General features: G+C 38.3%; 1 protein-coding gene and 1 non-coding gene across 2 annotated transcripts; both read left to right on the top strand.

Annotated features, from left to right (window-relative positions):
- LOC102169846 (estrogen sulfotransferase) lies at positions 23,733–46,756 on the top strand. Its single transcript, XM_005681720.3, has 8 exons — positions 23,733–23,832; positions 27,212–27,373; positions 31,335–31,460; positions 32,261–32,358; positions 36,100–36,226; positions 38,775–38,869; positions 41,765–41,945; positions 45,859–46,756. Exons 2-8 carry the CDS (start codon positions 27,223–27,225, stop codon positions 45,969–45,971), a joined length of 891 nt encoding a protein of 296 aa, XP_005681777.2. The 5' UTR covers positions 23,733–23,832; positions 27,212–27,222; the 3' UTR covers positions 45,972–46,756.
- TRNAH-GUG lies at positions 52,429–52,500 on the top strand. The gene has a single exon. It is a non-coding gene; the product is annotated as a tRNA-His (tRNA).

The following is a 72,089-nucleotide window of genomic DNA, read 5'->3' as shown; positions in this document are numbered from 1 at the left end:
TCTATAAACATGTTGACTTCCTCTGGTCCAGAAAGAGAAAGGGAAACTTAATTTCCCTAATTTAAACAAATTATAATTGGCAAATGAAAAGGTTTCAAGGTTCTTATTCTTTGGAATGTAAATAAATATCTCCAGAGATGGAAATATGTCAAGTGCCTCTAATTTTGAAAGTCCAGGTGACGTTTCCTGGATTCCAAATGATATAAAGACATATCTGTCAGAGAGTAGATCTCAGGATCTTTTAACTACCAAGTCTTGTTTGTTAACTTGGACCCCGCATTTCATAAAGTCTTGCCGGTATAAAAATGTAAAAGTATTTTCTCTATAGTCCTGCCATCCAGTCATATTTTAATTTTTTTTCCTACTGAGCATTTTTATTCTTTCCTTTCAACAAGCTGTTTCTAATTTCCCAACTAACATACTAATATACATACACACACACAATCCTACATCATCACGTTTTATAAATCCAGCCAATTGTTGTTGTTCAGTCTCTACATTGTGTCTGATTCTTTGTGACCCCATGGACTACCTTGGGAACAAGCTCCTTTGACCTTCACTATCCCCTGGAGTTTAACCAAATTCATGATCATGAGTCAGAGATGATATCTAACCCATTTCATTGTCTGCTGCACCTTCTCCTTTTGCCTTCAGTCCTTCCCAGCATCAGGGTCTTTTTCCAGTGAGTTGGCTCTTTGCAGCAGGAGACCTAAGTATTGGAGGTTCAGCTTCAGCAACAGTCCCTCCAAAGAATATTCAAGGTTGGTTTCCCTTAGGATTTACTGATTTGATCTCCTTGAGGGCCAAGGGACTCCAGAGAGCTTCTCCAGCACCACAATTCAAAAGCATCAGTTTTTCAGTGCTCAGCCTTCTTTATGGTCCAACTCTTACACCCATACATGACTATTGGAAAAACCATAGCTTTGACTAGATGACCTTTATTGGGAAAGTGATGTCTCTGCTTCTTAATGCACTGTCTAGTTATGTCATAGGTTTCCTTTCAAGGAGCAAGCATCTTTTGATTTCACAGCTGCAGTCACCATCTGCAGTGATTTTGGAGCCCCCTCAAAATAAACTTTCTCACTGTTTCCATTGTTTCCTCATCTATTTGCCATGAAATGTTGGGACCAGATGCCATGATCTTAGTTTTTGGAAGGTTGAGTTCTAAGCCAACTTTTTCACTCTTTTCTTTCACTTTCATCAAGATGATTTCTGCCATAAGGGTGATGTCATCTGCATACCTGAGTTTATTGATATTTCTCCTGGCAATCTTGATTTCAGCTTGTGCTTCTTCCAGCTCAGTGTTTCTCATGATATACTCTGCATATAAGTTAAATAAGCAGAGTGACAATATACAGCCTTGACACACTCCTTTCCTAATTTGGCACCAGTCTGTTGTTCCATGTCCAGTTCTAACTGTTGCTTCCTGACCTGCATACATGTTTCTCAAGAGGCAGGTCAGGTGGTCTGGTATTCCCATCTCTTTCAGAATTTTTCACAGTTTGTTGTGATCCATTCAATCAAAGGCTGTGGCATAATCAATAAAATGGAAGTAGATATATTTCTGGAACTCTTTTGCTTTTTCAAGGATTGAATGGATGTTGGCAATTTGATCTCTGGTTCCTCTGCCTTTTGTTTTTGTTTTTTTTTTTTTTTTTAAATTTTTTATTTATTTATTTATTTTTTTTAAATTTTAACATCTTAAATTCTTACATGCGTTCCCAAACATGAACCCCCCTCCCACCTCCCTCCCCACAATAAATCCAGTTTGAACAGCTGGAATTTCATGGTTCTTGTACTGCTGAAGCCTGGCTTGGAGAATTTTGAATATTACTTTTCAAGCGTGTGAGATGAGTGCGATTGTGTGGTAGTTTGAACATTCTTTGACATTGCCTTTCTTTGGGATTGGAATGAAAACCGATCTTTTCCAGATCGGTTTGGAGTTTTCCAGATTTGCTGGCATATTGAGTATAGCATTTTCACAGCATCAACTTTTAGGATTTGAAATAGCTCAACTGGAATTCCATCACTCCCACTAGCTTTGTTCATAGTGATGCTTCCCAAGGCCCACTTGACTTTGCATTCCAGAATGTCTGGCTCTAGGTTGGTGATCACACCACTGTGGTTATCTGGGTCGTGAAGATCTTTTTGTATAGTTCTTCTGGGTATTTTTGCCACTTCTTAATGTCTTCTGCTTCTGTTAGGTCCATACAATTTCTGTCCTTTATTGTGCTCATCTTTGCATCAAGTATTCCCTTGGTATCTCTAATTTTCTTGAAGAGATCTCTAGACTTTACCATTCTATTGCTTTCTATTTCTTTACATTGATCACTGAGGAAGGCTTTCTTATCTCTCCTTGCTATTCTTTGGAACTCTGCATTTAAATGGGTTTATCTTTCCTTTTCTCCTTTGCCTTTGCTTCTCTTCTATTCACAGTTATTTGTAAGGCTTCCTGAGACAACTGTTTTGCCTTTTTGCATTTCTTGGAGATGGTCTTGATACCTGCCTCTTGTACAATGTCATGAACCTCTGTCCATAGTTCTTCTGGCACTCTGTCTATCAGATCTAATTCCTTGAATCTATTTGTCACTTCCTCTGTATAATCATAAGGGATTTGATTTAGGTCATATCTGAATGGTTTATAGATTTTCCCTACTTTCTTCAATTTAAGTCTGAATTTGTCAATAAGGAGTGGTGGCTGTGTGGCAGGAGTGACTGTGAGGAGATACCCCATGTCCAAGAACAAAGGAGAAGCCCCAGCAAGATGATCAGTCAGCCAGTCAGTTCAGTAGCTCAGTCGTGTCTGACTCTTTGCGACCCCATGGACTGCAAGCAAGCCAGGCTTCCCTGTCCATCACCAACCTCTGGAGCAAGATGGTAAGAGGGGCAAAATCACATTTAGAATCAAACCCCATACCTGCCAGAACCATTCAGAGGGCTCAAACAAACCTGCGCACACCAGGATCCAGAGATCCCACAAGACTGAGACAGAACTGTGTTTGTGTCTCCTGAGGATGTACGCGTCCGCAGTGGACTGCCACGGGGCAGAGGCTCCGCATCTGGCTGCAGTAAATGTGGGTATGGCATAACCCCTTTTGGAGGAAGTTGTCATTAATTCCACAATAGAGCTGCCAGAACTTGCACAGGACTGGGAAAGAAACTCTTGGCAGGCACAATCAGAACCTTGCGTGCACCAGGACCCAGGAGAAAGGAGCAGTGACCCCACGAGAGATTGACCCAGCCTTGCCCAGGAGTGTCCAAGAGTCTCTGGTGGAGGCGTGGGTCGGCAGTGGCCTGCTGCAGGGCTGGGGGCACTGGGTGTAGCAGTACATGCATGGGACCTTATGAAGGAGGTCACCATTATCTTCATTACCTCCACCATAGTTTGGCTCCAGGTAAATAACAGGGAAGGAACACAGCCCCAACTATCAACAGAAAATTGGATTAAAGATTTGCTGAACATGACCCGCTCATCAGAACAGGACCCAATTTCCCCCTTAGTAATCCTTCCCATCAGGAAGCTTCCATAAACCTCTTGCCCTTCTCTGCCAGAGAGCAGACAGACTGAAAACCACAATCACAGAAACTAACCAATCTGATCACATGGACCACAGCCTTGTCTAACTCAATGAAACTATGACCCAAGATGGATGGGTCATGGTGGAGAGTTCTGACAAAATGTGGTCCACTGGAGAAGGGAATGCAAACCACTTCAGTGTTCTTGCCTTGAGAACTCCATGAACAGTATGAAAAGGCAAAAAGATAGGACACTGAAAGATGAACTCTCCAGGTCAGTGGGTGCCCAATATGCTACTGGAGATCAGTGGAGAAATAACTCCAGAAAGAATGAAGAGACAGAGCCAAAGCAAAAACAACACCCAGTTGTGGATGTGACTAGTGATGGAAGTAAACTCCAGTGCTGTAAAGAGCAATATTGCATAAGAACCTGGAATGTTAGGTCCATGAATCAAGGCAAATTAGAAATGGTCAAACAGGAGATGGCAAGAGTGAACACTGACATTTTGGGAATCAGTGAACTAAAATGGACTGGACTGGGTGAATTTAACTCAGATGACCATTATATCTACTACCGTGGGCAAGAATCTCTTAGAAGAAATGGAGTAGCCATCATAGTCAACAAGAGTCTGAAATGCAGTACTTGGATGTAATCTTAAAATGGGCTGAAAGACTGGGTGGATAAGAGGATGAAATGGGACCTGATCCAAGGTTAATCCCCCTGAGGGGTGTTCATAAATTGAAGCACAAGGTCCAATGGAGTGGGATGAATTGGAGTGTAATTTTGAGCAGTGAACAAGCAGTATTCATGTCTGTGGGGGAAAGGGGTTTTAGTGGTAATATTTATAAATCAGTGGGCATTAGGGGAAAGCTTTTGTGCTTGGATCCTAGATCTTTTCCTTTTTTGAAATAGGATTTTCTCTACTAACTAGAGTGAACAAGGAAAGAATCTGATTCTAAAGAAGATAGAACTGAAGCACATGTCATATCTCTTTCCATTTGTCTGAAGTTCAGTATAGAATTCATATCCAACTATGGGACTATAGAGGGCTTCTCTTGTGACTCAGCTGGTAAAGAATCTGCCTGCAATGCAGGAGACCTGGGTTTGATTTCTGGCTTGGGAAGATTCCCTGGAGAAGGGAAAGGCTGCCCACTCCAGTATTCTGGCCTGGAGAATTCCAACGACTGCATAGTCCATGACGTGACTGAGTGACTTTCACTTTCACTTTCATGGAACTATGGAAGATGTCTCGTGTAGATGAGAACACTTTCAAAGGTAATGGAGAAGGTTGCAACAACATCGTAAATAAAGAAATAACTTTTTTGAGGAATGATCTTAAAATAAGAAAAAATAATTTTAAACCTTCTTTCATACCAGGCTCTGTCAGGTTTGGTTCAAGAACTTGAGAGAATGACACTGTAGGGGAAAAAAAATGCTTTTTATGAAATTAACTAGGGATGGGGAAAGTAAAAGCACATACTCTTCCTCTTGGTACTTCCTTTGTCATTATTATCATAAATAATACTTCTGGGTAGTTATTATAGCATGAGTTTCCTTGAAGGTAAATTTTACCGGTGATTGAATTATGTGTGTTCAGTGACTAACATAATGTCTGGCACTTAGTTGATGCTAAGAAATTGTTTCTTGAATTGATTTTTAAATAATTAACTGTTTGAATTGCTTTTCAAAAGAATATGAAACAAAAAAATTAGCTACTCTTGCAGAACTTCAGAAAACAGTAGCAAATTAGTAGAATTTATTATCTTCAAACTTGCTGATTATCTTTGATTTTCATTGTGCTCTAAGTTGTATGTATGAGTGTGTACTCAGTCATATCTGACTCTTTGAGAACCCACAGACTGTAGCCTACCAGGCTCCTCTGTCCATGGGATTTCCCAGGCAAGAATACTGGAGTGAGTTGCCATTTCCTCCTCCAGGAGAACTTCCTGACCCAGGGATCAAACCCACATCCCTTACATCTCCTGCATTGGCAGACAGATTCTTCACTAATGCACCATGTGCTCCAAGCTAGAAATCCAAAAATGAAATATCTGCAGATACTGATGTGTGCCAGTAGAGAGCAGTATGGCTCTGTACTGCTGGTAGATCAAGAATTCTTTCTTTGACCAAACCTTAGTCAGGCTCTTTTGAGCCCACTACTTGAATAGGCCTGATCTTGGGCTTATCTTAATACGTGTAAAGCATAGTTTGGGCAAGAATTTTGCTAAGTCAGTTTAACTAGAATGCCCCATGATTGATATCTTGAACTCAGTTCAGTTCAGTCGCTCAGTCGTGTCTGACTCTTTGCGACCCCATGGACTACAGCATGCCAGGCTTCCCTGTCCATCATCAACTCCGGGAGCCTACTCAAACTCATGTCCATCGTGTCGGTGATGCCATCCAACCATCTCATCCTCTGTTGTCCCCTTCTCCTCCTGCCTTCAATCTTGCCCAGCATCAGAGTCTTTTCCAATAAGTAGGCTCTTCACATCAGGTGGCCAAAGTATTAGAGTTTCAGCTTCAGCATCTGTCCTTCCAAAGAATATTCAGGACTGATTTCCTTTAGGATTCCTTTAGGATTTCCTTTAGAATTCCTCTGCATCTCCTTGAAGAGTTTTCTCCAACACTATAGTTCAAAAGCATCAATTCTTCAGTGCTCAGTTTTCTTTATAGACCAACTGTCACATCAAAACATGACTACTGGAAAAACCATAGCTTTGATTAGATGAACCTTTGTTATTAAAGTAGTATCTTTGTTTTTTAGCATGCTGTTGGTCATAGCTTTTCTTTCAAGGAGTAATTGTCTTTTAATTTCATGGCTACAGTCACCATCTGCAGTGATTTTGGAGCCCTCTCCCCACCAAAATAAACTCTTTCACTATTTCCATTGTTTCTGCATCTATTTGCTATGAAATGATGGGCCCGGATGTCATGATCATACTTTTTGGAATTTTTTCACTCTCCTCTTTCGCTTTCATCAAGATGCTTTCTGCCATAAGGATGGTGTCATCTGCATATCTGAGGTTATTGATATTTCTCCCAGAAATCTTGATTCCAACTTGTGTTTCTTCCAGTCCAGAATTTCTCATGATGTACTCTGCATATAAGTGAGATAAGCAGGGTGACAATATACAGCCTTGACGTACTCCTTTTCCTATTTGGAACCAGTCTGTTGTTCCATGTCCAGTTCTAACTGTTGCTTCCTGACCTGCATACAGATTTATCAAGAGGCAGGTCAGGTGGTCTGGTACTCCTATCTCTTGAAGAATTTTCCACAGTTTATTGTGATCCACACAGTCCACACAGTCAAAGACTTTGGCATAGTCAATAAAGCAGAAATAGATGTTTTTTCTGGAACTCTCTTGCTTTTCCATGATCCAGAGGATGTTGGCAATTTGATCTCTGGTTCCTCTGTCTTTTCTAAAACCAGCTTGAACATCAGGAAGTTCATGGTTCCTATATTGCTGAAGCCTGGCTTGGAGACTTTTGAGCATTACTTTACTAGCATGTGAGATGATTGCAATTGTGCCGTAGTTTGAGCATTCTTTGCCATTGCCTTTCTTTGGGATTGGAATGAAAACTGACCTTTTCTAGTCCTGTGGCCACTGCTGAGTTTTCCAAATTTGCTGGCATATTGAGTGCGGCACTTTCACAGCATCCTCTTTCAGGATTTGGAATAGCTCAACTGGAATTCCATCACCTCCACTAGCTTTGTTCGTAGTGATGCTTTCTAAGGCCCACTTGACTTCACATTCCAGGATGTCTGGCTCTAGGTGAGTGATCACATCATCGTTATTATCCGGGTCGTGAAGATCTTTTTTGTTCAGTTCTTCTGTGTATTCTTGCCACCTCTTCTTGATATTGTCTGCTTCTGTTAGGTCCATACCATTTCTGTCCTTTATCGAGCCCATCTTTGCATGAAATATTCCTTTGGTATCCCTAATTTTCTTGAAGAGATCTCTAGTCTTTCCCATTCTGTTGTTTTCCTTTATTTCTTTGCATTGATCACTGAAGAAGGCTTTCTTATCTCTTCTTGCTATTCTTTGGAACTCTGCATTCAGATGCTTATATCTTTTCTTTTCTCCTTTGCTTTTTGCTTCTCTTCTTTTCACAGATATTTGTAAGGCCTCCCCAGACAGCCTTTTTGCTTTTTTGCATTTCTTTTCCATGCGGATGGTCTTGATCCCTGTCTCCTGTACAATGTCACGAACCTCATTCCATAGTTCATCAGGCACTCTGTCTATCAGATCCAGGCCCTTAAATCTATTTCTCACTTCCACTGTATAATCATAAGGGATTTGATTTAGGTCATACCTGAAAGGTCTAGCAGTTTTCCCTACTTTCTTCAATTGAAGTCTGAATTTGGTAATAAGGAGTTCATGATCTGAGCCACAGTCAGCTCCTGGTCTTGTTTTTGTTGACTGTATAGAGCTTGGTCATGTCCAACACTTTGAGACTCCAAGGACTGCAGCCTGCCAGGCTCCTCTGTCCATAAGGATTCTCTAGGCAAGAATATTGGAGTGGGTTGCCATGCCCTTAACCAGGGCATCTTCCCAACCAAGGATGGAACCCTACCAAAGGATGTAACCTTCATTGCAGGTGGGTTCTTTACCAGCTGAGCCACCAGGGAAGTCCCCAGTTCTCACTGGAATCTAGTAATATCCTTTCCCTCACTCCTTCAGGCTAAGAATGGTGATCACTTTCTACTGAAGTCAGTCTCTGGGTGCCTCATCATGCCTTATCAATTCAGGTTCCTTAATCTTGGCTGCATCTTTGGAAATAATCTCATGAAAATCACTTTGGGGAAATCCTCTTGAGTGAATTATATTTTTGCTTGGCTACCATTTGATAAAACAAAATTAGGTGACAAAACAAAATTTACCACCCCAAAATATGTCTCTTCAGCTTGACAGTTAGTTTTGGCTGATTGTTTTTAAGAACAAAAAGGCTCAGGAAGTCTTTCTTATTACCTCCCTATTAGCTGCCTAAAAGATTTTAGCTAAAGGGCCTGGTCCAGGACAAACCCTCTCACTGGAGAGATCTACAGAGAACATGGGCTACTGTGGTAGGAAGCTTATCAGGGCCTGGAGACCAAAGTCTATTCTGTGTCCCAATATCTCTATGGTATAAACAAACATTCCTTTATCAAATATTTGTTTTTCCATCTCCATATGAATTGCCTTTCTCCCCTTTAATGCCCCACATCCCTACCCTCTTCTCTCAGAAGAAGATTCTCAAGTTAATTTAAACTTGTCCTTGGGCCTCAGTCCTATGGAATCTCCAAATATATGTCATTAAATTTAGCTTTTCTTCTGCTAATGTCAATTTAAGTCTTAGCCGAGTCAGAAGAACCTAGAAGTACAGAGGGAATTTTTTCCTTCCCCAATATCTATATATTGAGTTTTGCAATTAGAGATTTTATCAAATGAGAGTTGAATTGTGTTGATGAGTTTATGTTGGATGAGAACATCAAACTATTGAGAGAACAGTTAAATTTAGTAATAATTGAGTATGTCTTGATTTCCATTTAAGTTAAATACTAAAGCAGTATATAGGTTGTAACATGCTGTTTCATCAATTAAATATCCTTCTTATATGACTGCATGGATCATACATATAATCTCTCTCTTTTTTAAAAATCTTTATTGTTTAGTTGCAAAGTTGAGTCTGCCTTTTATGTGACCCCATGGACTGTAGCCTGCCAGGTTCTTCTGTCCGTGGGATTTCCCAGGCAAGAATACTGGAGTGGGTTGCCGTTTCATTCTCCATCATTGAATCTTATTTTGTTCTAATTTTTAATTTTCCCTTCTAAAAGTAAGAGGAGACTAAATAATTAAAGAAATTTATGTTCCAGAAATATCCAGCTTCTAAAACTAGACATACGGTTTTTCCATGAGGGTAATCTTAATTCTAAGAACAGGGATGTAGTCTTTAGAAAGACATTTGAGACCAAAGAGAAAAGATGCCAAGGATTTATTTTTTCTCACATCTGCTCTTTTCTTCACTCACTGTGTGGCCTCATCTACTCTTCAATTAGCAGTGCAAATAAAATTTTACTGTCTTGGTGCCATCACTGAATTGTTTGAGATTAACTCCAAGTAATGCAGAGACTCTAGGTTTAGATACCCAGTCATAATCTGACTAGCCCACTGCTGCTGCTGCTGTTGCTAAGTCACTTCAGTCATGTCTGACTCTGGGCGACCCCAGAGACGGCAGCCCACCAGGCTCTGGCGTCCCTGGGATTCTCCAGGCAAGAACACTGGAGTGGGTTGCCATTTCCTTCTCCAATGCACGAAAGTGAAAAGTGAAAGTGAAGTCGCTCAGTCATGCCCGACTCTTCGTGACGCCATGGACTGCAGCTTACCAGGCTCCTCCGTCCATGGGATTTTCCAGGCAAGAGTACTGGAGTGGGGTGCCATCACCTTCTCCAGACTAGCCCACTAGGAATTTCTAATTCTTTTTTGATCATCTGTAACCAAATGGATCACCTTTAACACAATTGACTTTCAAGGTTCTAAGCTTGTAGAGTTCAAAACATCCTTTTTAGCTACAAACATAACCTAAAAAAGTTTATGATTTCCAGAAATTGTGATAATCTTTTCAAATATATAATTTCGTGTGATGGCCCAGAAATTCTATAAGGAAGTTACTATACGAACATCATGTATAGATAAACCACAAGAAACTTCAATCAATTGCTCAAGGTCACAATGATTAAGTGACAGAACTGGTACTTAAATTCAGTTCTGCCCCAGGTTTAGAGTTGGAGCTGTCAGCCACTTCATCAAACTCCTTATGGAGTCTTGGCTCAATGAGCTTATTCTATGAGAAGACAAAATAAGTTAGTGTAAGTGCTGGCTCTTTGATGGCCTGTTTTAATTGCTTCCTTGATAGCTCAGTTGGTAAAGAATTTGCCTGCAATTCAGGAGACCCTGGTGTGACTCCTGGGTCAGGAAGATCCTCTGGAGAAGGGAAAGGCGGTCTAGTAGTCTGGCCTGTATAGTCAGTCCATGGAGTCACAAAGGCTGAGCAACTTTCCCTTTCAGTTCACTGTAATAGAAAAGTAGCATTTTAAAATACCCAGAGAAATTGATAGAATTCACATCCTCAGACAACTCTCTATAAATATTGCTTTCATAACCTGGCTTTTGATAAGTACCAGGCAGCACAGAATCCAAAGTTTCTATCTCTGGAAAGCTAAACCTAATTTATTATTTCCTTCTTAAGCAAGATGTGAAGGCAAGCATGGGGCAGAGGAAGCGGTATATTCTAACAAAGTAGCAGAGGGAACATGAGGCTCTTCCTGTATCCTGACACCTCTGTACTTGCTCACTTGTTCAGCCAGTGTTCACTTCATAGATAGTAAACTCATGTCTGATGTTTTGCAGTTTACAAAGGGTGTTTCCAAAGATGTTCATATTTGCCCCATTTCTTATAGTAAGCAGAGATGTGTTATTCTCTTTTATATAAAGAAATAGTAGTTAAAATAATTGCTCTGCATTGTACAATTTATCACAAGCAGACCGGGTAGCCTCACTATCAAATCTATTTTCATTCACTACTTTGTGTTGTTTCAAGTCTGGACTTCAAGGGAAACAACTACATTTGATTTCTCATCTCAATGTATTTACAGTTATATGCTGACAATGTTGAACTTTCTCTGTTGTTCTCCGAAGAAACATTCTTTCCCATATGACTTTGCTAAGAATCACGGATGCCTGTTTATTGGTGACACCAACACCCTCCACATATCCATGTTTTGCCTTGCTAATGATTAACTGAACAAAATTCTTGTTGACTAAACTTTTGATTCTTTCCTTCCCCCAGGGTCCTGAACTTTGTCTTGCTGTCTGCCTGAATTGATAAACAATTCAATTTTAAATTCATTTTTTCATTGAGATAACATTGGTTCATAACATTATATAAGTTTCATGCATACAAGATTGTATTTCTACTTCTGTAGAGACTATACTGTGCTCACTACCAAAAAATTAGTTTCCATCCATCTCCATACAGTGACTCTTTTTACCAATTTTCCATTCCCCTTTAGTGACCATTACTCTGTTTTCTATCTGTGTTCACTTTCATTTGATTTGTTATTTACTTTGTCCTTTTGTTTGTTTGCTGTTTAGTTTCCACATATGAATGAAATCATGCAGTACTTGTTTTTCTCTGTCTGACTGAGGTCTGTCTATTAATATATTGCTGCAAGTGACAGTACTTCATCTTTTTTTTTTAACGACTGAGTAGTAACAATCATTTTTTAATAGTCCATCCTGAAAACAGGCTGGCCTCAGGGTGAGACAGTTTCTGACCTTCCTTTCCATCACACAGCTCTTCATCCCATTTCTCCACTCAGGGTGCTTTCTAGTCTGCTGACTTCTCTGTATGAAAGAAAACCCCTTTTGCCTAGCTTTCCCATCCCCAGCTTTCCTTGTGTGTGTGTCATTTCAGTTATGTCCAACTCTGCAGTTCTATGATCTATAGCCCACCAGGCTCCTCTCTTCAGAGGATTCTCCAGGCAAGAATACTAGAGTGGGTTCCCATACCCTCCTTTAGGGGGTCTTTCCAACCCAGGGATCAAACCTGTGTCACCTGCGTCTCCTGCATTGTAGGTGGATTCTTTACCACTGGGAAAGCCCATCGTGGCATAAAACTGATAAATAAAAATTGTATAAATTGTACAGTGTGATGATTTTATATAAGTATATATTGTGAAGTGATTACCTTGATCAACTAAATAACATGTCAATCATCTTTTATAGTTAGCTTTGTCTCTGTGAGGAGGACACAAAAAATCTACTCTCAGAAAATTTTGAGTATACAATACAGTATCACTAACTATAGTTACCATGCTGTACATTAGATTCCCAGAACTTATTTATTTTATAGCTGGAAGTTTGTACCTTTTAACCAACATCTCCCCATGCTCCCACCCAGTCACTTCCTGGTAACCATGCTTCAACCATGCTTCTATGAGTCTGAATTTTGGGAGTTCATGTGTAAGTAAGATCATATAATATATATCTTGCCTAACTCTTAAGATGCTTGCCGATCTATCAGAACGTACTGCGTATCACAATGGGTCTTCTTCTACCTCGTCTCAGCCCCCCTGCCATTTTGCAATAAGCCTTTTAAACAAAATTTCTTTCTGCTAAGTCAATCTTTTTTGTTCTTTGATAATATAATATCACAGTCTAGAAGGGACATTCTCCATATCACTGTCAGGGTAAATGTTCTTTTGAAACAGTAATCTAACCTTATTCAAGGCCAGTTATTCCCACTACCTTGGCTCTAGATTTTATCCAATCCCCTTCATAATACCAACTCTAATTTTAAAGTCTTTTATAATTCTTCACTTCTAATTACATATGCTTTATGTCCTAGTTGAGGGCTTCCCTGATAGCTCAGTTGGTAAAGAATCTACCTGCAATGCAGGAGACCCCGGTTTGATCCCTGGGTTGGAAAGATCTGCTGGAGAAGGGATTGGCTACCCACTCCAGTATTCTTGGGCTTCCCTTGTGGCTCAACTGGTAAAGAATCCACTAGCAATGGAGGAGATCTGGGTTCAGTCCCTGGATTGGGAAGATCCCCTGGAGAAGGGAAAGGCTACCCACTCCAGTATTCTGGCCTGGAGAATTCCATGGACTGTATAGTCCATGAAGTCTCAAAGAGTCAGACACCACTGAGCGACTTTCACTTTCACTTTATCCTAGTTAAAACAAGACACTTTTGTTGTATTATAAAACTGTATCTTTTTTCCTAAATCTGTGCAGAGGCCTACAACTCCTAGATTACTTTAGAATCCTCTGTAATATTTTTCTAAAGTACAGTATGTGTGCTAAGTTTCTTCAGCCATGTCCGACTCTGTGCGACCCTATGGACTGCAGCCTGCCAGGCTCCTCTGTCTGTGGGATTGTTCAAGCAAGAATATTGGTTGCCATGCCCTCTTCCAGAGGATCTTCCTGACCCAGGGATGCAGTCTGCATCTCTTATGTCTCCTGCGTTGGCAGATGAGTTCTTTACCACTAGAGCCACCTGGGTGTACCTCCCTTATATTAACTGTATCATATATATCACAGCATGGCTCATTTGGAAAGATACAGTTTTATTTTCCAGGATTTCTTCATTAGTTAGCATTTAGAACAGACAACTGCAAAACATCAGTGACCTAAAATGAGAAAAATTAATTTCTTGGTCATTCCACTTGAAGGCTACAACTCAGCTATGATGTAACTGGGCTCTGTGACTCTCATTTGTCTCCTTGTTCTAACACTGAAGATGAAGGAGGAGGTACTATTTGGTGCATTATGTTCTCTTGGTGGAGGATAACAACATGAGTGACAGCCAAAACACACAAAGGCCTTCCAAACTTTTGCTCAGATATGGCCTCTGTCATGTCTTCTCATATTCTATTGCAAAAAGCAAATTGCATAGTTAATTGTAAGATTATTGCAGTAGAGAACTACCCTTCACTTTCAGGTAGCAAGGGTAGTGCACTGTTTCCCAGGGCTGCCACAATACCACAAACTAGGAGGCTTAAAGCATCAGAAATTTATTCTCTCAGAGTTCTGGAGGCTTGAAGTCCAAAATCAAGACATCAGCAAAGCCATGTTTCCCTTGAGATTGTGGATAGAATCATTCTTTGCTTTTTTTTTTTTTTTTTAGCTTTGATGGCTTCTGTCAGTTCTTGGTGTTCCTTGGATTATAGACACATAATTCCAGTCTCTACCTCCATCTTGATATGGAGTTTTTTCCTTATATCTTTATATTGTCAACTTATAAGGACATCTTTAAACTTCCTTGGTAGCTCAGATGGTAAAGAATCAGCCTGCATTGCAGAGACCTGGGTTCAATCCCTGGGTCTGTGGTATTCTTGCCTGGAGAATTCCATAGACAGAGGAACCTGGCAGGCTACGGTCCATGGGGTCACAAAAAGTCAGACATGACTTAGTGATGTCTATATGATTAACAAATACACAAGGACATCATTATATTGAATTAAGGGTCCTCTCTACTACAGTAAGATCTTAACTAGTTATATCCATAGTGGTCTATTTCCAAAGCAGGTCATGTTCTGAGGTATTAGGGTCAAGACTTTAACATATATTTTGAGGGGATGCATAACAGATAAGGAACACATTCTTATAAGCAAATTACAAACCTGCCACCATTTTCTTCCTTCCTCCCTGTCTGTAACCTTTCAAGAATATAGACTATAAGAGTTACCTCAGAAATTGAGAGAGTAGAGGAATGGATCAAGATTCAAGGAAGAATTCTTTCTTAGGAGATGGCCAAAAAAATAGAAAGTGAACTGATTCTAGAGATCAGAGAAGAAACCCACAGTTGCAGTGGACCATCATAGATGAAAACTATTTCCATGGCTTCAGATATTCAGGTATTGCTCCAGTTCACCAGTCCCCTGGTGTAGTTGATTATGAGATTCCTAAGAGCAATGGGAACATGCAAATTACACTTGAGTCTCTGTGCCCAGGGCATCCCCAGCGTTTCAGTGATCAGGAATCAGACTGCATTGCAGGAGACACAGGAGATGCCAGAGACACGAGTTTGATCCCTGTATTGGGAAGATCACCTGGAGAAGGAAATGGCAATGCACTCCAGTATTCTTGCTTGGGAAATCCCATGGACAGAGGAGTTTGCTGGGCTACAGTCCAAGGGTCGCAGAGTCAGACATGACTGAGTGACTGAGCAAACACACACTCTATGTACAGAGGCAGAAGGCCTTAGGTAGGTTAGAATGATTGTGATGATGTCCTGCCCCTTTCAGATTTGGTGTAACTAGGTGATCTCATCAAAGAACAGAACTATTGGGAGCTAGCAAAAATTCAGTAAACTGATTAGAGATTAGAGAATTACTGGACTTGATTAAGCAATTGGGCAATATCTACAAGAGTCTCTTCTCACTTTCCAAAAATATTCCTGGTTTCCACAGCTGTGGCATCTCCTCATGCCCTGAGGCCAATCCTGGTAGGAAAGAGGAGGAATTGAGAAGAAGCTGGAAATGGTGCAGGGAAGTGAATAGACTTAGCTGCTATCGGGCTAAGTCTTTGAATGGGCTCTTGGATCAGTTGGCTAGGGTTCACATCCCAAGTCAGCCACTTAATGGCTATAAATTTTTGCCACTTACCTAACCTAACTGAGGGCTTCCCTGCTGTCTCAGTGGTAAAAGAATCCTCCTGCAATGTAGGAGATGAATGTTTGATTCCTGGGTCAGGAAGATCCCTTGGAGAAGGAAATGGCAACCCATTCCAGTATTCTTGGTGGGAAATCCCATGGATGAGGAGCCTGGTGGGCCACAGTCCATGCAGTCACAGAGAGTTGGATATGACTGAGTGACTAACAACAGCACCTTAACTAAGCTTCAATTCTTTTGTCTTAAAATAATTATGAAATACTAACTCAAAGGGTTGAAGTGAGGATGAAAAGAGATAATCTATGAAAAGTACTGAGTGTAGTTCCTGAGACATGATAAACCCTCATGAAACATTAGATAATTTTAGTAGTTTTACAAATTAGATCAGGGACTGTCCTATGACAAAACCTGCATTATATCCCAGGTTTCTCACTTTTCTTCCCCCCACCTGAATCCTTATCTGGATATGTTAAATTCCTCTCTTATACAAATCAGACTTTTTTTCTGTCTGTCTGAGAATTAGTCCTGCTTCTTAGCTCTAGGTTTGTAGCAATATCTATCATCTGCTTGGTCTTTCTGCTCTTGTGTGACTGCCAGATATCTGACTCATAAATTACCATGTGCTCCAGTTTCTGACTCCTAACACCCACCTTTCTATTACCTTCTACCCATGTTCCCTGAATTTCATTGTCTTAGCACCTTCTGCCTATCTGTTCTGTGATTATGTATATTTTTTCTTTCTTATCATGAAATATAATTCAAATTTGCATCATTTTAAAGATGAAGACTGACTTCACTCTCTCTTTACCATGAAGCTTCTTGACATAGTTGGTTTCCAAATCACAGTTGTACTTACACCTGCATATTTCAGGACAGGGTTGTAGGATGCACTTGTATAGGATATATGTGAAGATCACATAACTGGACACAAACTGGGTGGCATATAGAAGGTATACTCCATATTTTACTAAGTTATTTTTTTTTAATTGCATTGTTGCTGCTGTAGGCCCATGAGTAAAGAAAAAGCCAATTACTAGCTACAGACTAACATTGGACCAGTAACAAGACTCACTTACTATAAAAGTATAGCATTAATACTTCAACAAAATAATTTTTCATTTGCCACAAATTGGGAATAGAGTGTTCAGAAAGTGGTAAACTGGAGAAACTTAAACTTGTGAATTGGTATCATCTCTGAGAATGAGACCATCAAGGAGGAAAGGAATCAAAACAACAAGAGGGACATAGATTTCATAATCTTTCTAGAAGCTGATGCTTCCTTGAACTCAAGGGTAACCACCTCCCAAAATAAAGAAAGCCATGAAAAAACAGACCATAATGTGAAAGACTTTTAAAGTATTCACAAAATTATCAGTGCCATTTTTAAAGTATAACAATATCACACTATGTCATGACCCATGTGGCAAAAATGTCATGAATTATAGTCTATTTTATATTGTTGTATTACTTTCAAATGTGCAACATTGTTTATTGGATAAGGCTAAGTTGTAATTAACAGTACAGTTTATAGCCAACAACCACTGTACTTTAACGCTAACTCTATCAATTGGATAGTAAGTATGTATCGGATAGAAATGAAAAGTAAAGTACTAAATTTGACATTGAAAAACCCTGAATTCCAAAAATTCTTAATGAAAATTCTTATCTTTCATTAAGATAAACAAAGATGTTGAGTTTTATAAGTCGCTGGCATTCAAATTATCGAAAATTTCAAAGAACCTATGTGCTCAAATGAGCGCTACTAAATAGTTAATGATTGTGTCTCTCTTTCCTGATAAGACTCTCTGGGACTTCTCAGGAGTGGGAGAAGACTGTAGTCACTTTACTTTTTCAGGCTCATGCAATATCGAAAAGTGAAGCCGCATTGTTAAAGAGCTGTCAGACCCCTGGGTTCAGGTGTAATATATAAAGAGCATGTAAATAGTCAAACAGGCTTCCCCCCCTGCCCCCAACCGTGATTCAGCTGTAAAGAATTCACCTGCCACGCAGGAGCGGCAGATGAAGTTCAGTCCATGGGTTGAGAAGATCCCCTGGAGGAGGTCATGGCAACTCACTCCAGTATTCTTGCCTGGAGAATCCTATGGACAGAGGAGCCTGGCGGGCTATAGTCCATAAGGTCTCAATGAGTCGGACATGACTGAAGTGACTTAGCATGCGCACAAACAACGAATCACATCCTCACAAGGAAAAAAAAACTAAACTGGAAATCAATAAGACTTCTTAGATCTATCAAAGAAATGAGGTCATAGGGAAAACTGCAGTTCCCAAACCTAGAAAGACGGAATCCATAGAATAAGATCCGATGAAAGATTTGGAGCCAGTAACTGGTAGGAACTGATGAAATGCTGGAGGAGGCTGGGCATATAAGAGCTGACTTATTGGAAAAGACCCTGATGCTGGGACTGATTGAGGGCAAGAGGAAAGGAGGGTGGCAGAGGCTGATAAAAGCCTGGTGTGCTGCAGTTCGTTGAGTCATAAGAGTTGGACATAACTTAGCGACTGAACAGCAACAACAATTTGCTGTAATTTAAGAGTTAAAATCGCTGGAGGGCTCAGTTAGAGAAACTCTCCAGGCTTCTGAGAGGGTAACAGGCAAGAAGGTCAGGGGTCTCCAAGTGGAAGAAATAGCCTGCAAGTGTCAGACATTTTTATCTCCCTTAAGCGGCAAGAAAAAACAAACGATATTTTTTTCCTTCTCTATACAAATTTAAAAGGAAGTTTCTCTTAAAATTCTGTGTTGCCATGACACCTGGTTTCACCTGAAGTTAACCAATGCCTTTTTCTTATGGAAATGTTTATCTTAAGCTATGCTAATGTACTATGTATTTACCCCAAACTCTGTCTTCAAGTCGGTTCCGCCGCCTTTTGGGCTCAGAACCTACTTGATAAACCAGTATGTTATACTCTGATATTGTTCCTTTAATCTATGTAAATGACACTATTTATATGGTACTCTGACCTTCTTCAAGATTCAAGTTAATCCTTTTATGGCCCAAGATAAACCATTTGGAGCCAAGATTATCCAAAATTACATCTTATGGGTGAGGGGCCTGGTGCCATTCTAAATTTTGAGACATTCCTTTCTTTCATTAACAGACTGCTGGTGACTATATAACATCCAGCTAAAGACTAGCAGGGGGGTACTCTTTCTGCCCCCTTCTGATGCCTATGTCAGAAGCTTTCTCTATTTCCTTTATACTTTAATAAAACTTTGTTACACAAAAGCTCTGAGCGATCAAGCCTCTTCTCTGGCCCTGGATTGAATTCTTCTCCTCCGGGGGCCAAGAATCCTGGTGTTGTGATTCAACAACAACCTTTCACTTCTGTGAATTTTACTTCCAAGTCTCAATCAGATTATCATGGTGAAGAACCAATGGAGGAAGACCGCCTGGGTTCAGGCAGAGGGAGGGGAAAAATAACCATTTAAAAATAAACCTAGAGTGTTCTCCATAATAAGGGCCTTCTGGCTAAGGAGAAACATCTTACCAGCAATTTATCTGATATAGGAGAAGGGAAATACTTAACTACAGCCCTTTTGGCATTTCTGTCTCATAAAGGGGAGGTAAAAGATAATGGAGATCAAAGCAAGAACACTAGAGGAAACTAAAGTCTATAACACAACAGCAAATATTAAACACAGCCTATCTTTTAATCAGATAATATCCAACATTCTTACAATTCTAAATACTGGTGAAGACGTAGAGCAAAAGGAACTCTTAATTCATTGCTGGTGGGAGTGCAAAATGGTACAGCAACAGTGACAGTTTCTTGCAAAGCTAAATATAGTCGTAACCATTTGGTTTAGCACTCACACTCCTACATATTTGCACAAATGAGGAGCAAACTTATTTCCACACAAAAACCTGCACATGAATGTTAATAGAAGCATTACTGATAACTTTGAAAGCTAAAGCAGCCAAGACGTCCCTTAATAGGTGAGTAAATAAATAAATCCTGGTACCTTCAGATAACAGGATATCATTTAGCAATTAAGATAAATGAGGTATTAAATGATCAGAAGACATGGAGGAACTTTGAATGTACATCTCTTTAAGTCAAGAAGCCAGTCTACTATATGGCATTCTGAAGTCAGAACTACAGATAGGATAAATTATCAGCGATTGTCAGAAGCTCACAGGAGGGGAGGCAGGAGGAAGAGGTGGAGCATAAGATATTGTGAGGGGCTAGGGCAAAACTATTTTGTATGATACCATAATGGCAGGTGCTTGGCATTAATTTGTCAACATTCACAGAAATGTGCAACACAAAAAAAAGGAACCTTAATTAAACTGTGTGTGTGTGTGTCTGTTGTCCTTCAGTCATGTCTGACTCTTTGTGATCCCATGGGCTGTAGCCCACCAAGCTCCTCTGTCCATGGAATTCTCCAGGCAAGAATACTGGAGTGGGTAGCCATTCTTCTGCTCCAGGGGATCTTCCTGACTCAGGGATCAAATCCGTATCTCTTGCATTATTATTTTAAACTATGTGATTCATACTTTATAAGATTATACAGAAAGTTCTTTAGGGCAAAACTTTTCTTTTGCACCCTTCAGGTTATAGTAGCTATCTAACACACATTAGGTGAACTCAGTGCCCCATATGGAGCTAGTGGTAAGGAATCCGCCTGCCAAGGCAGGAGACTTAATAGATACGGGGGTTTGATTCTTAGGTTAGGAAGATACCTTGGGGAAGGAAATGGCAACCCACTCCAGTGTTCTTGCCTGGAGAATTCCATGGACAGAGGAGCCTAGCAGGCTACAGTCTGTGAGGTTGCAAAGAGGTGGACACAACTTGGCAAATAAACAACAACATACTTTCACACTTATTTTTTTTAATTAGTAAATGAATCCTCATCATTTGAAAGATATTTTTTAAGGATAAATGTGTTTTAGACTTCAGTGGCTGCCAGCGTCACATGGTTTAGACACATTTGTAATATCTTTACAGCCAGTTGCTTACAACTGAAAGATAAGAGAGATGGCTTGAAAGCTAAATCTGTTCCAATTAGCCTATGCTTATATCCTGACTTTTTGGATCAAAGAATATCTTGGTAAACAATGATAGAAATCTTACAGATCCTTATCATTAAATGATGATAATTTTAAAATTAAGCTATGCAATAGTATTAAATATTACAATCTATATTAAACTTGTATATTTAACAATTACATCTTTTAACACAACACAAATAAAAAAAGTAAAATGACAAAGTAGATAAAGTCAAAAGACATGCGAGTTAAAAATAAGCCTCTGGTTAACCCTGCTCTATTTTGATTTTCTATCATAAAAAATTGCCATTTCTCAAAAACCATTCATTTATTTTATGTTGGGTAGGGCTGGATATTAATGTCTTTTGTAATTAACAATGGCAGTTCTCTCAACTTTAGTTGTTGTTTTTTTTTTTTTAACACGTCAGCCATTTTCACTCTGTTAATATGTATCCAATGTCCAGCCTGTGAGCTAATTACCAAATATCACCCTGTTTTAAATGTATACACAGACTAATAAGGAAATTGGACAAGTACATTTTAATTCTGGCACAATAAAATCAGAGCAGAGTTTCAAAGGCCATTTGAAGGGATATTCAGTCTTGCGAAAGTTAGGAAAGGTCTTTCAAAGTAAGTGCAATCAAATTAAAGACAAGAAATAAATGAGAACTAGTCAAGTTTTGAACTAACTGAGTTGGAGGTATTGATGAGGGTATAAGGTAGAGCAAAGGAGAATATCCTCCACTGAAAAGAGTAAGTGCAGAGATATGAAAACAAAAAACAAAAAAACAAAGAAACCTTGGCCTTTTCTTGATTTGAAGTATAGTTGATGTACAATATTCTATGTTACAAGTGTACAATATAGTGAGTCACAATCTTTAAGGATTATGCTCCATTTGCAATTATTATAGTTCAGTCAGTACAGTCTCTCAGTTATGCTGTACTCTTTGTGACCCCATGGACTGCAGCACACCAGGCCTCCCTGTCCATCAGCAACTCCTGGAGCTTGATCAAACTTATGTCCATTGAGTTGGAGATGCCATCCAAACATCTCATCCTCTGTTGTTCCTTTCTCCTCTCACCTTCAATCTTTCCCAGTATCAAGGTCTTTTCCAGTGAGTCAGTTCTTCTTATCAGGTGACCAAAGTACTGGAGTTTTAGCTTCAGCATCAGTCCTTCCAATGAATATTTAGGACTGATTTCCTTTAGGATGGACTGGTTTGATCTTACAGTCCAAGGGATTCTTAAGAGTCTTCTCCAACACTGCAATTCAAAAACATCAATTCTTACTGCAGTTCAAAAGCATCAATTCTTTGGCGCTCAGATTTCTTTATAGACCAACTCTCACATCCAAACATGACTACTGGAAAAACCATAGCTTTGACTAAATGAACCTATGTTGGCAAAGTAATGTCTCTGCTTTTTAATATTCTGTCCTAGCTTTTCTTCCAAGGAGAAAGCATCTTTTAATTTCATGGCTGCAGTCACCATCTGCAGTGATTTTGGAGCCCAGAAAAATAGTCTCTCACTCTTTCCATTGTTTCCCCATTCATTTGATGTGAAGTGATGGGTCCAGATGCCATGATCTTAGTTTTCTGAATGTTGAATTTTAAGCCAACATTTTCACTCTCATCTTTCATCTTCATCAAGAGGGTCTTCAGTTCTTCTTCACCTTCTGCCCAAAGAGTGGTGCTATCTGCATATCTGAGGTTATTGATATTTCTCCCTACAATCTTGATTTGAGCTTCATCCAGCCCAGCGTTTCACATAATGTACTCTGTATATAAATTAAACAGGCAGGGTGATAATATATAGCCTTGACTTACTCCTTTCCCAATTCGGCACTAGTCCATTGTTCCATGTCCAGTTCTAACTGTTGCTTCTTGACCTGCATGCAGATTCTCAGGAAGCAGGTAAGGTGGTCTGGTATTACCATCTCTTGAAGAACTTGCCACAGTTTGTTGTGATCCACAAAGGCTTTGGAGTAGTCAAAATATTATGTATATATATATATATATATATATACTCTATATATTATAAAATATTAGCAATATTCCTGGTGTTGTGCAGCATATCATTGAAGCTTATTTTATAGCTGATAGTTTGTACCACTTAATCCTCTATGCCTATCTTTCCTCTCCCCCTTTCCCTCTCCCCACTGGTAACAGCTAGTTTGTTCTCTACATCTGCATGACTGCTTTTTTTGTTGTTGTTATATTCACTGGTTTGTTGTATTTTATAGATTCCACATACAAGTGATGTCATACAGGATTTACCTTTCTGTCTGACTTATTTTATTTAGCATAGTGTCCTCCAAGTCCATTTTTCTCATTCTCTTATCTAAATTTCAATGCTGTCAATGACTAACTTTACCTGGAAATTCCACACTATATCATTGAGCATGTGATTGGGAGCAGAGATAAGTGAGATTTTAAAAACAGTAATCCAAAGGTGAGTTCTATTACATTATTCCTTTAGCTGTCATCTGTTTTTGATTTTCAGGGTTGCTCAAGAGTTAAAGGCAAAGATTTTTAAACAAAATGTGTTTTCCAAGTGACCTGTTAAGACACAAGCAAGTACTATAAATCCCTTTTTGAAAAGTCTCCCTAAGCTAATCTAGGTCTCCTGATGCAGGGTCATTTTCTTCTCTCTTCTTTCTCCTCTAGAGAGTTTAATCTTTCAAAAGTCAACCTCACCCTTTGATTGAGTAAAGTGACATTCTCTTACAAATTCTCTTATATTTTGCTCCATCCTGCTTACATTTTTCTTCCTCATCTTTACCTTTACTTCCTTTTCCTCCTTCTCCTTAACCCAGTGATGGCTACTGGCAAATTTAGAAATTTGCCTAAGAGCCAGTAATGATAAATAACTGGAGAACCTCTAATATCTGTGTGAATAAACATGACTGTGTGGCTCACTGGACCTGCAGGTATGATTCCATATTTGTTTTACCCCATTGCCTCACGAAATCCAGAAAGCCTAGACTCACAAGTTAATCTCCGCCTCCTTCTCTGGTATTCAGAATAAAAACTCACCAGAAACGTTCCAAATGCACAGTAGTTCTCATCTTTTTTTGCAGCTTGAAACTTGAGTGGGGATTGAAGAAAACTGAATTGGATCACCCAGTTTCTGTCACAGGATCATCTGGACAGGTTTTATCTCTATTATTATTGCTGATATTAATATTTAGATTTCAGATATAGAAAATACAGAATTACTTATTATAAAACTATATTAAAAAGGAAATATAGAAAATAAAGTTTTTTATCAATATTTTACTTTGTGTAAAGCAAATAATCACTTTGTGATAAAAGATCACTTATCATTAAAAATAATATATTTATATAATGTTTTGCTGTTTAAATTAAAGAGTTTTAACATAAAACTTAGTATCGTAGTTGCCTTGTAAATCCTGCATGTTAAACAGGTTCTCTATTTAACTGAAGTGAGAACAAAGCAAGCAGAGTAGAAAAGTTAAAGTGGAGACTGAATTCTAGTCAGATGTTTACTTCTGTGAAATATGTCAGAAGCAATCTATTACTAACAGGGAACTTGCAAATATTACTGTTATTTTTAAGTGAGAGATATTTGACCTTCAAGAGCAGAAATCCAAGTCCTTAGTAAGTAGTTGAAAAGGTACAACATTGGCAGGACAATTTCATTTAGGAATTGCTAGTGGATACTAGAAAACCTGAAGAGATTTGATCTAACAATGAAACAACTGAGTTTAATAAAGATTTTTTAGCATCTATTTTGTGACACAGTACTATGGTTCAGGATAGAAAAATGTCCAAAAGGATATTCTCTCCTTTCAGCCACGTTGCTCAAATCCAAATTAGGTTGTAGAAGGTGAGGCTGAAGCAAGGCCTTTGCATCTGTACTCATCCTGATATTCAGACTTATCACTGTGCCTGGTAACAGCAGAGGAACTCACAGAGCATGTACTCGCTGAATGAAAGACAGACTGGGGAGTAGAGAAGGGGAAGGTGGAGAAAGAGAGAAAGAAAGAGGAAGGAAGAGGAAATACAAAGAAAAGAAGAAACATATTTCTTTCCTCTACTGAATTCATGAATCACAATTCTAATAATTTTTAGTCAGTGTTTCTAGACAATAGCACCCTACATACTCAGGGAATGAAGTTGACAATTTCAAACTGAACTATGTCTTTTGAGAAAGAAAAAAGCAGCTGAAGGTGAATCTGTACATTACAAGATGAGACCGCTTACCAAAAGAAGCTAAACAAAGCAAGAGATTTTATTATATGCCACCTAGTTTAACCCTGAGATTAAAATTGACCATGAAGGGTCAGTCAGAAGTCAGCCAACTGTTTTTGATAATAAATCAGCTACTCCCACTTGACTATAAGCCAATTCTTACAAACCTGGCAGAACAACAAGCAAGTTGTTCATATGAATAAACAAATCAATAGGCAGGACAAGGTATGCCTTTTGTACACATTTTTTTTCCCCTAGTGATTATATGAGCAATAAATTTCTATATAAACCATTAAAAAAAACAACTGGCAGTATAAAATGGGAACAGTTCAGATATCTTCAATTTATAAATCAATCATAAATTACCTGCTATATATCATTTAGGAAAAAAAAAACCACTTCTGATGGACAAAATTGACCAAAATGATTAAAATAACCAATAAACATATGAAACATCAAAACATGAAAAGTTATAAAATATCTTTGGTGTACAGATTTTTAGGGGATTCCCTGGTGGCTCAGATGGTAAAGAATCTGCCTGCAATGCAGGAGACCCGGGTTCAATCCCTGGAAGAGTCCCCTGGAGAAGGGAATGGTTACCACTTTACTATTCTTGCCTGGGAAATCCCATAGAGAGAGGAGTTTGGCAGGCTACAGGCATCCCTGATGGCTCAGCAGGTAAAGAATCATCCTGCAATGCAGGAGACATAGGAGACCTGGGTTCGATCATGTGTATGAGAATATAACAACTTATCCTACAGGGTTTTTTTTTCTTTTTTTTGACAGTGGATAAAAGGGAGGTCCTACCATGTGTAAAACAGTTCGCTAGTGGGAAGCTGCTGTATAGCAGAGGGAGCTTAGCTCAGTGCTCTGTGATAACTTAGAGGGGTGAGATGGAGGGCAGGAGGGAGGTTCACAAAGAAAGGAATGTATGTGTACATATAGCTGGTTCACTTTGTTGTACTGCAGAAACTATGGGCTTTCCTGGTGGCTCAGTGGGAAGGGATCTGCCTGCCATTGCAAGAGATGTGGGTTTGATCCCTGGGTCAGGAAGATTGGGAAGATCCCAAAGATCCCCTAGAGAAGGAAATGGCAACCTACTCCAGTATTCTTTGCTGGGAAATCTCATGGATAGAGGGGCCTGGAGGGCTACAGCCCATGGAGTTGCAAAGAGTTGGACATGGTTTAGCTATTAAACAATAACAACAATCCTGAGGCAGTCTTGTAACTGAATATTGCCCAGTTCTCTGGCATGATGAGCCTCACTTTACTCAGGAATACCTCAAGTCTTAAAAGAAAAATAAAGGAGATGCTGTGAGGGTAATATCAAAGAAGGATAACATTTGTTGAGATGCTATATCACAAACTCAGAATGGAGTAAGTTTGCAGAGGAAAAAGGTAATGAGAGAAGTTGAAAGGCAATAAAGGAAAGTTTGTCTAATTAAAAAGTCTAAGGCTAACTCTGAACATGAAATGAGGTATCATGGGATCAGGCACTGTCAACGATAACCATGTTGTTTAACCTTATAATTTTCACACAAGTCACTCAATGAGAGTGTCAACTTTACTGATGAAGTGAGAGAGAAAAGTATAGGTAATGCTAGGGGGTCATACAAAAATCTTCTGTACCTTCAAGAATCCATGTCTTAGACATATCCATTACAGTGTCATTATTTTCATCTTTTTAATATACTCACCAAGCATTTTATTTTATTTTTTTCATTGAATGGAACATATTCAGGATCAAAGAAAGCTTTGACTTTGACATCTGGCAATAGCTATCAAATGTGGCCATTAAAATTTATTGTTATTTAATGTATACAGAATTAATTAAAGGGATTTTTTGCCAAAATATTGCTGCATTTTCTCAGTCTGTTAGTCTTTTTATATGTTTTATCAGTTTTGACAGAGAAATCAAGGCTCTACTCGATGTATCACACATTTTGTGCATAGTTTTAAAACATGTAACATTTTTGTGCTTTGTACTACTTATTCTTTTATATGTTAGAATTAAGTCGCTTCAGTCATGTCCGACTCTGTGCGACCCCATAGACGGCAGCCCACCAGGCTCCTCCGCCCATGCGATTTTCCAGGCAAGAGTACTGGAGTGGGGTGCCATTGCCTTCTCTAGTCATAGGGTTAGAAACTCTTAAAGCAACAAGGCTATGTTATACATTTCTTTAATATTATTACCCTATTTGTTCAACATAAAAGAAATGCTAGACACCCAAGAGAAATTTGATGTACAGGACTACTATTAACATTAAAACAACTTAAAGTGCATGTGAAGTGGAAAACATACCTTTTTTTCTTTCAGCGTACCACTCCATGATGAGTTCTTCCAAACCTGCCTATAAAGGTTACTTTGGCAGAATCGGTGGAATACCATTGTATAAAAAATTTATCAAGTATTGGCATAAAGTGGAGAAATTTGAGGCAAGACCAGATGACATTGTCATTGTCACCTATCCCAAATCTGGTAAGTCTCTTTGTTATGTCAAAGTTGTTCCCTTTTCACCTAGAAAAGAAAAATCCACCTTTTCTGTTAAATATTAAGCCATTTCTCCCACATTCATTCTCTGTATTAAATGACAGATTATAAAAGTTCTGGTATATACACAGACAATAGTGGCATATTATAGCTCTATTCTCTCCATAGAAGTTAAATAAGCAGGGTGACACTATACAGCCTTGACGTATTCCTTTTCTAATTTGGAACCAGTCTGTTGTTTCATGCCCAGTTCTAACTGTTCCTTCCTGACCTGCATACAGGTTTCTCAAGAGGCAGGTCAGGTGGTCTGGTATTCCCATCTCTTGAAGAATTTTCCACAGTTTATTTTGATCCACACAGTCAAAGGCTGTGGCATAGTCAATAAAGTAGAAATAGATGTTTTTCTGGAACTCTCTTGCTTTTTTGATGATCCAATGGATGTTGGCAATTTGATCTCTGGTTCCTCTGCCTTTTCTATAACCAGCTTGAACATTTGGAAGTTCACGGTTCACGTATTGCTGAAGCCTGGCTTGGAGAATTTTGAGCATTACTTTACTAGTGTGTGAGATGAGTGCAATTGTATGGTAGTTTGAGCATTCTTTGGCATTGCCTTTCTTTGGGATTAGAATGAAAACTGACCTTTTCCAGTCCTGTGGCCACTGCTGACTTTTCCAAATTTGCTGGCATATTGAGTGCAGCACTTTCACAGCATCATCTTTCAGGATTTGAAATAGCTCAACTGAAATTCCATCACTTCCACTAGCTTTGTTCGTAGTGATGCTTTCTAAAGCCCACTTGACTTCACATTCCAGGATGTCTGGCTCTAGGTGAGTGATCACACCATTGTGATTATCTGGGTAATAAATCTCTTTTTTGTACAGTTCTTCTGTGTATTCTTGCCACCTCTTCTTGATATCGCCTGCTTCTGTTAGGTCCATACCATTTTTGTCCTTTATGGAGCCCATCTTTGTGTGAAATGTTCCCTTGGTATCTCTCATTTTCTTGAAGAGATCTCTAGTCTTTCCCATTCTGTTGTTTTCCTCTATTTCTTTGCATTAACCGTTGAGGAAGGCTTTCTTATCTCTCTTTGCTATTCTTTGGAACTCTACATTCAGATGCTTATATCTTTCCTTTTCTCCTTTGCTTTTCATTTCTCTTCTTTTCACAGCTATTTGTAAGTCCTCCTCAGAGAGCCATTTTGCTTTTTTGCATTTCTTTTCCATGAGGATGGACTTGATCCCTGTCTCCTGTACAATGTCACGAACCTCATGAGAAACGCTGGGCTGGAAGAAGCACATGCTGGAATCAAGAGTGCTGGGAGAAATATCAATAACTTCCGATATACACATGACACCACCGTTATGGCAGAAAGTGAAGAGGAACTAAAAAGCCTCTTGTTGAAAGTGAAAGAAGAGAGTGAAAAAATTGGCTTAAAGCTCAACATTCAGAAAACTAAGATCATGGCATCTGGTCCCATCATTTCATGGGAAATAGATGAGGAAACAGTGGAGACAGTGTCAGACTTTATTTTTTGGGGCACCAAAATCACTGTAGATGGTGATTGCAGCCATGAAATTAAAAGACGCTTACTCTTGGAAGGAAAGTTATGGCCAATCTAGATAGCATATTAAAAAGCAGAGATATTACTTGGCCAACAAAGATCTGTCTAGTCAAGGCTATGGTTTTTCCAGTAGTCAAGTATGGATGTGAGAGTTGGACAGTGAAGAAAGCTGAGTGCCAAAGAATTAATGTTTTTGAATTGTGGTGTTGGAGAAGACTCTTGAGAGTCCCTTAGACTGCAGGGAGGTCCAACCAGTCCATCCTAAAGGAGATCAGACCTGGGTGTTCTTTCGAAAGACTGATGCTAAAGCTGGAACTCCAATAGTTTGGCCACCTCATGCTAAGAGTTGACTCATTGGAAAAGACCCTGATGTTGAGACACATTGGGGGCAGGAGAAGGGGACGACAGAGAATGCAATGGCTGGATGGCATCACTGACTCGATGGACGTGAATCTGAGTGAACTCCGGGAGTTGGTGATGGACAGGGAGGCCTGGTGTGCTGCAATACATGGGGTTGCAAAGAGTCTGACATGACTGAGTGACTGAACTGAGCTGAACTGATAGCCCTGTTCTAAAACCACAATCTGTACATATAATTTGAGCAGCACAGTGATAAATGGGTATTGTTGGCCGTATAAGAAAGTCACATAATATAGATGGGTGACTATAGAACCATCAGTAAAATTTAAAATTACCCTTCTGTCTTTATGTCATTGTTGTCATTGCTGTATAGAGAAAGTATAAGTATTTTTCATGGATTTTTTAAAAAATTAGCACTTTTTAGCTAATAAGTTCCTCTTTCTAATGTCCATCTCTGAAGCTCTATTCTATATTTTCCTGAAATTAACTGGTTAGTCATAGTCTTACAATCTTAGAACTTTAGAAATTAGAAAGTCCAATCCAGACTTCTTCTCTATGTGGTTGTTCCAATTAGTACTTAAATATGTCAAACATTTAATATACCTTAGGTTATTCTGACTCTAAAGTGTTCTTCCATTCTCTTTCCTGTCTGGACCAATGTCAGCACAAAACCGAGGACATATGAGTGCTATTTCAGAATCAGTTTCTCTTAACTTCTTCATCTTCCATATTCAATCAATCAATCTGTTTTGCCCTTTTAGTCTCATAGATAAGCCTCAGAGTCAGTTTCTAGTTTTCTTGTCACCTTCTTATGACCCTTCATTCCATTATTGTATTTACTCTGCCACTAGAGGAATTCTTCCAAAACATGATCCTTATAACCTTGCTTTCTTGCTTGATGTATGGCAATGACCTTTAAAATCTTTTAGAAATGACTTGAACTCTAGTATGAATTACAAGGCTTTGTAGGCTTGGTGTCTGCTTGACACTGCATCCTCATCTCCATTCATCCCTTCAAGTAGCCTCTGATTTAGGTTTTATAATCTACATCCATGGAGATGGAAATGGCAACACACTCCAGTATTCTTGCCTGGAGAATCCCTTGGACAGAGGAGCCTAGCAGGCTACAGTTCATGGGGTTGCAGAAGAGCCACAACAGAAGCAATCTACATCCAATTCATTTCCTCACCACTTTACTATTTGTAAATGTCTGGCGATGATTTTAAAAAAAAGGAGAGAGAGTTCTTCTGTCTGATAGAGCTCTCTCCTATCTTACACAACTAGTGGATTTCTGCCAATAATTTGTTAAGGGCAAACTCAATTACCATGTTCTCTTAAAGTCGTTTCTTTCTTGTGGAAACATCGTGGCGACAGCAGAAGCACATAAAGTCCTCCTTTGCTGCTGCTGCTGCTGCAGCTAAGTCGCTTCAATTGTGTCCGACCCTGCGTGACCCCAGAGACGACAGCCCACCAGGCTTCCCTGTCCCTGGGATTCTCCAGGCAAGAACAGTTCTTTAAATCCCTGTGCCCATCTGTATTACAGCACCTTAAGAAAAATGAAGTGTAATTATTGAGCACTGTTTCTGACTCTTCTGAGGGCCCTTGAATATCACAGGACAAGGACCAGACGTATTCTTTTCTATATTCTCTGCACTAGGACTCAACCTGAGGCATAAAAGCTATTGAGAAACCCTGTGGTTGAAAGCTTGCTTACTTTTTAGATGTGAAAATTTAGATCCAAATAAGTTATCAGCTTGTACAATATCACAATTCATTTTTGACAAAGTCAAATTTCTATCATAGGTGTATTTTATTGCAACTATGTTCATCCTTATTTTTGATGCTATGTTTGGATCCTATAAGAGTAAATATTAATGCAAATAGTTTTTGTGTCCTTCCATAATTCTGACAACTTTCAAATACTATTTCATTGGTAGCTTCTTACTTTATCCAACTACAAATACATTGATCCCTGCATTATCAATATGCATTGTCAATGAGAGACTCAGGTGTGTTTAATTTTTTCAGGTACAACGTGGGTTAGTGAAATTATATGCATGATTTGTACTAACGGTGATGTGGAAAAGTGCAAACAAGAAGTCATTTTTAATAGAGTTCCTTACCTGGAATGTAGCACTGATCACTCTATGGATGGTAATACATAAGTTAATTTTAAAAGCTTTACACATATATTTTAATGTGTGGGTGTAAATGGTACAAGAAAGACTGTATGCAAAATAGTATTTTTTGGCAATAGTATTAACTGGCAATTAGTATTATGTCATCTACATAGGGAGGTATGTAAATTTAAATCTTGACAGAGTTTATAGTATAGCATATTCCTGGAATAGAGTGAGTGAGGATAGCTCTGACATGCTTTCATTAGAGCCTAGTAATATATGAGAATTATATCTCTCCTTGGGATAGATGCAGTGATACTTTAAACACTAGGGACATATCCATAAATTTTCAAGGATATGCAAAAAGATGTTCATCACAGATTCTTTTATTATTATAAAAAATTAGAGACAATATAAATGTTAATCAATGGAAGGTAAAAATGACATGAAGTCATTAAACATATTATGATATCATATGTCTGTTTTCACTGAAGTGTTGGTATAAAATATTAAGAAAAATGCAGTTATACAATATTAAAAAATGTCATCTGTGTGTCTGGTATTTATATGGCTATGAGTCTGGGCATATAGATATAGTTGTATGGAAGGATGCTTACCAAAATGTTAATAATGATTTTTTTCAAAGTGGGGAAAATTTATTTAATCTATTTTTTTCTGTATGATTTTATCTATATAAACTTCTGTCATAGTAAATACATATCATTATTAAGAACATAATATAGAATGCATAGATGTTTCTATTTTAAAAATCTGTAAAAATCCATACAAATATTTATAATTTTTGAAGTTGTCCAACTTTTTTTTTTTAATTAGGAGTAAAACAATTAAAAGAGATAGCATCTCCTAGAATAGTGAAGACTCACCTGCCTGCTGAGCTTCTTCCAGTCTCATTCTGGGAAAAGAACTGTAAGGTAACAGAGTCAAGTGTTCTTAGAACTTCACCCAACTCAAAGAATGTTACAATGATAAAGTTAGGTAATATCCTGCATCTTATATACACTTGTTTATTTATTTCTTCACTGAATCTATAAACATTTTAAAAATGTGGATCATAGTATAGTTAGAAAGTCTAGAATTGAATTCTAACTCCAGAGCTGATTCTCAGAAAAACAGATAAACTCTCTAAGCTTTCAGGAAGCTGAAGTTTCCTCATCTGTAAAAGAGAGATAATAATTGCATTTCACATAGAGTTGTTATAAGGATTAGCTAGAATAATGCTTGTGAAGTGCTTAACATAGTACCTAGCATGTTATAAATAATTTACAATGGCTACTTTTATTTGTTATTATTAGTAATTGTAGTCAATGTACTCTTTTTGCAAACTATTGTGCTTGGCCTTGTGAGGGATGCAAATGAGCTAGGCAAGGATAAACCAGACAAAAGTGATAGAATAATTATTTATTGAGTGCCTATCATGAGCCAGCAATATAACAAATATACATGTAATCTTTGTCTTCATGGACACATGGTTCACTGGGGAAAGGGATAAATAACAGACACTACAGAAGGTGATAGAAGTCAAGCAAAGGAAGAATTCTGGCCTAGATATTGAGGGCAGAGAAGGAACCTTAAAGCAAGTAACATCTCATCTGATATGTGAAGGATGCATAAGAATTAGTCTATATAATCTCTGAGGCAACCCAAAGTGGCATGTGAAACCAGTTCAATTTAGCTAGAAGGCTGAGTGCCTGTACTGGTTGGATGAGTGATGGGAGATGAGCTGGGTTTGTTTGTAACAGATATGGAAGCCAACTTATGAAGTTTGGGCTCTACTTTGAGGATAATGAGGAGTTACAGCATATTAAGCTGCTGATTGAGATGATCAGTTTTGCTTTTTAGAAAGAATAATAACATGGAATCCTAAAGTACAGGCCAAACATTGTCTTAGACCACTGATGTTGTTCCTCAAGACCTTACTAGTTTTATTAGGACACACTATGATCCATACTAAACATATGAGATATTAAAGTACTATATATAGTCATTATTGACAGAAAAGGGATCTATCAGGGTCAGGAAGTATTTCTATTTTGTACTGTGATATAGCATGGTATATATGACATTTTCTGGAGCTACATAGTGCAAACTTTTGAAGATTCCAATGTTTTTTGTTTGTTTGCTTTTATCATAAGCAATCCTAGAAAGATCACATTACATCCTTTTGAAGTCATACATAAGAGTTCTTTCTTTAATAAATACTGTTTATATGTATCTTCTGGGAAATGTGTGATTATTTTTTCAAGATATTTGGCCAAGTTACTTTCTTTTCTTTGAAAAATGGAATGAAGTCTTGGTGTTATCCCTTTACTTGTACATGAAAAGATACTGTACCTTTACAATAGCTACAGTCTTCAAAAGCCTGCTTATTATCTCTGGGATCATCAAAGAGTAGGAGACCATTGGATGAATCACAACTTGAGTACTTCTGGGGTGATTCACTGGTGGACAAGAAGACAGGTGGATTGAAACTATTGGCAAAAGTGTGTTTGGAGTTTTGAACTAAAAACTTTCAGTGGTTAAAAAAAAGAGAGAGTGAAAAAAAGGAACAAGCTAAAAGCTAAAAGAAGCAATTGAAGTCAGTAAACTTGAGGCTTTGGAGTTGTTGCAGGAGAGATATATCCTTGATAAGAAAGAAAGGATAAAGAATCAAAACTGTCTTGGAAGAAATCATGGTGCTCAAGGGCAAGTCTTCAGAACCTTTAAGGTACCGAAGCAGTTTCAAGATTTGGCTACAAATGTTGCTAACTGTAGTAAAACAGAGGTAATGACCAAAGACCCCAAGAACCTAGAGAATCTGATGGATCATGTATACAAATACTAAAATTACACAGCATGATGAAAAGCTTTGGAATGGAGAGTAATATTATAAGCCTGATGTTCAAATCTTAAGTTAAAGCAAGGGAGTGACCATAAGTTTAAAAATGGCTTCAGTTAGGAGAAGAATGAATTATTACAGGGTTTTTTCAAGTGTAGGATTTTTAAGACATATTATATCCCAAGTGAATTGTGGGCAAACTAGAAACTTTGACTTGAGAGAGATGAGGGGAAAGACCTAGATTTTCCTCAAAGGCAGGAAGAGCATGCACAGTAAAAATTTAGTGTATAGAATCAAATTTTCCAAAATGGAGAGAAGATAAACTAATGGAAGTTTAAGGAAAGAGGGGTTGCTTTTACATTCCCTCTTCCCCCACCTTGAAGAATAGGGAACTAAGAGGTACAAACTACTATGTATAAAATAAATACGCTACAATGATATATGGTACAACACAGGGAATATAGCCAATATTTTATAAAAGCTACAAATGGAGGTAATCTTTAAAAATTAATCACAGTGTTATACACCTAAAACATATAATATTGTACATCAACTGTAACTCAATAAAAAAACAGTACATTAGGAAAAAAAAGCTTCATGTACGACCTGGAGCAAAACTTTAATACAGATTGTATTTTGAGATGCAGAGAATATTCAAGACAGAGGGAACAGTACGAACAAAAAAAGAAATAAAAATGATAAAGCAAATTTGTGGATATATATATATATATATATATATATATATATATATAGTGGCAAAGAGTTCCATTCAGCTTATAAGCAAAAAGGGCTAGGGAAAATTTTAAATAAATGTGGAAAAGTTTCATATGGCCAATGATAGCTTTGTTGAGAAAGAAAGTTGACTTTTTCTGTAGTATTTGGAGCTACTTCTTAGAATATTCAAACAAATTTCTTTAAAATTGTTTGAAAATGTAGAAACTTGAGTAGGACAGATTAGTGAGCCTTATCAGATCCACTAAAGAGTGGAAAATCAAGAGCTGCCATAGACCACGGCATGGCTCAGGTGCCTGAAGGAGGAAGTGGAAGACCATAGAGAGACAGAGTTTACTTGTGCAGGTCTTTTCCTGCAATGCAGAGTTGTTGTTTAGTCTCTAGGTCATGTCTGACCCTTCTGCGACCCCATGGGCTGTAGCCTGCCAGGCTCCTCTGTCCATGAGGTTTCTTAGGCAAGCATCCTGGAGTGGGTTGTCATTTCCTTACTCCAAGGGATTTTCCTGACCCAAGGATCCAACCCCTGACTCCTGCATTGGCAGGCAGATTCTTTACCACCGAGCCACAAGGGAAGCATGGAGTATCAGGGGTCTAAGCATCCCATAAAAATTAGCTTTTCTTCAAGACTGTGAGTAAGAAAATAGCAGGACCTTTTTAAAATTGTTATGCAGGATCATTGTGTAGTATAAAAGCCAGAGGACTTTATTTTTGACTGAATGATTTATCAAATCACTTACTCTCATTGATTAATTCTCAACCATGTATTCTGACTCATATTTAGTTTAGTTTCTTCATTCATAATTTGGCGATAATAATCTGCCTCACCCAATTTATAGCAACGGAATTTGAGGCTCTCAAATGAAACCTGTGAAAATGGCATAAAAATGAAAAGTGAAAACTAGCATTGAACACCAATACAAAAGATGTTGTCATTTCAGTTTATTGAAGGAATTTCCTTTTTTATAATTTTAATATTTTGTAAATTTTCTAAAGCAAATATATGTTATGTTTACAGTTAAAAACATAAACTTTTTCTTTTTAAACCTTGATGTGACCAAATTTGAAAAATAGTAGGTGATTTAATAACTAATTTCATCTTCCTTAGATCATCTATCTTTCCCGGAATGCCAAGGATTTGGTTGTTTCTTATTATTTTTTCTTTTTAATGGTGACTGCTAATCCAGATCCTGGTTCTTTTCAAGATTTTGTGGAGAAATTCATGAATGGGGAAGGTATGAAGAGTTTCTTTTTCTGAATTCTTTCAAGGTAAATGATACAAGGCAAATGACATATTTGGGGATAATTTTTGCTTTCTGTTCTGGTCTATTATCCTTCCTGGTCCTTAATTAAAACACAGAAGTTCTAGAAGCCCTTGAACTTAGAACAAGCATAGTTTTTCCAGATGAGAATGGCAAAGTTCAGAATCTGGACACTCGAGTACAGTGCCTACAAGTAGGTATATATATGTATATGTGTTTGTCCGATTCTCTTTCATGTCTTGTTATTACAGAAGTACTTCACAGTGTGTTATTATAACTTCACTGAACAAGAAGGAAAAAGACAGAGGAGAGAACTTGTTCATTTGTATTTAAGAAAAATTTCAGATACTAAATGAGGCCAGCATTCACAAAGAAGTCTGAATATCTACAAAATTCTTACTCATTCTACCCACTGTACAGTCTGAATAATTCAACTAGATTTCTTGGAATAGTACAAGAGTTACTTGAGCAGAAATTCTGGGAAATTTTGCCTTTTTATTTAACTCCAGACTAAAGCAACAGAGTATTCAGGTTTGAGAAAGAAAGTGTTCAGAAGAATCTAATATTAACTAAAGAAGGCCATTCTGACTCCTTAATAATAAGTGTAAGGAAAGGGATAATAATGTCATTTATATCCCCCCAAATTAATCAGTTCAGTTCAGTTCAGTTGCTCAGTCGTGTCCGACTCTTTGCGACCCCATGAATCGCAGCACGCCAGGCCTCCCTGTCCATCACCATCTCCCGGAGTTCACTCAGACTCACGTCCATCGAGTCCATGATGCCATCCAGCCATCTCATCCTCTGTCGTCCCCTTCTCCTCCTGCCCCTAATCCCTCCCAGCATCAGAGTCTTATCCAATGAGTCAACTCTTCGCATGAGGTGGCCAAAGGACTGGAGTTTCAGCTTTAGCATCATTCCTTCCAAAGAAATCCCAGGGTTGATCTCCTTCAGAATGGACTGGTTGGATCTCCTTGCAGTCCAAGGGACTCTTAATATTGACTCAATAAAAGTGTGGTATATGTGCTTTGTGTTTGTTGCTACCTTTGGAAAATTTTATGCTAAAGCACGAATAAATTACATGCTTCAAAGATCATCAAAACGAGCATTATAAAACGGATAAAGATAATGCTGTACCTCAGCAAAATAGATGAATAAGATCACTACAAAAGTCATTTATGACTTTTCTGCAAAGAAACAAACGGGACAAAGCAGAAGCAGACCTACCCACAGGTACAGAGAAAAAATTAGCAGTTACCATAAAGCTGGATGGCATCACTGACTCGATGGACATGAGTCTGAGTGAACTCCGGGAGATGGTGATGGACAGGGAGGCCTGGCGTGCTGCGATTCATGGGGTCACAGAGTCGGACACGACTGAGAGACTGAACTGAACTGAACTGACTGATAAGGGAGAAGGATGGGGGAGGGGCAGAATGATGAAGGGGATTAAGAGTCCAAACTGCTAGCTATAAAATAAATACATCACAGGGAAGTAATGAACAAGACAGGGAATATAGTCATTATTTTATACTAACTTTTGGTGTGTAATGTATTCAAATATTGAATCACTATGTTTACACCTTTGATGTTATTTTAGGTTAACTATAAATAAACAAATAACTGTCAGTAGGGTCAAAGGACAAAAGAAATATCCGATGACTTAATGCAAAGCAGAATACTTAGGCTCACACATCATCATTATTACTATGTCAGCTTTTTACTGGGTGAAACACTTGGATACATGTGAGAAAAGATGAGGGAGAGAAAAGGAGAATCCATATTTGGTCATATCACATCACCTCCAAAATCTTCTAACTTTTTAAAGTGAGAATGAAACTAAGGATCCCTAAGAAAGCACTCCTTTACCCTTTAAACTGCAACAGTGTAAAAAAATTATATAAATATAAATTATTCAGTTACCAAAGCTACTTTTTAAATGGTAAATTTGAGATCTGGACTGCATTCTAATCATAAGAATGTTAATAGTTCTACTACTCAACTCCTTTCATTCACAACACACACACACAGACACACGCACACACACCATTTTCAGAAATACTCTCATAAGTTCTAAATCAAATGGAAAGACTTCCATCACTTTTCCTCTGAGTTATAAATTATGTAATAATAATGAAAGTGGAGATTATAGTTCTGTATGTAGATTTTTCAACATATTTCCTGCAGAGAAATTTGCCTCAGATGGGCAGCTGATCTCTAGTTTTCATTCCATGACCATTTATTTATATTTTTTTCTCTGAAACCTCATTTTCAAGCTGAGTCTGAGCGTAGAGTTGATGCTATGTCCTCACATTGTTTTTTTTTTAAATATAAACTTATTTATTTTAATTGAAGGTTAATTATAATATTGTATTGGTTTTGCCATACATCAACATGAATCCGCCGCACGTATACACATGTTCCCCATCCTGAACCCCCCTCCCTTCTCCCTCCCCATACCATCCCTCTGGGTCGTCTTAGTGCACCAGCCCCAAGCTCACACTGTTTTTATCTCTGATCTTAGTTCCTTATGGTTCCTGGTATGACCACACAAAATCTTGGTGGGAAAAGAGGAAGAATCCGCAAGTGCTATTTCTTTTCTATGAAGACATGAAGGAGGTGAGAAACTCAAAAGACATGGCAACTTCATAATTATCAAAATGTTAGCATTTGAAAATAATGTAGATACAAAATTTTGCCTTTGAATAAATAATGCAGCCACCTCCAAAAGTTACAATAATCCAGATTGAACGTAGTGAATAAAAACCTTCTGTAAATGAACACATTTAAACTCAAGTCTCAAAAATGTTACCAAAGATAAAAGTGGAAAGAGTTTGAGTTCTTAAATCAAAGCAACAGCCACACACAACACACACACACAGATGCAGATGCACAAAAGGAATCACAATGGGCAAGAAGAGTTAAATGGTCTCTAAATCCATAGATAATGGAATTATTAGAAAAAGACCATAAAATAGCTATACTTCACATGTTTAAAAAAATAAAAGAAGAATTTAAAATCTTACAAAGAAACAAGAGGTTACTAAAATTGACAGAGCAGATTTGGGTGGAAAAAAAGAGCAGCAAACCAGAATTTCTAAAATAACTTCTAAAAATTAAAATTTGAAAAGCAAAAAGATGGTTTAAATAACAGATAAGGCGTGGCTACATAGTGAATTAGTAATGTGGTAGATGATGCTGAGGAAAGTCCACAGGATGTACTTCAGTGAGATAAATAGAATACTTTAGAAAGAGTAATGGATATGTAGGATAGAGTAATAACATCTTACATGTATCAAGTCAAAGTTCCAGAAGAGAGTAAAGAGAATGCCAGAATAGCAAAATGCAAAAGTATGATGACATCACAATTTCTTAAAAATCTAGTTTTTTTCTAGCTTCATTAATAATCAGGGTAATTCAAAATAAAAATGTCTATGAGGTGCTATTTCACACACAGCAGAGTGACAACAATGAGATGTAGTCTGACTGGGCTATGCTTAGTTGCTCAGTCATATCTGACTCATTGCACACTGTAGCCCGCCAGGCTCTTCTGTCCATGGGGATTCTCCAGGCAAGAATATTGGAGTAGGTTGCCATACTTACTTTCGAGGGATCTTCCCAACACAACCCAGGGACTGAACCCAGGTCTCTCACATTGCAGGCAGATTCTTTATCAGCTGGGCTATAAGGGAAGCCCGGTCTAACTGTAGTCTGACAATATATACTAGTCAGGATGTGGCTTAGTGAGAAGTAACACACTTCTGATAAGAGTATAAGAATATACAAATGTTGTGGACAACATGTCACCTAGGGAGGGCAAACGTGTATAACTTAAGGCTCACAAATTCCACTAGTAGATATAAGTTTATGAGAAACACTGATGTGTATATTAGTTTATATGCACAGCAATCTCCATAACAGCATTCCGCACGACTGTAAAAACAACCCCAATACACATATACTCAGGAATAAATGCATTGTATATACTATTATTCCACAATTAAATACTATATTGCAGTGAAAAGGAATGTATTTCAAATGTGCTTATCAGTTGAGTAAAATCAAGCTATATGTGGTCTAGGGATACATACATGAGTTTCAAATCTACAGAGTAAAGGCACAGGATTGATTAGGTCAATTTCAGGACAGCAAGTTTGTTTGTTGTTGTTATTTGTGAAGATTGGAATGGAGAGTGAAAAAAATGAAGTTGGGAACTTGCAAATGGAAGAACTTAGCCAATTATGAATGTTTTCTTACATGCACTGGGTAGTAGGTAAGGGTGCTGCATTCATATTAATTCTTTAAAGTATATATGCACACATATTAAATAATTTATAAATGAAAGAAAAAATACTAGATCTTTTTATTAAGGGATAACAAATATCTTCTCTAATTTATTATATATATATGTATATATATGTATATATATATATATATATATATTTATTGTCTGTGCTGGGTCTTCACTGCTGCTCAGGCTTTTCTCTAGTTCTGGTGACCAGGGGCTACACTACATTGAGGTGGCCAGGCTTCTCATAGCAGTGGCTTCTCTTGTTGTTGAGGATGGGCTCTAGGGCATGTGGGCTCAGTAGTTGCAGTTCCCCGGCTCTAGGGCACACGCTTGATAGTTGTGGCGCATGGGTTTATTTGCTCCACGGCAAGTGGGATCTTCTGGATCTGAGATTGAACCCATGTCTCCTGCATTCGCAGGTGAATTCTTTACCACTGAGCCACCAGGGAAGCCCTCTTCTCTCATTCTTTATTAGCACCAAGAAAGCAATTGATATCCAGGTCTTGTTCACATCTTTGAGCAATTATTGAAATTCATTTCACAGTAATTCTAGAGTTGTTTTGATGAGAACATATTTAAAATAAAATTATGGATATTATTTTAGAAGCAGAATTATTTCTTTATAGAATTTAATGCAGAACAGATTTGAATGAGAAGCAACCATGATTTGTAGTTTGCTATTATATTACTTAAATTTGTGTTCTATAGCTAGAATATTGAAGACAGTAAATTTAAAAGGCGCACGAACAAAATTTATTAGTTAATCCATGCCTTTCACCCTCCCAAATTGTCTCTATCCATTTGCTCCCTATTTTGATCAATAATGGCCAGATTTATGTTTCTTCTATATTTGCAAAAATGAGGAGCAAAGGAATAAATCTTTTCTCTTGTTTCTGCAATACATCAAGTAAGAGTAAAAGACATTAACCGTATATGTAGAGATACTATCTTTTTTGTGGAAACAAGTAAATAAAAAATGTGTGAGAATGCATATATGATACAATAGATTTATATGGAATTTATGCAAAAATAGAGTTATCTAACTTAAATTGGAATAGTCAAGGAAATAATCCCAAAGAAAGTGATACTTAAGCTGAAGTTTGACAGGTAGACTGCTCATTAGAAGCCTACTTTCCAATATCAGTGTGGGGAGGAGAGGGGAAGAATGATTTTCTTATTGTGTCCTTTTTTTTTTCAAAAACAAAATATGTTTTTCTTCCTAGAATATCAGAAAAGAGGTGATGAAATTGTTAGAATTTCTGGGAAGGGAGGCATCAGATGAGCTTGTGGACAAGATTATAAAGCACACTTCATTCGAGGAGATGAAGAACAATCCATCTACCAATTATACAACACTGCCAGATAAAATCATGAACCAAAAGGTATCTCCCTTCATGAGAAAAGGTGAGATGCTCATGGTATTTGCCTCCATTGCTACAGGAAGGCCTAAGTTTAAACATTTACAGGCAAACATCTATTAAAGTCTATTCATGCCTGTGGACCCCACTTGTTTTCTTTAGAGCTGTTTCCATCCTTGAGTGATCAGTTCTGCAGAAGTATAAAATATTAATACTACTACTAAGAAATTACTGTTAGAAACATTACTAATAGTAATTGACTAGTTTTGCAGAAGCATAAAATACTAGTACTACTACTAATAAATTACTATTACATGTTGATTATTTAGTGCATACAACAAATTATATTAAGAACCACCAGCAGTCACCCCAGTCTCAGTACTAGCACTAATATCATAGCCTACTACTACTACTACTACTACTACTACTACTAAGTCACTTCAGTTGTGTCTGACTCTGTGTGACCCCTTAGACGGCAGCCCACCAGACTCCGCCGTCCCTGGGATTCTCCAGGCAAGAACACTGGAGTGGGTTGCCATTTCCTTCTCCAATTCATGAAAGTGAAAACTGAAAGTGAAGTTGGTCAGTTGTGTCCTACTCTTTGCGACCCCATGGACTGCAGCATACCAGGCCCCTCCATCCATGGGATTTTCCAGGCAAGAGTACTGGAGTGGGGTGCCATTGCCTTCTCCGATACCACACCCTACTAGCTATTATTTGTTAAGTCTTTATGCCTTGGTGCTACACACAGACATTATACAAAATGTAAATTCTTATCTTTATTAAAATTCCAATACAAGAGTTAGGAAAAAACTTCTATTATCTCATTTTGAGATGAGGAAACAACCTTAGAACAGTTAGTCAGCTCTTCCCTAGCTAAGTGGCAGACATTTTTCAAGACTAAATGTCAAATGTCAAACATCAAATGGTACACATTGAATATGTACAGTTTTCTGTGTATTAATTATACTTCTACAAAGCTGCTAAAACAGCACTAAGTTTCAAAACACCAAGCAGAAAATACTGCTTAACTTGGTAAAAATATCAAAATACAATGAGGTGACATCTACTGAGAGGAGGCATGTACTTGATGAGACACAGTCAGTTCAGAAATACATAGGTATATAGGATATGGACCTAACAGAAGCAGAAGATATTAAGAAGAGATGGCAAGAATACACAGAAGGACCATACAAAAAAGATCTTCACGACCCGGATAATCATGATGGTGTGATCACTCACCTAGAGCCAGACATCCTGGAATGTGAAGTCAAGTGGGCCTTAGAAAGCATCACTATGAACAAAGCTAGTGGAGGTGATAGAATTACAGTGGAGCTATTTCAAATCCTGAAAAATGATGCTGTGAAAGTGCTGCCAATATGCCAGCAAATTTGGAAAAGTCAGCAGTGGCCACAGGACTGGAAAAGGTCAGTTTTCATTCCAATCCCAAAGAAAGGCAATGCCAAAGAATACTCAAACTACCACACAATTGCAATCATCTCACACACTAGTAAAGTAATGCTTAAAATTCTCCAAGCCAGGCTTCAACAATAAGTGAACTGTGAACTTCCTGATGTTCAAGCTGGTTTTAGAAAAGGCAGAGGAACAGGAGATCAAATTGCCAACATCTGCTGGATCATGGGAAAAGCAAGAGAGTTGAAAAGAAAACATCTATTTCTGCTTTATTGACTATGCCAAAGTCTTTGACTGTGTGGATCACAATAAACTGTGGAAAATTCTGAAAGAGATGTCAATACCAGACCACCTGACCTGCCTCTTGAGAAATCTGTATGCAGGTCAGGAAGCAACAGTTAGAACTGGACGTGGAACAACAGACTGGCTCCAAATAGGAAAAAGAGTCCGTCAAGGCTGTATATTGTCACCCTGCTTATTTAACTTATATGCAGAGTACATCAGGAGAAACACTGGACTGGAAGAAACACAAGCTGGAATCAAGATTGCCAGGAGAAATATCAATAACCTCAGATATGCAGATGACAACACCCTTATGGCAGAAAGTGAAAAGGAACTCAAAAGCCTCTTGATGAAAGTGAAAGAGGAGAGTGAAAAAGTTGGCTTAAAACTCAACATTCAGAAAACTAAGATCATGGCATTCAGTCCCATCACTTCATGGCAAATAGATGGGGAAACAGTGGAAACAGTGTCAGACATTTTTGGGCTCCAAAATCACTGGAGATGGTGATTGCAGCCATGAAATTAAAAGACGCCTACTCCTTGGAAGGAAAGTTATGACCAACCTAGACAGCATATTAAAAAGCAGAGACATTACTTTGCCAACAAAGGTCCGTCTAGTCAAGGCTGTGGTTTTTCCAGTAGTCATGTATGAATGCAAGAGTTGGACTGTGAAGAAAGCTGAGAGCCAAAGAATTGATGCTTCTGAACTGCGGTGTTGAAGAAGACTCTTGAGAGTCCCTTGGACTGCAAGGAGATCCAACCAGTCCATTCTGAAGGAGATCAACCCTGGGATTTCTTTGGAAGGAATGATGCTAAAGCTGAAGCTCCAGTACTTTGGCCACCTCATGTGAAGAGCTGACTCATTGGAAAAGACTCTGATGCAGGGAGGGATTGGGGGCAGGAGGAGAAGGGGATGACAGAGGATGAGATGGCTGGATGGCATCATGGACTCGATGGACGTGAGTCTGAGTGAACTCCGGGAGATGGTGATGGACAGGGAGGCCTGGCATGCTGCAATTCATGGGGTCGCAGAGTCAGACGTGACTGAGTGACTGAACTGAACTGAACTGATAGGATATGCAAAGTATTGGGACATCCACTGTTACTTGGATAATCTTCCTTCTGGAAGAAAAACTAATAAAATAAAATAAAAGAATAATCTTCCTCTTGGAACCAAATTGTCAATGATAGGGTTAAGGATTTTTTAAACAATTGTATTAACAAACTTGCAATTGGGTTAAAACAGGGCACCCCTGAAAAAGGAATAACATGCAGATTAAATTTAGGTTACTTATACTCAGATTATCTCAGTTTCTTTCCCCAGAATGTCTTCATATATTTTAAAGATAAAACAATAAACTAAAAATAATTTTCATGCTTATAAAGTGTTTCATACTATTGAGTCCTCTGACAGAATCTGATTTTCAAGACACATTTTCTATCTTATGATTTTTGGATTATTTCATTGGGAAGGTTTAGAGCTCCTTGGATTAAGAGGACAAGTGAACTACTGATTAATTTAAAGTACTAGTGACTTCTTCCTTTCAGAGGAGAGTTGGATGTGATGAAAACCAAAAAAGAGCCTGCTAGAATTTTGTAACAGCACAGGTGGTAAATATTGAGGAGCTTCTCTAACTGTTGGTGGCAGTAAAAACGGGGAGGAGGCAATGGCTATGAAGAAAGTCTGAATATAAATAAAGAATTAGATATTCTGGCCTAAAGACAACAGCCACGCTTATGCAATGGATATCTGCATTCAATTAACCAGGTTGTGGAAAATGACTCAAAGAAAATGCAGTCTGGTGGGGAAGAAAATGAGTTTAGTTTTTAGCTGGGTGAATTTGAGATGTTCCTATGAAATACAGGTGGCCACATCAGGTAGGCACTTGGGTATGAAGACATTATTCTGGATTTTAATGTTTTCAACATGAAGATGATATTTAATACCACAGGAGAGGTAAAACATGGATCACGAATATTTCAAAGGAAATTGGAGAAGAAAATTAAGTAGCATAAGAAAGGAAGGTCAGAGAAATAAATGTGCTTTTTTTTTTGCATGTTTATTCACTTTATTATTTTTAAACAATCAGGACAAATCCTTGTTTGCACTCTCAAATATATAGTATTTATGGTATATACTTACAATTAAGGGTTGCAAAAATAAAATTTGATTAGGTGTTAATGAAAGTGATAGATATTAGAAAATTTCACTATTCTGACTGGAAGACATAGTGTTTACTGCTTTCTTTGCTTTTCTGTTATAGGAATTGTAGGAGACTGGAAGAATTACTTTACAGTAGCCCTGAATGAGAAATTTGATAAGCACTATGAAGAGCAAATGAAGGGGTCTACACTGAAGTTCCGAACTGAGATCTAGGAAGGGTTTTCTTAACATCTGAGATTAAACTGTTGTTTCATCCTTCCTCACCTTCTTCATTTTAAACTAGTAGAGAATGAATTATACAAAAGACCACGATCAGGTTCACATGATTATTGAGATCTTAGTATGAAAGAGTTAAGAAAGATTTTTTTTCTGTAATTATCTCTTTAATATTTTCTTTCCTTTTTTCTTTACTGTAAATATTACACAAAGCTATAACCTATGAGAATGATGTAGGTACACACAAATTGTTCAGGTTGTTAGAGCCTCAGTAAAAATAATCAGACATTCCAAATTATTTAACTTTGTGTCTACTTTTTTCCATTTATTAGTATATTTGGTATATAATGAAGGGGTGTATGTATATACATGTATATACATATACATATATATGTATATGTACCTTTAAATACATATGGATAAATACATATTAATAACCATATGTGGAATTTTAAAACCTTGACAAATAGAACTGAAAAGAATAAACATGAGTGTATAACTAGATGTATTATTTCTTGGCTGAAATTATCTTTCATTCACTGCAAAATGACTTAACTTGGAATTTACCTTAGTTTAGTCTAAATTTTCAGCATTTTCAGAACTGATTTCCAGATGTCTATAAATAATTCCAAAGAGTATGATATATGTTTGAATATCTTTAGCTAATTTAAAATAGTTATACTTTAGAGTTCCTTCTATCCTATACACAATGTAATCAAAGTAAGATCTGTAAACTAAAGTTTTAATGAATGTGAGATATACCAATAAAATAAAACAAACGCAAAAGCAAAAGAAAATTGTTTTTTATGTAAACAATGTTGTTTTGACTTACGTCTCCTATTTTTCTATATTGTATTGATCATCTTTTTCCTATAGTGTTTTTATTTTAACAGTCAATGCATCCTTTCTCTGAATCAGAAGACACGCAAGATTATGAAAAAAATCACTATGGGTCTCCAGTAGAATACAACATTGTTAATTTCTAAACTCTAGGTCAATTGATATATGTTTTCTTATTCTTTGGAGAAAAGACTAGGAGTTTCCTAGCCCCTTGTTTAATAATTTTGATTTTTCTTTTTTTTTTTTTAATTTTTTTATTTTTTTTTAAATTTTGATTTTTCAGAATCAAAGCTATATTTAGTGTAACATTTCTATAAATTATACAAAAGTGGAAGAATCCTGAAACTTTTTAAGAATTTGTTGGGTTGGGGTGACATTTAGAATCTCAGTTTCTAGAGGGAACGATCATTAACGCATACATACACATAGGTATGTATGTATCATGGCAAATAGAAGGGGAAAAAGTGGAAACAGTGACATTTTATTTTCTTGGGCTCCATAATCACTGTAGATGGTGAATGCAGCCATGAAATTAAAAGAAACTTACTCCTAGGAAGGAAAGCTGTGATAAATCTAGACAGCATTTTAAAAAGGAGAGACATCACTTTGCCAACTAAAGTCCAGATAGTCAAAGCTATGCTTTTTCCAGTAGTCATGTACAGATGTTAGAGTTGAACCACAAAGAAGACTGAGCGCCAAAGAATTGATGGTTTTGAACTGTGGTGTTGGAGAAGACTCTTGAGAGTCCCTTGGACAGCAAGGAGATCAAATACTAAAGGAATCAGCCCTGAATATTCATTGCAAGGACTGATGCTGAAGCTGAAGCTCCAATACTTTGGATACCTGATGTGAAGAGCTGACTCATTGGAAAAGCCCCTGCTGCTGGGAAAGATTGAGGGCAGAAGGAGAAGGAGAGGACAGAGTTGAAATGGTTGGATGGCATCACTGACTCAATGGACATGAGTCTGAGCCAACTCCAGGAGATAGTCAAAAGACAGGGAAGCCTGGAATACTGCAGTCCATGGGTTGCAAAGAGCTGGAGATGACTTAGCAACTGAACAAAAACACACATTAATACATTCACACACATACATACACATTTATTATCATTAGTTTTTTTCTGAACCATCTGAGATCAAGTTGTAGATATAATCATCCTTCAATATGCCTATGTCTATTTCTTAAAAATAAGAGCACTTTCTTGTTAACTACACTATTCAAATTCAATATTGACACAGTGCTATTATTCAGTTCATATGGTACATTAACATACATCCAAAATTTTTCATCACAGGGTTTTTAGTTCTTACCTTCTTGTCCTAGATCCAATCTGGGATAACATACTCCATTTTATTGTCAGATTTGGAGATTTCCTTCAGTCTCAACAGTTGCTATGCATATTTCTGTGTTTCATGACCTTTGCAGTTTTAGAGTATAGACTTTTAATATCTCCCAATCATGCCCATCTCAACACTCAGGACATACAGAAAAATTGTGGATCTCTCAGTACATCACGCCAGAAGGCATGTAATGCCCAGCCTCTTCCACACTGTTGCTATCAAACTTGATCATTTTTTAAAACTGGTGTCTGCCCTGTTTCTCTACCATGACATCACCTTTTACGTCTTTGCAACTGATTAGCACTTTGTGGTATTAATAATTCATTCTTTTGCATTTAGCATCCATTAATCATTTAGCCTTAATCCTTCACCACTAAATTAATTGCAAATTCTGTCAATAGTTTCTATTTCTATTATTTTTAGCTTGTTGAATGGCACTACATTATAATAAAGTAATTTCCCCCTCATTTATTCATTCATGTCAATATGAACTCATGACTGCTTATTTAATTCGACACTGGGCTTCCCCAAAGGATCAGCGAGTAAAGTATCTGCCTTCCATGCAGAAATGGGGTTTGATCTCTGGGTCAGGAAGAGATTCTCTGGAGAAGGGAATGAGAACCTTTTCCAGAATTCTTTCCTGAAAAATCCAATGGAAAGAGGAGCCTGGTGGGCTATACTTCAAAGGGGTGCAAGGAGTTGGACAATACAAATACGATTACAATCCAGATATAATCAAACTCCATGAAGGCAGGGACTTTGTTTTATTCATAGAATAATACAAAGTCCATAGAACTGAAACTTGTGTACAGTATGTAATCATGAGTATTAGATAAATGAATGAATAAATATCTACCTAGGTACATATGTATATATCTATTATTAGCAAGAGTTTAAAAAATAAATTCTTTATTCTTACCAAAGAAGATGTTATTTTTTTCATTTCTATCAACTTGTGAAACCATTGAATGTTAATATCAACTGAATTATCAATTGGTGGTTTACTCGCTCAGTCATGTCCAATTTTTGCGACCCCATGGACTGTAGCCCGCCAGGCTCCTCTGTCCATGGAATTTCCCAGGCAAGAATAATGGAGTGAGTTACCATTTCCTTCTCCAGGGGATCTTCCCAATCCAGGGACTGAAGCCAGATATCCTGCACTGCAGGCAGATTCTTTAATGACTGAACCACCAGGAAATTATCAAGTACTTTTGTCCAAATCTCTAAATATTAAGACCAAAGTTATCCATAAAGGAAAGATTTATTGTACATATTTTAGAACAACTATCCATAGGAAAAATTTCAAGCTGGTGTTCAAGTTAGCAATGATTTTAGGAAAAGTTCTATAAGAAGCAATTATGTTAGCAAGCTTTACTAAACAAACCAAGCAATTTGAAATCTTTCATTACTTAACAATAATAGAGGGCCAGTCCTTGTTCATGTTACTTTTAGACTGCCACACTTCTCCAGGCTTTAAACAGGCTGAGACTCTGACATTTTTTTTTTTTTTTTTAATTCTAAGACCCAAGCTGACAAAGCTGTCCCTTTGGGGTACATGTTCATTCTCAAGCTAGACACAATAAAGAATAAGAGCGCCACTGTAAAATGCAGTGTCTCTTACAGTGTCATTGGTGTGTTATCACTTCTCAGTTCAGTCCAGTTCAGTTGCTCAGTCATGTCCGACTCTTTGCCACCCCATGAATTGCAGCACGCCAGGCCTCCCTGTCCATCACCATCTCCCGGAGTTCACTACGACTCACGTCCATCGAGTCAGTGATGCCATCCGGCCATCTCATCCTCTGTCATCCCCTTCTCCTCCTGCCCCCAATCCCTCCCAGCATCAGAGTCTTTTCCAATGAGTCAGCTCTTCGCATGAAGTGGCCAAAGTACTGGAGCTTCAGCTTTAGCATCATTCCTTCCAAAGAAATCCCAGGGCTGATCTCCTTCAGAATGGACTGGTTGGATCTCCTTGCAGTCCAAGGGACTCTCAAGAGGCTTCTCCAACACCACAGTTCAAAAGCATCAATTCTTCGGCGCTCAGCTTTCTTCACAGTCCAACACTTGCATTCATACATGACTACTGGATAAACCATAGCCTTGGCTAGACGGACCTTTGTTGGCAAAGTAATGTCTCTGCTTTCCAATATGCTGTCTAGGTTAGTCATAACTTTCCTTCCAGGGAGTAGGCGTCTTTTAATTTCATGGCTTCAATCACCATCTGCAGTGATTTTGGAGCCCCAAAATATAAAGTTATCACTTCTACTCACATTTAATTGGCCAAAGATATCATGAACAAATCCAAACTTACTGGGCAGGAAAGCATATACTCCTTTCATAGGCAAGTTCAGTTCAGTTCAGTTCAGTCACTCCATTGTGTCTGACTCTTTGTGACCCCATGGACTGCAGTGCTGGGAGCCAGCATGGGGAATCTCACCCATGGCAAAGGTCATGAGGAAGGGGGCCTGGCAAAAAGCAAAGGCTGAGATCAGGCCTCAGGGGTACCCCTGGATTTTCCTGAGCATCTACCCACAAAACCAGAGTCTGCCTGCTTCATTGTACTGTGCTTTCCACTCTTCTGACATAACAGGGGGCTATCCCCAACCACCTTTCTCTGGAAAGAGTTAACTTAGAGCTCCAGTTAACAGTCTCCTGCATATAAAAGGAATGTCTCAGTTCAGACCCCTCTGATGGCTCTCTAACTTGCCTGACAGTTAGAGACTTTTACAACTTGTGGTTGTTTACAGCCCCTCAACCTTGAAAGGCACACAGCTTAAAACATCTTAAAGATATAGAGCCTTTTCTAAAGAGCTAAGAATTATATTGGTAATGGGTTTTCATCGTTGAGTCAATGACTGCTGCCAGGCCTCCATATTCTTTATCTGTTAGGCACCTGCAGGATATTAATCAATGTTATTGGGATATAGAAAAAGGAATATAGTAGTTTTGATGTTAGCAACACTAGACTTTTGAGCTAGTGAACTTTCTCTTTGTTATAAATCACTGTACTCCTCTTTCCTTGTTATATGTTATGTCCTTGCTATATAAGAATGTAACCTTAATTAGTGCTTTCTGAGAGTGGCACCAGACTTTAGTAAGAACAACACTTTTAAGGCAAATAAGTTTTCTGGTTGAAGCACCCTTATCAGAAAAGGGTCATAAAATGCTAATAGGCCTACTGGCCAGAAGATGATGTAAATCACCCAAGACTTGTGTATACAGCTAGGTATGCAGAGAAAAAGCCTGGTCTCGATAAAAGTCAGGGCTGCTGATGCTGCATAACTTTGTATTATCCATTGATCTCTATGTACAACCAAAAGTATAAAAAGCTTTCCCAGACAATAAAGGATGGACCAGTTTTTCAGACCAGCTTCTCGAACTGGTTTCTTGGAAATCTGGCTCCCCCCCATGTCAACTCTCTCTCTCTCTTTTTCTCCCTCTCCCTCCCTCTCCTTTTCAGGCTGATCCCTTGGTATGCAGAAGCTCACTGAGTCTACTTACTTGCCCTGGCTTCTAAGACCCATACAAGAGGGAGCCCAAGGTGGGGCACCCTCCACTATTCAAGTGGGCACCGGCGGCCTAACATAGATGGTGCAAGTTCCTTATCTTGGAACTTTATTGGTTTTCCACATAAACCAAGTTATTCAGCTTCTTTTCTCCACTAATTTCCTACTACGCTATTCTTTCCTAATCTCTTTATATTTCTAATTAAATAGTCCTTTCCCAGACGCCGACTCTGTCCCCACTTCAAATTCCCTGGATCCACCAGGGCTGGACCCTGCACTGCAGCACGCCAGGACTCCCTGTCCATCACCAACTCCCAGAGTTTACTCAAACTCATGTCCATTGAGTCAGTGATGCCATCCAACCATCTCATCCTCTGTCGTCCCTTTTTCCTCCTGCCTTCAATCTTTCCCAACGTCAGGGTCTTTTCAAATGAGTCAGCTCTTCACATCGGGTGGCCAAAGTATTGGAATTTCAACTTCAGCATCAGTCCTTCCAATGAATATTCAGGGCCGATTTCCTTTAGGAGGGACTGATTGGATCTCCTGCAGTCCAAGGGACTCTCAAGAGTCTTCTCCAACACTACAGTTCAAAAGCATCAATTCCTCAGTGCTCAGCTTTCTTTATAGTCCAACTCTCACATCCATATATAACTACTGGAAAAGCCATAGCTTTGAGTAGACGGGCCTTTGTTGACAAAGTGAAGGTCAATTAATATTTATCAAGATTAATATCAGCTATCTTTTTGTAGTTGAGCTTCCCGGGTGGGAACTTCCCTTCTGGCTCAGATGGTAAAGCATCTGCCTGTGATGCGGGAGACCCAGGTTCGATCCCTGGGTTGGGAAGATCTCCTGGAGAAGGAAATGGCAACCCACTCTGGTATTCTTGCCTGAGAATCTCACGGATGGAGAAGCCTGGTAGGCTATAATCCATGGGGTCACAAAGAGTCAGACATGACTGAGTGACTTCACTTTCACCTTTTTGTAGTCATTTGTAATCAGAACTATTAGCGTCTGTTTGATATTTGACAGGAATAACTGAATTATCAAGAGTTCAAGAACTATCTAGTTGTATTCGTAACCCCTTGCCATCCCTAAAACGTGCTCATTCATTTTCTTGATAAGAAAATGCTGAAAATATCACATAGCACTTGCATTAAGGCCTCTTAATCTCTCACTGTTTGGCCCAAAATGTCAGAATCATTTGTGACTCTTGGGCCATGGTGAAAATATCATATTTATCTGAAAAAAAGTGAAAGTGAAAGTCATTCAGTCATGTCCGACTCTTTCTGACACCATGGACTATACAGTCCATGGAATTCTCCAGGACAGAATACTGGAGTGGGTAGCCTTCCCCTTTTCCAGGGGATCTTCCCAACCCAGGGATCGAATCCAGGTCTCTTGCATTGCAGGCTGATTCTTTACCAGCTGAGTCACAAGGGAAGCACATTATAAATCATTCTTCTTGCTTATCTATTTCATACTAGAACTTGGTATCTCAAACCCACAATTCTATCTTGCCCTTCCCCTCCTCCCTATCCTGACTATAACCACTAGTTTGTTCTCATTACACATTGCACAGTTCTGGGAAATATAGCCATTGTTTTATAATAACTTTAAATGGAGTGTAATCTATACCAAAGGAGACAGGGAAAGGGAGGAAGGATAAATTAAGAGTATTAATAGAAATTCTTTACCATCTGACCCACAAGATAAGCCTATTAATAAGAATGAAAATGAAAAAAAAAATGAAGTCGCTCAGTCATGTCCGACTCTTTGCAACCCCGTGGACTGTAGCCTACCAGGCTCCTCCATCCATGGGATTCTCCAGGCAAGAATACTGGAGTGGGTGAATAGAGTAGGATAATTAGTCAGTTTAGAAATCCCACCGGTGGATTAAAGACAAAGGGCATTTTAAGGGCATTGGCAAGACTGTTGATCACTCAAGAAAAGAATCCATAACCTGGCAATAGGCTTCCTAATGGCTCAGATGGTAAAAAATTTGCCTGCCAAAGCAGGAGAGGTGGGTTCGATCTTCATGGGTCAGGAAGATCCTCTGGAGGAGGAAATGGCAACTCACTCCAGTATTCTAGTCTGGAGAATCTCATGGACAGAGGATTCTGGAGAGCTATCATCCATGGCATCTCAAATAGTCAGACATGCCTGAGTGACTAACACTTTCACTTTCAACCTAGCAGCAATCTAGTCTACCTTGAAGGAAGACCAGGTGCAATCAAGCACCAGAAACACTCAAACCACAAATCCTGTTAGTTAAAACACAAAAAAATAGACAGGAGTCTGAATCTTGTTACATGAACTCAAGGAATTAATAGTCCTTGAAGAATAGCATTTCTGATTGTAGACAAGATAGGAATATAGGTGAAAGGGGACATTACACTGAAACCTGAGATGAATGGTCATATTTCAGTATATATTACCACCCTTCTGCTAATATACATTATAAATAGTGCCATGACAGTCTCATTCAATATTTGGTCAAATGAGAAGTTAATGATGTAAGCCTGGGTGTCTGTACAAAAGTAAGAGAGGAGATGGTCTTCTCCTCTCCTCACTTGTTTATAAAAATAGCATACTCTCAGACCTAGGGCCAGAGCCTTCTCATCTGCTGGCTAGTGTGTCTCACAAGTGTCCTGGAAGCTGATAAATTCACTCTTTACCTGCCACTTTGCTTCTTGCTGTTTCCCCTGCCCACCCCCCCGCCCCCCTCCCCGTGGTGAAACAAAAGAACCTGAGTTTCATCAAGTTCTGATACTAGGTGAGTAGTTTCAATGAAAAGACAATGAATATGAGTCCTCTTCTAATTCAGGGATTATGAATTCAAGTGCCAATATAAATTTTGGCTGGTTTCAAGTCCCACCTGAGAAGGAGTGCAATTTCAAGATAAGGCAAATAGATAAAAGCTACAAAACATAAATTAGATAAGCAACAAGGATTTACTCTGCAGCACAGGAAACTATATTCAATATCTTGTAATAATCTAAAATGGAAAAATCTGAAAAAATATGTATATAATTAAATTACTTTCCTGTACATCTGTAACTAACACAATATTGTGAATCAAATACACTTCAATTAAAAAACAATTCTTGGATTGGTTAAGCAGATGTCTTATGTGACAATAAGAAAAGAAATTATGCTGTGAAAATAAGGCATCAATTTTTCAGTGCTCAGCTTTCTTTATAGTTCAACTCTCACATCCATACATGACTATAGGAAAAACCATTGCTTTGACTAAATGGACCTAAGATGGGCACAGTAAAGGATACAAATGGTAGAGACCTGGTAGACACTGAAGAGACCAAGAAGAGAGGGAAAAAACACATAGAAGAACTCTGTAAAAAAGATCTTAATGAACCAGATTACTAAATGGTATGGTAAGTCACCCAGAGCCAGCCATTCTGGAGTGCTAAGTCAAGTGGGCCTTAAGAAACACTGCTGTTAATAGCCAGTGGATGCAATGAAATTCCAGCAGAACTATTCACATTCCTAAAGGAGGACACCATCAGTGTTTTACATTCATTATGTCAGCAAGTCTGAAAGACTCAGCAGTGGCCCCAGGACTAGAAATGGTCAATTGTCATCCCAATCCCCAAGAAGGGTAGTGCTAAAGAATGTTTTAACCATTGACAGTTGCACTCATCTCCCATGCTAGTAAGGTCATGCTTAAAATCTTTTATGCTAAGCTTCAACATTATGCAAACCAAGAACGTCCAGATGTCCAAGCTGGGTTTAGAAAAACTAGAGATCAAATTGCCAACATTCACTGGATTATAGAGAAAGCAAAGGAATTTCAGAAAAACATCCATCTCTGTTTCATTGATTATGCTAAAGCCTTTAAATGTGTGGATCATGACAAACTGTGGAAATCTCTTAGACAGATGGGAATACCAGAGTATCTTACCTGTCTCCTAAGAAACCTCTTTGCGGGTCAAGAAGCAACAGTAAGAGCCATGTATGGAACAGCTGATTTGTTCAACCTCAAGAAAGGAATATGACAGAGCTGTCTGCTGTCACCCTGTTTGTTTAACCTATATGCCAAGCACATCATGAGAAATGCCAGGCTGGAAATTACAAGCTGGAATCAAGATAGGCAGGAGAAACATCAACAACCACACATATGCAGATGATACCATTCTAAAGGCAGAAAGCAAAGAGGAACTAAAGAGCCTCTTGATGAAGGTGAAGGAGGAGGATGAAAGAGCTGACTAAGACTATTTTAAAAACTAGGATTTAGGCATCTTGTCCTACTACTGCATGGCAAATAGAAGGGGAAAGGTGAAAGCAGTAAGATTTCCCCTTCTTGATCTCCAAAATCGCTACATATGGTGACTGCAGCCGTGAAATCAGAAGACGATTACTTCTTGGCAGGCAAATGATGGCAAACCTAGACAGCATGTTGAAAAGCAGAGACACTACTCTGCTAACAAAGTTCTGTATAGTCAAGACTATGGTGTTTCCAGTGGTCGTGTACAGTTGTGAAAGTTGGACCTTAAAGAAGGCAGAATGCCAAAGAATTGATGCCTTCAAACTGTGTTGCTGGAGAAGACTCCTAAAGGTCCTTTGGAGTGCAAGGAGATCAAATCAGTCAATCTTAAGGGAGATCAACCTTGAATATTCACTGAAGCTGAAGCTCCAGTATGTTGGTCATCTGATAGTAACGCATGGCTCATAGGAAAAGTCCCTGATGTTGGGAAAGATTGAGGGCAGAAGAAGAAGAGGACATCAGAGGATGAGAAGGCTGTATGGAATCACTGATGCAATGAACATGAACTTGGGCAAACTCCAGAAGATGATGAGGAACAGGGAGGCCTGGCATGCTGCAGTCCATGGCGTCACAAACTGTCAGATGCTACTCGGCGACTGAACAACATCAATAAATATTGCCTTGTATATATGTGTAACATATTATTTATTCAGTCATTTATTGATGAAGTTTTAGGTTGCTCCCAAGTCCTGTCTTTCATAAATAGTGCTGCAGTGAACATTGGGGTGGATGTGTCTTTTTGAATGATAATTTTCTCAGAGTATACACCCAATAGTAGGATCACTGTGTCATAATTTTAATTTTAGTGTTTTTTTCAAAAACCTCCATTAAGTTCTCCATAATGGCTGTATCAATTTACATTCCCACCAACAGTGTCAGAGGGTTCCTTTTTTTGTCTACATTCTCTCCAGCATTTATTGTTTGCAGATTTTTTGATGATGGCCCTTCCAACTGGTATGAGGTGATACATCACTGTAGTTTTGATTTGTATTTTTCTAACGGTTGATGATGCTCAGCATATTTCCATGTGATTCTTGGCCTTCTGAGTGTCTTCTTTGGAGAATACCCATTTTTTATCACGTTGTTTGTTTTTCTGATACTATGCTGATTAAGCCATTTCTATACTTTAGAGATTAATCCCAAGTCAGCTGCTTCATTTGCAAAGGTTTTCCCTCACATTGATGGTTGTCTCTTTTCCCTCCTTATGGTTCCCTTGTCTGTGCAAAAACTTTTAAGTTTAATTAGGTCCCATTTGTTTATTTTTATTTTCGTTATTCTAAGAGATGGGTCAAAAAAAGTCCTGCTGCAATTTATGTTGAAGAATATTCTTCCTGTATTCTCTTGTTGAGTTTTATAGGGTCCAGTATTTAATCCATTTTGAGTTTATTTTTGTGTTTGGTGTCAGAGCATGTTCTAATTCATTTGCTTACATAGAGCCTTCCAGTTTTTCCAGCACCACTTATTGAAGTATCTGTCTTTTGTACATTGTATATTCTTGCCTCCTTAGTTATAGATTAGGTGACCGTAAGTGTCTAGGTTTACCTCTGAGCTTTCTATTCAGTTTCAGTGATCTGTATTTCTGTTTAAAATATTTTAAATGAAATAAAATTCTATTAAGTCAGGTTCATCTATTTAGGTTAATGCCTGTGACCAGTCAATAGTTTTTTTTTTTTTTTCTCCCAATGGATAAATGTTTCACTATTACTGTTTCTCTAAGTATTTCCCTCAGATATAGGAAAGTTTATATATTTTAAATTTATAGGCCAATGTTCTGAAAATGTTTCAAAGTTGTGTTATTTTTAATGACATATAGATCTGTTAGCTAGCAATGTGCACAAAACTATAATGGACTTTAATAGTACCACATACCCAACTTAAAATGAGGTTAATATTGTTGAAGCCATATACCATCGTGTTATCTAGATTTCCAGATATACTAAAGAAGTTTTCATGTGATTGAAAAAAAAAGCCAGTTCATTTTGGGTCATATGACTCACTTAGTATTTCATGATGGCCCAGCACATTAAGAGAATATTCTTCAATATCAATTTGATTCTTTGTTCTTCTTGGAATGTTAGCAAATACATAACTTCATTCATGGCATCTAAAGCAACTTCCTCTGTGGTCTGAAACAGGATGCAAATAGTCATGAAAGAGTCTTTGAAAGTGATTTCAAAAGGTGATAGAAAAGTAGTTTTCAAAAGCCTTTAAAATTTTTTAGAATACTGTTACCAAATCCGGGTCCTACTTCTTGTTTCTTTAAAGGCAGTACTCCAGACGCAAGTGTTGGTAGGGCAGAAAATGTTGCTTTAGTCTGGAGGCCAGCAACAGGGGGAGACGGTGGACCTCTGTCTGAGAATCAACTCCTGGTTGCTACTCAGTGGGCAGGAGGTTTTAAAAGGGAGTTTAAATGGCAACCCACTCCAGCGTACTCTTGCCTGGAAAATCCCATGGACAGAGGAGTCTGGTAGGCTACAGTCCATGGGGTCACAAAGAGTCAGACACAACAGAGCGACTTCACTTCAGGTTTGTACAGATGGAGGAGGGAACAGAACAACACAGTCAGCTCTTACAGTCATCTTGATAATTAATGTAGCAGTCTGATCAGCATCATCTTGGTTATTTTAAGTATAGTTAACCTTTAGTTTCAGAGTTTGTTCCCATTTCTATGAAGCAAGTTCTCAGAATTATGTTAAGTGGATCAGCTTGTCATGGTTTCAATTTGGTCATCATATAAGCATCTTCCTCTATGTGGTGGGGGCTTCTGTGTCTGCAAAACAGCTTACAGGATATGGTTCAGAATATTATCTATAGCTATTGAGAAGTAATTAAAAGTTCTTGGGTATGGTTAATGTCTAAACTACTATTATTTAGTCTTGCTGGATTATTTCCCTTAGTTTCTACATTTAATGTAGTTTCTACATTTTCTCACTTCTCTGATTAAACTTGTTCTCTGGCTAAAGTTTTCCACAGACAAAAGGCAGATAGAGGACATGGAGGAACAAGGACCATAGGGTCCTGCTCTGTTTCAATACTCTCATGGATCCATGGCTACTAAAGGACTGGTAGCCAGGAAGAATCTAAAAATGTTACAATCTAAGATACTTAAGTGAGTTAAAACAGGTAGTCATCAACTTCTTTGAAGAATTGAAGGACTTCTTTATTAAGCTTTATAAGGTACATATCTCATTTCAATTCATGTCATCTCACCACATCCTGAGAGATTTTAGAGAGGAAAAAGATAACATTAATCTTTCCGAGAGAAGAGAAATTTATTCTTTGGGAAAGGTTTGGCAATGAGTGACATGCCATTGCCCAGCTAAATTTCTTTGGGTCTGATTCAGTCAAACTTCGATCACTTTGGCCTTGAAAATGTGGGATAGTGTCTCTTTTTCAATTCCCTATTTAAAACTTCAGGTAAAATCACACAGCATGAGGATGAAAGGAAAACCAAGTCATTAAAGAACAAAACAAAATAAAGCTTTTAAAAAAACCATATATGCCAATACACCTATATGCAGTTATATTTTTAGTGAAAGTTCATGCTTGTTATCTTATTTCTAATATATATTTTGTTTAGGCTGGCCAGCAAGACCTTATAATGTGGAGTTGTTTATGCTTTCAAGAGCTGAGATGATGAACTCATCAATTCCTTCTTTGCTATGGCACTGGAAAGCTGTTTCCTGGATTTTATTAGGCCCCAGGGATCTCAGATGGAAAAGAGTATTGTAAACTCTTTACCGTAAAATTCTTATGTTAAAAGACCCTGAAAATAAAAAAAGTGGCTACTGGCAAATGGCATTTCCTGACTATATACAGTTAATTACTGTATTCATAAAAGAAGATATAAAAAAGATATAAAATATAACATATTATTTAACTTTATAACATCCGTATAAGATGAAATGAAATTATCTCCAGTGAAAAGCTAAAGTTGCCAAGCACTTATAGGGTTAATAACTTGCTCAAGACTGATTATGAAGCAGAGATAAAATATAAAACTTAGACCTACTATCTCTTTTTGTGTGGAACTAACAGCAGCGTGAATTGTTCTTTAGGGTAAAGAGAACGTATTTTTCTGCTGATTTGAGGCAGAGTTGATGTTAATAAAGAGCATGATCTTTGAGATTATGATGGTGTGAGTGGCAGCAATATGATAATAATCCTGGTAATAGTTAACTATTTTGAGTAATTTTTATGTGCCAGACAGCATGCTTCATCTTTATACATGTTAAATTATTTCATTTATGACATTATGACAATGAAAATGACACAGTGACAATGGTTTTATGAATTGGATACTATTTACTAAAATGAAGAATTTTTATGCTCAAAAAAACAAAAGCAAATTCACTTGCCCAAAGCTACATAGGTGGTAAATTAAAAAATGTTTATAACAGTGGCCTTTCCAGTATAAAGGTAAATGCTTCCATCATTAGTGTGTTATTTCCCAACTTTTGAAACTTGATTTCAACATTTAAAATTTTGTGTAGTTGGGCAAGCTGCATAAACTCTGAAAATTTCTTACGATTATATATGAATTTCAAAGCTATTATTATCAAGTTCCAGCTCAAATGTATGTTACAGAAATTACAATGCCTGTAAATGTTCAATAAATATTAATCTTCTTCATAGCCATGCCATGATGCTGTTCCATGTTGTTTTAGCTAATTAAATTCAATACTTGTAGTATAAGTGAGTGAAAGACGCTGTCACGTCTGACGCTTTGCAACCCCATGGACTGTAGCCCTCCAGGCTCCTCTGTCCACGGAATTCTCCAGGCAAGAATACTGAAGTGGGTAGCCATTCCCTTCTCCAGGTAATCTTCCTGATCCAGAATGTGTGGGCAGATTTTTTAGCATTTGAGCCGCCAAGGAAACCCATTTGTAATATAAGCCCAATTGTAATATAGACTAAGATTATTTATAAGACAGGGTGTGGGAAAGGAACATAGCCTCATTTCTAGGTATACAGCAAAGAGCAAAGAACAGTTGAAAGTCATATAATGGAATTATTTATTGCAGAGATAAGCTACCAATGGTCATATGAAAACTAAATATGAGGTAAGCAGCTCAGGGTCATACAGCTGGTTCATGGAAGAAGTGCGCTATATGCCTCTTTTCAGCTTCCCAAGGCTGTGCTTTGAAGAGCCCCACAAATAGTTTTCCTAACATTAAAGTATGTTAGCTTTCATCTATTTAAAAAAGAGCTAATAAAATGTGTCATTTTAAGGTCAAGTTCTGCTAAATATCAAAGTATCACTTTTAAAAGAACAATGTATTCATTTATCATACGTTTAATATTCATTTTTTTATGATTAAGGCATATCCTTAATATCCTTTGGTACATCATATCCTTTGGTACAATATTTCATTATTTTAATTCTGTAATGGGCTTGTGAGTGAATAGTTTTGTTCAGGTTAATGTGGTCTAACGTTGCCTTTGTCAATGCGAAGGATACTAAATTATTTCTAGGTCATATAATTATCTTCCAGAGATAGTTACATTTCAAGGGACATTTTTCAAAGGAGTAAACAAAAGATGTCTAGGGAAAACAGCCGTTTTTTTCAACATTTTGTGAGCTTTCACAAACTCAATTTCTTTTAAACAGAGTAAATTATACACCACTCAAGAGTATCATTCTTTTAATGATTTTGTGGCTCTGACTTGTAACTTCAGGATATTTATTTGAAGCTTTCGGGAGTTTAAAGGTAAGTTAAATTTGATTATCTTTCTTTGATGAATACTTTCAGTATTTTTAGGAGTCATAATGTTACTTTAGAATATTGAACACATACAAAATTTAAACTCAGTTCAGGAAATATTAAAAGACACTGATATTATTAGTTTACCTTCTATGTATGATCCATAATAACCAGATATTGGCAAAAACACAAATATTCCAAAAGTTACCAAAACTTGTGTATAAATTAAAACATTTCATTGCACAATTTTCATACATGAAACAAGATAAAAAATGCATAATATCTCCCTTAAGAAATGATTCCAAATGAAATTTTACATAAGCAGGTAAATATATATGAATATTGAATGAAAACAAACATTATTAAAAGAAATCATTAGTGTAATTCAGTTGTTCTAAAAGTCATTCCCTATGTTCTTTATAATCTTTATAATAATCTTAATAATATTTATAATTTTTTCCATGTGTTTATGAAGCACTTTATTGTTGTGATATTGAGCAAAAAATAATACTGATTTTCTATTTTTTCTTGTATCTCTAATTAGCTAAGCTTCATCGTCAAAATCTACAACTTGTAGTATAGGTCTACCAACCACCTTACTGCAATTTGGCATTTCTCTTATGTCGCTGTATTAACATGTATTTCTTCAGTGTTTATATTTAAAAGGTAGTATAGAATAGTGATTAAGATTGCTGGCCCTGTCGTCTGACTATGTGGGTTCAAAACCAGTCCTGCCACATACTGTTACGTTACTTGGACAAGTTGCTGAAGCTTTCTCTATGTGGATTTTCCCCTGGGTAAAATAGAACTTAAATTAGAAGATTTTAAAAAATGATTAAATAACGTAATACATGCACTGAAAGCAGGGTTGTGTGTTTATATGCATATGTATATGAATGTGTATGTATTTTGAATAATTAATTAGAATACAAACTCCTTGTTGATTGGGTCTATGACCTACTGCCCCTTCCCAGTATATCCCAAAGTACTAACTTGATGATCAAAATTATAGCTGTAAGATAAAATAATTAAATTCTTGATTATTCCACCTAGAATATTGGAGCAGTTTCATTTCATTTCAGACTTCCCTGGTGGCTCAGACTGTAAAGCGTCTGTCTACAATGCGGGAGACCCGGGTTTGATCCCTGGATTGGGAAGATCCCCTGGAGAAGGAAATGGCAATCCACTCCAGGACTATTGCCTGGAAAATCCCATGGACAGAAGAGCCTGGTAGGCTACAGCCCATGGGGTCGCAAAGAGTCGGACACGACTGAGTGACTTCACTTTCACTTTCATTTCATTTCAGGATACATTTATTAGGACTTCCCAGACATCTCAAGTAGATGTGTCAAGTAGTAGAGAATCCCCCTGCCAATGCAAGAAGTACAGGAGACGATCCCTGGATTAAACAGATGCCCTGGAGTGGGAAATGGCAACTTGCTCCAGTATTCTTGCTTGGAAAACTCCATGGACAAGGAGCCTGGGGGCTACAGAGCCTGGTGGGCTACAGTCCATAGTATCACAGAGTCAGACCTGAATGAGTGATAGAGCACAATCATGACAAATACAATTACATTTATTAATCTAATTACAGCAAAGGTCTTGGAATTACAAGGTCAAATATATATTCCAGTCTAGGGACAAGAACCTAAATTCTGATTAGGGAAGTGAAAGTGAAAGTGAAGTCGCTCAGTTGTGTCTGACTCTTTGTGACCTGTGGACTGTAGCCCACCAGGCTTCTCCATCCATGGGATTCTCTGGGCAAGAATACTGGAGTGGGTTGCCATTTCCTTCTCCAGATTAGGGAAGTAGACCCTGTAAACAGACAATAACAAAATACTAAAATATATAAAATAATATCAGTATGTTCAATATATGGAAATAGAGAAGAAAAAGTGACCAATTTTGTCTTTAGGTCACCAGGAGAACTTTTCAGAGGATGTGAAACTTGTACAAGTATTTAAGAAAAAAATAAGCGTTGTCTGGATCAGTCTAATTCAGTCACTCAGTCATGTCCAACTCTGCAACCCCATGAACTGCAGCATGTCAGGCCTCCCTGTCCACCAGCAATTCCCGGAGCCTACCCAAACTCATGTTCATTGAGTCGGTTATGCCATCCAACCATCTTATCCTCTGTTGTCCCCTTCTCCTCCTGCCCTCAATCTTTCCCAGCATCAGAGTCTTTTCCAATGAGTCAGCTCTTGGCATCAGGTGGCCAAAGTATTGGAGTTTCAGCTTCAACATCAGTCCCTCCAATGAACACCCAGGACTGATCTCCTTTAGGATGGACTGGTTGGATCTCCTTTCAGTCCAAGGGACTCTCAAGAGTTTTCTCCAACACCACAGTTCCAAAGCATCAATTCTTCTGCACTCAGCTTTCTTTATAGTCCAACTCTCATATCCATACATGACTACTGGAAAAACCATAGCCTTGATGAGATGGACCTTTGTTGGCAAAGTAATGTCTCTGCTTTTTAATATGCTGTCTAGGTTGGTTATAACTTTCCTTCCAAGGAGTAATCGTCTTTTAATTTCATGGCTGCAATCACCATCTGCAGTGATTTTAAGAGAAATAAGAGTATCAGCTCAAAGACAGAATCATACAAATTCAGCAGCTAGATAGAAGGATATGGATTTTTTTTTTTTAATAGGGAGGGTCAGAGAAGTTTAAGTGTAAAAACCATTGCTAAATTCTCTAAACTTTCTCCTTTCAACATGGGGTTTTGATTAGGTGTTACAGAGATCATGATGGTTAGCAGGTGAAAGGGAGGAACTGAATTTAGAGATAAGGAGACTAATTTTAAGACTATTGCCTTAGTACAGTGTAGATGATGATAAGGGCAAAAAATTAAGACTCAGGAGAAGGGAGATAATAATAATGACAGTATTAACAATGGCTGTGCTGTGTTCAGTCTTTGTCCATCTCTTTGCAACCCCCATGAATTGTACCCTACCAGGCTCCACTATCCAAAGGGATTCTCCAGGCAAGAATATTGAAGTAGGTTGCCATGCCTTCCTCCACGAGATCTTCCCAACCCAGGGATCGAACCCAGGTCTCCCACCCAAGAATGCTGGAGTGGGTAGCCTATTCTTCCTGACCCAGGAATTGAACTGGGTATCCTGCCTTGCAGCAGATTGTTTACCATTCAAGCTACCAGGGAAGCCCTAACAATGGCTACCATTTATCAAATCTATACCATGTTTTATGAGCATTCATGTTATATCTGTCATCTTATTTTTCCATCACAATAGCTCTATAAAGTAAATAAGTTACCACCTCTGTTTTAAACTGATGAATTGAATTTAAATTTGTGATTTGTCCAGAGTCCTTCTGATAATAAATGACAGAGCTGGCATATAAATTTGAATTAGAGACTTTACAGTCTTAACAGCTGAGTTAGTTCATGAAGAGAAGGTGCTTTTCTCAGGGATTTGTTGTTGTTTAGCTGGTCAGTCATTCCAACTCTTTTGCAAGCCCGTTGACTCAGTAACACATCAGGCTCCTCTGTTCATGGAATTTTCCAGGCAAGAATACTGTCATGGGTTGCCATTTACTCCTCCGAGGAATCTTCCCCAGCCAGGGATCAAACTCATGTCTCCTGCATTGGCAGGCAGATTTTTTACTACTGAGCCCCGGTGGAAGCCCCTTTAATGGGGATATCTGAAAGATAAAAAGATCTGTGAGCCAAATGGTTTTGGAAGAAGGTCAAATCTAATATGGCACCCAGATTTCAGACTTCAGTGGTGACGTGAATGTGGTGTTATTAAAATATGAGGTATATAGGGATTCTGGGATAAGAACTGGTTTGCTGGAGAGTGAGGTTATTGAGTTAAATTGGCTCTTATTGAATTTAGACTTGGCTGAGAAATGCTGGGGGAAGACAGGTGGTAGCAGTGGGATACCTAGGCCAGGAGCTCAGAACAGAAACCTAAAAAAAAAAAAAAAATAAATAAATAAAGGTAAATCTTATCTTCTAGAGGCATTGGCTTATAAGTGGTTGTTAAAAGCATAGAAAAAATGTGCAAAATAACATAAGGGAGTCAACATGGGATTGCAAAGAAAAACAATACTTCTGTTCTAAATAGGTAGAAATATTTTGGGTATTTTTGAAAGCTGGGAATAAACAGAGATAAGAAATGGTTCTATACTATCCATGTTATGCTTGGCTATACTGCAGCAAAAAAACAAAACAAAACAAAACAAAACAAACAAACACCAAGATATCTATGGTTTAACACAATAAATACTTATTTTTCACTGTCACTGTCTGAGGAAGATATCTCAGTCTTGTACCTGAGTGTTTGAACATGTATGCTCCCAGGGCTCCGAGGCAGTAGAAGAGAAAACTGGAGGGTAGAGGCGTGGTTTTACATCACCCACAGCCCATCGGTAGAACTCAGGTCCATGCCCTCAATCTAACTGGCTAGAGAGACTGCATGATAGTCTTGATGCTCAGAAAGAGGTAAAAGTGTTGTGAATGCACTGCACTTTCCCTGGCTAGCCCTTCCTCTATCACCAGTGCCTGGAAATAGTATTTGATGTTCAGTGTGTGTATATGTGCTCAATCGTGTCTGACTCTTTGCGACCCCATGGACTATAGCCCACGAGGCTCCTCTGTCCATGCGATTATTAGGCAAGAATATTGGAGTGAATTGCCATTTTCTCCTTCAGGGTATCTTCTTGATACAGAAATTAACCCATGTCTCCTGTGTCTCCTGCATTGGCAGGCAGATTGTTTCCAACTGAGTCACCTGAGAAGCCCTTGATATTCAGTAATGTCCAGCAAATGCTATTAAATAAATATATCAAAATGTGTTATTTTGGAAGGAAGGGAGAGAAACAACCTCTAACTGTGCACATTTTAAACTTTACATTTCTTATGTTTCCTTTTCACAGTTAGGAATTCATGAAACTTAGCCAAGGTCAACAGGAAATATTATAGTACTATGGGGCTTCCCTGGTGGCTCAGAGGTTAAAGTGTCTGCCTCCAATGCAGGAGACCCGGGTTTGATCCCTGGGTTCAATTCCTGGGTCGGGAAGATCCCCTGGAGAAGAAAATGGCAACCCTCTCCAGTATTATTGCCTGGAGAATCCCATGGATGGAGGAGCTTGGTAGGCTACAGTCCACGGGGTCGCAAACAATCGGACTAGATTGAGTGACTTCACTTTCACAGTACAATTATATCATAGGCCAACACAGTCATAATTTTGTTTTTGAGATATGCCAAACACAAAAATTAACTTATCATTATCTACTGGTATTGAAACTTTGTGGTCTTTATAAATCCACAAATTCTTGGTTAAAAAAGGTAACTATTATCTATTGTAATTATATAATCCTTTTTCAGTAATGTTCAGAAACATCGCAGAATCAGTTTTATCACCAAGCTCTTACATGAGGACAAAACTGATTTTAAAACTAGCACTGTGGCAGGTTAGTGGACATCCCTATTCTGGTAAATTCTAACCAGAAACCTGGTATATACTGGACACACTTAATCACCCAGAAACGACCTGAAATTTGTAGCTTCTGCTTCAGCAATACCTGAACCATGGACTTCCAGATGTTCAAGCTGGTTTTAGAAAAGGCAGAGGAACCAGAGATCAAACTGCCAACATCTGCTGGATCATGGAAAAAACAAGAGAGTTTCAGAAAAACATCTATCTCTGCTTTATTGACTATGCCAAAGCCTTTGACTGTGTGGATCACAATAAACTGGAAAATTCTGAAAGAGATGGGAATACCAGACCACCTGACTTGCCTCTTGAGAAACCTATATGCAGGTCAGGAAGCAACAGTTTAGAACTGGACATGGAACAACAGACTGGTTCCAAATAGGAAAAGGAGTATGTCAAGGCTGTATATTGTCACCCTGCTTATTTAACTTCTATGCAGAGTACATCATGAGAAATGCTGGGCTGGAAGAAACACAAGCTGGAATCAAGATTGCTGGGAGAAATATGAATAACCTCAGATATGCAGATGACACCACCCTTACGGCAGAAATTTGAAGAGAAACTAAAAAACCTCTTGATGAAAGTGAAAGAGGAGAGTGAAAAAGTTGGCTTAAAACTCAACATTCAGAAAACTAAGATCATGGCATCCAGTCCCATCACTTCATGGGAAATAGATGGGGAAACAGTGGGAACAGTGTCACACTTTATTTTTGGGGGCTCCAAAATCACTGCAGATGGTGACTGCAGCCATGAAATTAAAAGACACCTACTCCTTGGAAGGAAGGTTATGACCAACCCAGATAGCATTTTCAAAAGCAGAGACATTACTTTGCCAACAAAGGTCCGTCTAGTCAAGGCTGTGGATTTTCCAGTGGTCATGTATGGATGTGAGAGTTGGACTGTGAAGAAGGCTGATCATGGAAGAATTGATGCTTTTGAACTGTGGTGTTGAAGAAGACTCTTGAAAGTCCCTTGGACTGCAAGGAGATCCAACCAGTCCGTCCTAAAGGAGACCAGTCCTGGATGTTCATTGGAAGGACTGATGCTGAGGCTGAAACTCCAGTACTTTGGCCACATCATGAGAAGAGTGGACTCATTGGAACAGACTCTGCTGCTGGGAGGGATTGGGGGCAGGAGGAGAAGGGGATGACAGATGGTGAGATGGTTGGATGGCATCACTGACTCGATGGACATGAGTCTGAGTGAACTCTGGGAGTTGGTGATGGACAGGGAAGCCTGGCGTGCTGCGATTCATGGGGTTGCAAAGAGCCGGACATGACTGAGTGACTGAACTGAACTGACCCTAATTTGGAAAAGTATTTATACACTCCTCACTTTCTACATACCAGGCATACAGACATTACTGAAACAGAGCAGGACCCCATGGTCCTTGCCCCCACACCATGTCCTCTGCCTGCCTTTTGTCTATGGAAAACTTTAGTCAGAAAAACATTTTGGTAAGAAAAATGAGAAATGTGGGAAAAAAAGAAAAACAGTCAAAGAAGACTAAATAATAATAGTGTAGCCATTAAACACTTTCCAGGTAATTCAGTGGTAAAGAGTCCACCTGCTAATGCAGCAGACATGGGAGAGGTGTGTTCTATTCCTGGGTCAGGAAGATCCCCTGGAGGAGGGCATGGCAACTCTCTCGAGTGTTTTAGCCTGGAGAACCCCGTGGACAGAAGCTATGCCAAATTCTTGGAGGGCTATGGTCCATAGTGTTGCACAGAGTTGGAGACAACTGAAGCAACTTAGCACAGTATTAAACATAGTCAAGGACTGTTAGTTCTTTCTTAAGAGATATAGACAATATTTTGGGCCATATCCTGTGAGCTGTCTTACAGATACTAAAGAAACAGGTGGAGAACTGCATGATGACCAGACTGTACTCAGGACATAAGCTGCCACAGTGCTGAGAATTGGCCTCAGAGAAATGGGAGCAAATGGACCTTGGAACTGAAGATTAACTGTACCTAAAACAATCATGATGATGCTGGGCAGATCACCGATGATCTATTTAAAAATGACCGTCAGAGTTGACTGTATTTCTACATATAGCCTCCCCCCTTCTGTCTAGAAAAGGTCTCACCCGCCACTTGCTGGGGAGAGTTGGACTTCTGATAGATGTCCACCACCTCCCTCCCACTTAGCAGCATCTGAAATAAAGTAACCTTCGCTTTCATCAACCTGGCCTGTTTATTGACTTTAGAGCAGTAAGCAACTGGAACACACCCCACACCTTTTTTGGTAACAGATTTTGGTGCCCAGTGAGGGGCTGTCTCCTGTGCTTTCCTGGCACCTTGCTGTCCTGCAGTTTTCAAGGGAGAGCTGTGGTCATGACAGTGTATCAGCCTGCTGCTTGTGGCTTGCTAGCCCTAAGTAGGGGATTTGGGAGATGTTCCTAGCAGCTGCCAAAACCATTCGTTTTGAGGATCTTCCCTATTTCTCCTCTGCTTGGCACTTGCTGGCAACTTACACTTTTTCTGGGTGGAATGGTAACATTTGGGACAAGCTGACCAACTCCAATACTGGGTAAGTCCACCAATGTGCACATGGGTGACCTTCCTATCTGTGAGTGCTAGTGGGCATTCTTGCTAATTGGTTCTGATGTCTCTCTGCCACTGAGGACCATTTGTTAATGCTATTTGGGCATTCTTGCTAGTTCATTCTGATGTGTATCTAATGTTGAGAGCTGTTTGGGGCATAAGGTGTAATTTGGGCATTTTTGCCAATTGGCTCTGATGTGTGTCTGATATTGAGGACTGTTTATGAGCACTGATTGCTCTTTGGGCATTCTTGCCAGTGCCAATTTGCAGTTGACAGTGTCTGCCAGATATTAAATAGTAATATTCAGTAAGAATTTTAAAATTCATTTTACTTTCACAACATTGTCCTTTATGTCAGTATGTATGAGCTTGGTGACAGAAAAAAAAAAGTATCAATAATAACAATACATGGTTCTAGAAAATATAAAATAAAAATACTGGTAGCTATTCAAGGACTTGCTGTGCATTTTTTTGGTTTTTCTCTGACACACAGTGGAGAATATGGCTGGGAAGGCTCTTACTATTGCATCAGCTGAAAAGGCTGACCTTTGCAAAAGCCACGTGGTTGAGAATAAATCTTTTTATATTAAGTGACTCACAGATAGTAAGAATCTGGTAAACATTAATGGACTGAATACAAATTGATGGCATTTCCAGAAACTTCCCCAGGAAGATTATATTATCTCCCCTAGAAATCCTCTACTAGCATAGATATATTTCATATGTGATTATATTACAGAGCTCAAAGAGCCTGAAACTCATAGGATGAATTGCAAAACAAGGCAATTTAATGGCCTGGTGGAGGATTGAAAAGCAAGTCAATGTCTCGCTGAGTCTTTACATATTGATTTAAAAAGTGTTGATTACATATTTCATAGCAATACCTTGAAACGTTTCTCATTTTGATAGTTTTTAATACATTAGAGAAGAACAAAAAATAATTTGGAAACGATTTGGAGTAAAGAGCCTGTGTTTTAGTACCAGCCTATCAACTATTTCTTGTGGAAGGGAAGCTGTGGGTAACTGGGAAGAAACAAATTAGGGCAACTGGAAACCTGAGGCACAGTATAATAGAAATGTGAAAAGAGAGGCTATAAGGTATGAGAAATATTAGGCAGTGGAGTGAACATTAGCTACTTTGAGAAGTTAGTATATAGGAAAAGGAATCAGATCATGAATTTAATTTATTACATATTAAAAATATTTTTTCTATCTGGCTATTCCTCCCAACCCAAGATCTTATTTTGAGCAGGAGGAAAGGATGAGGGATCTGGGGAAAATAAAAGTGTCTGAGCACTACCACACAAATGTGTCAGTTTCCTGTGTGTTCTGAGGCTGAGTTACTTAAGATAAAATGGCATCTCTTTATGAAATTCTTGTGCAGTAAAATAAATTGGATTTTCACCAGAAAATATTTGTTAAATAGTTTGAATCACAATCTTTTACGAATCAAAGTAAATTTATTTAATTTGAGGAATTAGATGATACTGTTTTCTTTTTTTATTGAGATATAATTGACATATAACATTATAGTAGTTTCACCTATGCATCCATGCCTGCTAAGTTGCTTCAAGAGTGTCTAACTCTTTGCAGCCCTGTGTATTGTACCCCACTGGGCTTCTCTGTCCATGGGATTCTCCAGGCAAGAATACTAGAGTCGGTTGCCATGCCCTCCTCTAGGGGATCTTTCTGACCCAGGTATCGAATCTGCATCTCTTATATCTCCTGCATTGGCAAGTGGATTCTTTACCACTAGTGCCGCCTGAGAGGCCCCAGTTTCAGGTATACAACATAATGATTCAATATTTGTATGTATTGCAAAATAATCTACACAATAAATCCAGTTAACATCCATCACCATGTATAATTACCAAATATTTTTTCTTGTGATGAGAACTTTTAAGATCTACTCTCTTAACAACTTTCAGATATGCAATACAGTATTATTAACTAGTTTGTACATGTGTGCTCAGGCTTGTCCAACTCCTTGTGACCCCCATGGACTGTAGCCCAGCAGGATCTTCTGTCCATGGGATTTCCAGGCAAGAATACTGGGGTGGGTTGCCATTTCCTCCTCCAGGAATTTCCTCTTCCAGATCCAGGGATTGAACCTGTCTCCTGCATTTCCTTGTACTGACAGGCAGATGCTTTACCACTGAGCCACATGGCAAGCCCTTTCAACTATAGTTTCTAGGTTGTAAATTATATGTCCATGACTTATTCATGTTACAACTAGAAATTTGTACCATTTGACCCTCCCTCACCCGTTTTGTTTTCAGAGGGACAGTAGTCTTGAAGCAGGATCTTATTTCCCTGTCCAGGGATTGAATCTAGCTGTCAGCCCACCAGGAGCTAGAGGCTAGAGGCACAGTTCCCTGATACTTACCCCATTTGAAAGCAAAAAACGTTTCAAGGAAGCAAAAACTGAAAAACAGGTACAA

The sequence above is a fragment of the Capra hircus genome, chromosome 6 (genome assembly GCF_001704415.2).
Source record: "Capra hircus breed San Clemente chromosome 6, ASM170441v1, whole genome shotgun sequence".
NCBI classification, from domain to species: Eukaryota; Metazoa; Chordata; class Mammalia; order Artiodactyla; family Bovidae; genus Capra; species Capra hircus.
The sequence above is the reverse complement of the archived record's forward strand: the minus strand, read 5'-3'. Positions and strand labels throughout refer to the sequence as shown.

What these genes read in the sequence shown, in the direction of transcription:
- LOC102169846 (XM_005681720.3), top strand. Translation starts at nt 27,223, where the DNA reads ATGATGAGTTCTTCCAAACCTGCCTATAAAGGTTACTTTGGCAGAATC. An exon ending in TCTGGGAAAAGAACTGTAAG is followed by an intron (nt 32,359 to 36,099) that starts GTAACAGAGTCA and finishes CATCTTCCTTAG; the next exon opens with ATCATCTATCTTTCCCGGAA. An exon ending in TCTATGAAGACATGAAGGAG is followed by an intron (nt 38,870 to 41,764) that starts GTGAGAAACTCA and finishes TTTTCTTCCTAG; the next exon opens with AATATCAGAAAAGAGGTGAT.